The sequence below is a fragment of the Zingiber officinale genome, chromosome 3B (genome assembly GCF_018446385.1).
Source record: "Zingiber officinale cultivar Zhangliang chromosome 3B, Zo_v1.1, whole genome shotgun sequence".
NCBI classification, from domain to species: Eukaryota; Viridiplantae; Streptophyta; class Magnoliopsida; order Zingiberales; family Zingiberaceae; genus Zingiber; species Zingiber officinale.
In genome coordinates, this window is record NC_055991.1 from 21,322,819 (window position 1) to 21,389,941 (window position 67,123).

General features: G+C 36.1%; 3 protein-coding genes across 7 annotated transcripts; all 3 read left to right on the plus strand.

Moving 5' to 3' along the window:
• Positions 1–27,091: 27,091 nt before the first annotated feature.
• Positions 27,092–31,395, plus strand: LOC122056124 (eyes absent homolog). 5 transcript variants are annotated; one of them, XM_042617915.1, is made up of 7 exons: positions 27,105–27,207; positions 27,450–27,500; positions 28,000–28,296; positions 28,666–28,833; positions 29,214–29,307; positions 30,313–30,468; positions 30,899–31,395. In XM_042617915.1, exons 3-7 carry the CDS (start codon positions 28,078–28,080, stop codon positions 31,159–31,161), a joined length of 900 nt encoding a protein of 299 aa, XP_042473849.1. In that variant the 5' UTR covers positions 27,105–27,207; positions 27,450–27,500; positions 28,000–28,077; the 3' UTR covers positions 31,162–31,395. The 5 variants fall into 5 exon arrangements, with proteins under 5 accessions (XP_042473852.1, XP_042473849.1, XP_042473848.1 ...); XM_042617914.1 differs by having other exon boundaries at positions 27,106–27,207; positions 27,458–27,500; XM_042617916.1 differs by having other exon boundaries at positions 27,205–27,350; positions 27,458–27,500.
• A 132-nt stretch (positions 31,396–31,527) lies between these two features.
• Positions 31,528–35,386, plus strand: LOC122056123 (WEB family protein At3g02930, chloroplastic-like). The gene is made up of 3 exons (XM_042617913.1): positions 31,528–32,060; positions 32,613–32,856; positions 32,948–35,386. The coding sequence occupies exons 1-3, from the start codon at positions 32,041–32,043 to the stop codon at positions 35,147–35,149; spliced, it is 2,466 nt and encodes an 821-aa protein (XP_042473847.1). The 5' UTR covers positions 31,528–32,040; the 3' UTR covers positions 35,150–35,386.
• Positions 35,387–55,809: 20,423 nt separating this feature from the next.
• Positions 55,810–60,534, plus strand: LOC122054741 (protein TOPLESS-RELATED PROTEIN 2-like). Its single transcript, XM_042616178.1, has 20 exons — positions 55,810–55,889; positions 55,984–56,163; positions 56,254–56,367; positions 56,434–56,592; positions 56,675–56,876; positions 56,959–57,055; positions 57,135–57,244; positions 57,330–57,399; positions 57,487–57,560; positions 57,628–57,723; positions 57,810–57,905; positions 57,984–58,343; positions 58,434–58,586; positions 58,665–58,925; positions 59,001–59,180; positions 59,270–59,398; positions 59,542–59,637; positions 59,765–59,950; positions 60,132–60,292; positions 60,417–60,534. Exons 1-20 carry the CDS (start codon positions 55,810–55,812, stop codon positions 60,532–60,534), a joined length of 2,922 nt encoding a protein of 973 aa, XP_042472112.1.
• The last annotated feature ends 6,589 nt before the right edge of the window (positions 60,535–67,123 follow it).

Here is a 67,123-nt window from a genome sequence, read left to right on the forward strand (position 1 = left end):
GTTCTGTTTTGTAGTACTAGCAGTGTTGCTAGATTACCTGTGTTATCCCTGATTTCTGCCTAGATGATTTTGACAACTTAGGCAGGTTTAACTGGTGTAATGTGGTTTACAGTTTCATGGCTCCTCAATTGGAGGTCATTGGTTTGGAGGTTACATTGAGGCCAAAACCACAAGCTGCTAATTCAACCCCTAAGGCCCCCTTGCTAAAGGGATTTCCAACTATATTGGCGGTAAGTTAGATTATATGTGACTCATAATTTTTGGTATGAATTATTTTTAATCAATATACTCACATTGTAGGTATGGATGAGTGAGCACGTCCGTTTCATTAATCCAAAGCATCCTGAAGTATTTCCTAGAATCAATTGATGGAGCTGGCCTAATTATCACGTTGACACAGTAAAAAAGATGATAGACCATGTGACCGATGAGAAAATTGTTGTAGATTTAATTCTAACAAAGACTGAACTAATTTTGGTACCAAATTGGTTTCCTCCAACTCAAGGACCTGATATATTAGGCCAAAGTTCTTCACATCAGGGTCAAGAAGGTATATTGCATTGCCCAGAGAGTTTCAATTGCACTGAGTGCAAGGAAAAGGCAGAACATATTGAAAAGTTAAAGCAAAGTTTGGAGGATGTTAAAGGGAGATGGCCACGACCATAAATAAAAAGGATAATCTCTTATCAACAAAAGATAAGATAATTGTTGATGCTAAAAGGAAAATCAAAGAGGTCCAAACTAAGCTGCAGTTGAAGGAATCTGAAGATGCACAAGCATCCCCTATCACGGATAAAGAGGTCATACCACCAACACATACAAGAATAAAGAGGGAGGCTAGCCACAAAGGGTGTGAGGCCCCTACCATCAACATTTGACCAAGGGCCCAAAGGAAAGAGAACTGATAGAAAAGTTATATTTGAAGGTAAGAGGAAAGGCAAAGAGATTGTTCAACATGTAGATCCAGTAGCTAATGTCACATCAACTGTAAGTTCCACTATTTCATCAAGTCAACAAATCAAATGTACTCATCTTCAAGAAGTCTAAAATCAAATATTGAAGGTAGGGTTTTAAGCCATATTGAGATAGAATAAGGATGAATAAATAGGGTGTGAAAAGCATACTCATCTTTTAATCCTCAATGACATTTTTGTCTATGAATTTGGTCAGCAAGTGAAGACAGCTTTCAAGAAGAATAAAAACATATTTATAGCAGATGTATTATTGAAGATTAGTCAATTAAAGTATGTTGGTAGCGTAGTTGCATCATTATGTAAAACATTAATGAATTATGAAGTTTAATAATATTAATAGTGAAAAATTATTACTATGTTTTTATTGTTCAGAAAGGGTTACGATGCTTCCAATCTGATCCAACTCAATTTTCTCACTAGATATGGAAGATTTATTTACATTGTTTGATTGGACTCAGTGGACACATGGTGATTGCATCAATGCATATTTTTCAATTATCGCACATGAAGCCAAAACTTGTGGAAAATCATACTTGTCATCCATCTTTTGTGGGGTTTCCTTTACTGTAAGTATTTGAGTACCGTAAATCAGCTAATTTATTTTTTCTTGACTTTAGTCTTTAAATGAAATGGACCTTGTTTACATAGAATATGTTTGAGATGATGAAAGAAGAAGTCTTCCAACAAACTTGTCAAACTGATGAACATGGAGCCATTAAATATATCTTCTATCCGCTCAATAACAACGATGATCATTGACATCTAATGGTCATCGACATGGAAGAAGATCTATTCATTCATTATAACTCTCTCAGACATACAGACAATTACATTGCTGCATTTGAAACAACTGTAAATATTAAGTTATATATATTTGACACATTGAGTTGTTGATATGTATTGATTAGTAATATCATTTACGTGTAGGTGGAGTTTTTTAAAGGTATGGGCAACTTATACTTTGAAATATGGCATCAAGGACTACAACATATTTCATCTAGAGAGTTTAAAATGATTCAAGTAGATGGCCTAATACAAAGCAATTCGTAAGTAATTGTCTACCACCTGTAAATTTCTTGAATGCAAATGATTCTTACCTACTTAAAAAATTTATCTTGCAGGTTAGATTGTGCCTTTTTTGTAATGCACTATGTGGAGAGTCTGATGTTTAAGAGATCAACCGCATTTAGGCAAACTCAAATTAAATCTTATAGATTTAAAGTTGGACATAAAATTATGACAGACAAAAACTGGATCCAGTAAGTGTGGTTCTTGTATATATGCATAATTCAATATATATAAGTAAAAAATTATTGTTATATTAAAAAGTTTGATGTTGTGTTAAAAAAATGGTTTGTATCTAATTGTGATATCATATTTTCCATACGAGGCCCAAGTTGGGCTTGATATTTTCCATATCAGGCCCAGTGTGGGTTTGATATTTTCCCATATTAGACCCACATTATGCATGATATTTTCTCATATCAGGCTCATGCTCTGGGTGAAAATTATCGTAAGATTTAATCGCCTCCAGAGAGATCAAAATCAAGAATCACAGTGGGCCTGATATGAAAAATATCTTGGGCCTGATATGGAAAATATTAGGCCCACCGTTGGGCCCGATATGGCATCATATCAGGCTCACACTCTGGCTAAAAATTATCATAAGATTAGACTGCCTCCAGAGAGATCAAAATCAACAATAGACGACACCGTTGGGGTCCTTGATGCATGTGAAAGCCACAGGAATTGATTTATGTGCAATCTGACCTCTCTAGGTCCATCAGTGGATTTTGACCAAAATCCACTGATGGACCTAGAGATGTCTGATTTCACCAAACTATCAATGAATGGGAAGGGTTGAGTGAGGAGAAGGTAGATATTGTTGGATCGAATGAGTGTGATAGAGGGGGGTGAATATCGCGTTTTTAAAATTTTTCTTTTACTCGTTAAAAATAAAGTCATGCAGCGGAAAAATAAAGAACAGTTCAGTTACTTGGCTCGGAGCCTAAGTCGACTCCTACTCCAAGACCCGCGATCCTTGACCGCACCGATGGACAATCCACTAATACTCTTCTTTCCAAAAATTTCAGAAAGAAGCAGTGCGTACAATATGCAAGATAGTAACATCCTACTATTTTATAATATTTTAAGTACAATGCAAGGTTTTCTAAAATAAAATATACCGACAAAGATTTACGATGAAGCTTGGTCGGCCCTTCTGGATGGAGCAGCTTGCGAGTCGTAGATCAGTAGTAGAAGCTTGCACAGAGATGATTTTCGAAGTAGAACAGCGTTGTCTTTAGCTGTAACGCCCGAAAATTCTCAAAACTGTTTTAGAAATATAGTATGATTTTTCTGGAATTTTTAGATATTTTTCCGGAATTTTCCGAGTAGCGGAAGTAGCAAAAATAAATATAAACGAAAACGGCCTAAGCGGGAATCGAACCCGAGACCTATGGTTTAAGGGATAACGTTAGTAACCAGTGAACCCAGCAGGGCCGTGCTGAGAGAAAGGAGAAACATCTATATTTATATTAGAGTTGACCGGAATTACCACTTAATATAAATAGAAGGGTTAAGTGGGTTTGGTTTATTTTGCTTGGTTCGGCAAACTCCTCCCTCTCCAAACCCTCAACGCCGACGCCACCTCCTCCTCCTCCTCCTCTCTCGGCGCCCAAACCCAAGGACTCTCGGCTCATCTTCCGGCAACGACTCCAACACGAAAGAGGTTCTTCTCCGCGAGAGGAACGCGAAGACGTGAGCGGGTCGTCGAGAAGGTCATCTCCACCGAAATTCTAGCGAATAGAATTGTAAGGAATTTAGCGTACGAGGTAAGAAACCCCTCACTTGCGGTATAATAGCTCCGGTTGGTTTCCTACGCATTAGTTTTAGCTATATGCAGGTTTTTCCGGCACATAGGGTATGTTTAAACCCTCCTCGAGGATTTAGGGATCTAGTTGAACACCTCTAGACGGGCCGGACACGTTGTTCTCCTTTAGTTGGAGATTCTAGACGTTGTCGGGTGCCTAGAGGTGATCTCCCTATTAGAGGAGAGAGTTGGAGCACACCAAGTGTTCGGTAAAATGTTAGTGTAGCTAAATACCACCTCAGTTATGTTTAATAGCCCAGTTAAATGCATTAGAGGCATTTAAACCAGCACATTAGTTTAGTTCAGTTTTATGGGACTACGGTCCAATGGGTGGGCTCCCACAGTCGCCTCTAGGTTCAGATAACCTAGCTCTAGGTTCAGATAACCTAGAAACAGCATGTTATATCAGTTAGCTATAGATATCAGTATTTTATTTTCAGTGGCACTGTACTGGATTAGATATCCATTGGGTTGGACTCCCACAGTCGTCCCTAGGTTCAGATAGCCTAGACAACCCTGCTAAATTCGGGACTTGCAACCCGCACAGCAAGTACAGTTGCCGGGCCCAACAGCATGTTTAGTATTTTCACCTATTATGTATTAGATTTCAAAACTCAAAATCAATTATGCTAGTTGAGTTTGTTTCCAGTTACAGATTTAGTTTCAGTTAGTTTAGCTTATGTTCAGTTCAGTGTTTTATTGCTTGCTACGATATGATTCAGTGCTCATGCCATGCTTATGTGTTATGCTTTATGATTTCAATATACCATGACTTAGCAAGTTCAGTGCATATTTTCAAATAGCATGCTTTAAAAACCATATTGCACCGAATGCATGTTTTTGTGAGGTAGATGGTTTCTTACTAAGCTTGTTAGCTTACAGATACTACTTTTCTTATACTGCAGATAAAGGTAAAGGAAAAGTGGACTAGCAGTGGAGGCTGGAGGTCAATGCAGATGAGGATGTGTGTGTATGGAACTGGAATCAAAGGTCCTTAGGGGACGTAGCAAATTGAGCATTAGACTCTTTAGCATTTACTTTAGCATTTTATTTATTGGTTTTGGTTTCCATGTTCTAGGCACTTTTAGTTATGTGTTGCCATGAATTCCTAAACTATGCCCTATGTTAAGTCAGATTACTAGTTTATGTCGTTGGAATGTTATTATATGTTGTTAGAATAGTTATGATGCATTAGTTAGGTGTTAAGTGGGGTTTTGGCACGCCAAAGTGCTGAAATCCGAGTCCCCGGGTGAAATCAGACTCTGATCGGTCTCCCGACCGATCAGGGCCTGGCTGTGTCACTGGATCGGTCAGCCGACCGATCCAGCCAGATACAGTATGCTACTGTATCCTCCTGGATCGGTCAGCCGACCGATCCAGCACGATACAGTAGCGTCCCAGGAGATTTCAGGTGCCTGGATCGGTCCGACCAGCCACACCTGGATCGGTCTGCCGATCGATCCAGTCGTGAACAGAACGTTCCCCAGCTCCGATCGATCCACGGACCGATCCAACCAAGAGCAATCGATCCAGTCCAGCTCGGATCGATTGGGAAGCTCAGGTTTCGTCCAAGAAACTTATCAGTCCAGCTCCTTGACCGTAGGGGATGTAGGATACACCAGGTATCCCTTAGATCATCTCCCTTAGCACAGGTAGAACCAATAACATGTATTAGGTCAGATATCAGTAGCATAAAAAACTCAAATTAGATCAGTTTTCCGCGCAGCTTAGCACAGTAACCGTAGCGATTCGCCTTACAGCCTAGTAGTGGAAGGTGGGTCGTTACAGAGTGGTATCAGAGCAGTGTTCCATACTTCCTACACACACATCAGCATTGTACCTGCAGCTTCCAAGTAAGAATACCTCCCCTCTCTTTATTGTTCTTGCTTTCTAGTTACAGTTCATGTTTATATGCCTACTTCCTGTTAGTATGAGATAGTCTTTGAACATGATATCAGTAATTATATAACTGTGATAGTATTAGTTATACATATGTTCTCTATGTCTTTAGAAATGGCACGAGGACGCCCAGCTAGAAGGGCACTAGCTACTGAGCCCCAACAAGAGGTAGGAGCATTAGTGGCTCAGTTACAGCAGCAGCTAGCTGAACAGCAACAGGAAATAGCCACCTTAAAGGCTAATCAGCAGAATACCCTGGAACCGAACCTGACGACTCCAGAAGTCTTAGAGGTTCCACCAGCTCAGCCTACAGCGCCAACACCAGCACCAGTATCAGCACCAGCAGTCCCAGCAGCTGAGCCAAGAAAGGAAGCCTATCTGATCCAGTGGCAGCGAGTCAAGCCAGAGAACTTCTTAGGCGCTAGTGAACCATGGGATGCACAAGCCTGGTTCAAAACACTGGAGAGCACGATGGAGCTTCTGGACTGGCCAGAACACGAGAAGGTGAAGTGTGCCTCCTTCTGCCTGACAGGAGACGCACGCATGTGGTGGGAAAGAATCAGAACGAAGCGCCCAGTGAACCAGATGACATGGGCCGACTTTGAGAAAGAATTCTTTGAGGAGTTCTTTCATATGCGGGTTACAAACCGCCACTATGATGAGTTCACTGAGTTTCGCCAGGGCAACCTATCAGTTGAGGAAGCCGTGAAGAAATTCAACAGGTTGGCTCGTCTGTGACCTGAATTAGTCAGCACAGAAAGGTTGATGCTCAAGATGCTGAGGCCAGAGATAGCAGTGAACGTGGCTGGTGGCATACATAGGCCACAAACCACAGAGGAGTTGGTGAGCAGTGCCTTGACCACAGAGCACTACCAGAACAGCATGAAGCAGCAGAGGCAAGTCTTCTCAGAGTCCAAGGGCCAAGGAAACTCTCACACTCAAAAACAGCAAGGCCACAGCTCTAACTGGAAAGGGAACTCCAACAGCAAGCGCAAATCAGGGAGTGACTCAAAAGGAGGACCATCTAGCAAGCGACCCAGTTATCCAAAGTGTGCCACTTGTGGGAAATTCCACCCAGGGGTTTGTCGCAAGGGCACACGAGGATGCTTTGAATGTGGACAAGAAGGGCACATGGCCAAGCAGTGCCCGAACAAGACCGGTCTTCCTCAGCCACAGCAGATCCAGTATGCAGGCCAGCCAGCTCAGTTACATCAGATGCAGGCCGCTCTAGAAGGTCCACTCATCAGCCAGGGCCGATTAGAAGCCCCTCCAGCTATGGCGAATGCGAGGATCTACTCACTCACCAGAGAGGACGTAGCAAATGCCTCGACAGTCGTCACAGGTCAGATTAGCATTTTTCAGTATAGTGCTACTGTTCTATTTGATACTGGGGCAACCCATTCATATATAGCCAGGATGTTCTCCGAGAAATTAGAAATACCCCCAGAGGTACTCAGTGGTCAGTTTCTGACGGCACTACCTTCAGGAGAGGTCATGGCATCAACGCACTGGCTCAGAGCAGTGCCAGTCATTATAGCAGACCGGGAACTCTTTTGTGATCTGATCCTGTTGGAAATGACTGACTACGACGTCATCCATACTTTAAGTTACTTGTTTTATTCTGTTATATAGCATGGTTAGTTGATTATACACCCATACTTGTTAAGTATATTTAAAGGACTCCCACAATCTTTAATAAAAGATAATAAGGAAGATAAAAGAATAAGAAAGATAAAAAGTAAGTCAAGCAAGAGGCTAGTACCCGACATCCAAGAGCTTGTCGTTAAACAAATCCAGGTGACCATTTCCGAGGTCTTGGCCCTGGTAGACCGAGGTCTGCTCTTTTAGGATTGGTGGCTCGCAACCCCAACCTATTAGGGAACGCGCATGAGATGGTACTAAGCCTGGGCCCAAAGAAAAGAAAAGTAAAGAAAGAAAGAAAAGTAAAGAAAGAAAGAAAGAAAGAAAGAAGAAGAAAGTAAAGGATAGAAATTAAAAGATTAATTTCTATTACAAGGATATAAGAAAATATAATAAGTTTTATGCTTAGAATAAATAAAAAGTTAGTTTCTTTAATTCTAAGCTTACAGTGTTCATTTCTTATTATCCTGTTAGATAGTGAGCATGTTTAGTATTCAGTTTCATTTTCTGTATACCATGAGCACATGCAGATTGGCTTTAGCATTTCAGTTTCAGTATTATTGCATTACATTTATGCATTTCGAGTTTTGTGAGATAGATTAGTACTTACTAAGCGTTTTCGCTTATAGATCTTTTCTTTTTCCTCCTACCGCAGATAAAGGAAAAGCTAAGATATGAAGGGAAACGACAGGATGGTGGTGGTGATGAAGGTGTGTGATGACTGTGACTATGGAGAGATCCAGAGAGTGTTATCAAACTTGCAGGACCTATTTGATTAGAGTTTATGTTTTAGTTCTTTTCTTTAAATGCTGTTATGAAGTTTATGTGATTGTGATTGAGCTTGATTCGTATTGTAGCTTATTTATGTCCTATTCTGGGAGTTGTGTTTAGTTCTTGTTGCTAGTCTAGTCTTTTGGTTATAGTATGAATTTATTACTGCGTGGTTGTGAATAAAATGTGTTCCAGCCGCATGTGGCTGCGTATATATATCTTGTGTATTATAGATTTGGTCACCGGTACAGGGGAGACTCTGCCGAAATTTTTTGGTAGAAATTCCTCTGAACCGTGATAAATCTAACTGACTCTAATAATAGCGTCAGTGACACTAGATAGAGAGTTGTAGTTAGGTAACATTCGCCCTTAGAGAGTAGATGCAAGAAGGGTGGGTTGTTACATTTGTTCGGTCGACCGAACGAGCTCCTTCCCTGTTCATCGAGATTTGCTGAGATTCGCATTTACTGTTCCTTTAATGATTGATCGTTTGGTCGACCAATCCTCTGGTTCAGTTGATCGATTAGGTCATAACCTGCAAAACAGTGTTAGACAAAGTATCCCTGCAACACAAAGGTTAGCACAGTAATATATAATGCATGAGTAATATTAGATAGTAGAACCTGTTTTGATCTTAACTTGGAAACCTTCTCGGTTTCTTCAGTTGGATCAACGACCTTAGGTTGTTCTCTTCAGGAACTCGACCTCTCTGTCGCTCCTTCAATTGTTTATCTCAACCTACTTGCCAAATATTGATCCTCCAGATCTTGTTTGGACTTTTCACTTAGCCTTGATCGGCTCGCCAGGACTTTTCTTTCGACCTTCGGTCCTCTAGACCTCTCGATCACACTGTCAAGAGTCAGGTCCTCTCGACCCACTTGGACTTTCACCTGGGTTCCACGATCTGCTAAGACTTTTCCTGCCTAGCCTCCAGCTAGGTCTTTCCCGGTTGAGAAAATAACCTGCACACTTAGTTAACTTGTTAGATCATAATAAACTTAACTTGAACCTTTGGCAACATCAAAACTCAGGTTTGATTTTGATGTAACTTGCACCAATAATCTCCCCATTTTTAATGTTTGACAACCAAGGTTCAAAGTTAAGTTAAAAAGTACAGAAATAAACAAACATTTTTAATTTACACTCTCCCCTTGAGTTGAACAACTTTCCCTGAATTCACTATCTCTCCCCCTTTGACACACATCAAAAATAGGGGAAGCTAATATAGAGAATTAAAGTATAAGTTTGATAAAAATATTAGAGTAAACAACTCTTTAAAAATATGGAAAGTTATAGATTGTGAAAACAAGATCTGAATACCTTTTAAAATGTTAAGGTAAGGAATTGAAAAATATGTCGAAAGTAAAAGTTTGAAAGAGAATGAGTTTAAGGCATTGAATTTGAAAAAATCGTAATGTAAAAGTATGAAAGATTTGAAGAGTATAAATTTTCTTAAAGTATAGCAAGGTTATAGTTATTCTAAGAAAATAATTTGGAACATTGGAGTGCAAAGTTAAAAATTTTAACAAAGTTAATATTTTGAAAATTTGGTAAAGTAACGCTTTAGATAAAAAAAAATTTAGAAAATTTTAGTAAAGATAAAATTTTTGAAAAATTACTTAAGGAAATAAATTTGAATAAACTTTTCTAAATTCATAAACTCCCCCTAAAATTGATAACTCCTAAAAGTCCAAGCATGGGTTAAGAAAGGAAAGTCCTTATGATGAAATGTCCAACCTTCGTACAAAGCTAACTACCACAAGATAGAAGCTATTGACTTAGGTTGGTCAATTTGAGTATTTGAGACTAACTAGGTTGTTACTAGCTAGGAAACTCAAATTGATCAATGTTCGTTGTTTAAAGCCTAGATTTATAGTGATGCACTGACATAAGCATATGAAATCTTAGGCTAAGTTCTAAGCATCCCACCCAATCTAGGTTGTACAAGCAAGGGATCCTACTGTGTTTGTGAGATGCTGGCTTCTAAAACTATAGGATCATGCAATTCTATGATAGGATCTAGGCTACTCCAGAAAGATAAAAATATTTTGAAAGAATTTTGAAAAATAAAATTTTGAAAGGGGAAAGTTTACAAAATTAAATTTGAAAAACTACTAAGTAACATTTTTCAAAAACATGTTAAGAAGCCTACTCTATAAAACACATCCCTAATTGTCTTCTTAAGTTACTAAATTCAGCTTCAGGTAATGGTTTAGTAAAAATATCAGCTAAGTTTGATTTTGATTCAATATAGTGAAGTTCAATATTTCCTTTGGAGACATGATCCCTTATGAAATGATGTTTAACTTCTATATGTTTAGTCCTAGAGTGATGTACTGGATTTTTAGTCAGATTTATAGAACTTATATTATCAATGTAAGTTTTTACATTCTTATATTCAAGATTAAAGTCTTTTAAGGCATGGGACATCCATAGCAATTGAGCTACGCATTCACCCATTGCTATGTATTTGGCTTTAGTGGTAGATAAGGCAACACAATGTTGCTTACGACTAAACCAGCTAACTAAAGATGATCCTAGCAATTAACATCCTCCACTAGTACTCTTTTGGTCTAACTTACACCTGGCATAATCCGAATCAGAATATCCAACTAAGTCAAATTGTGATGTTCTAGGATACCACATTCCTACATTAATGGTTCCTTTTACATATTTAATAATTCTTTTAACCAAAGATAAATGGGACTCTTTTGCACAAGTTTGATAGCGGACACACATACTTATCGCAAATAAAATGTCAGGTCTGCTTGCAGTTAAGTAGAGTATGCTACCTATCATGCTTCGATAATATTTTAAGTCAACTGATTTACCATTTTTGTCACTATCTAGATTAATATTACTGGCCATAGGTGTTTTAATTTCTTTTGAGTTTTCCATACCAAATTTTCTAAGTAGGTCCTTTGTGTATTTAGTTTGATGTGCATAGTTACCATCTTTAGTTTGTTTGATTTGAAGGCCCAAAAAATAGTTTAATTCACCAACCAAACTCATTTCAAATTCATTTTCCATTAAAGTTACAAATTCTTTTAAGAATTTTGAGTTTGTTGAACCAAATATTATATCATCTACATAGACCTGGGCTATGAAAATGTCAGAATTAAGGGTTTTAATGAAAAGTGTAGGGCCAATTTGACCTTCTTTAAACCCTTTCGATTTTAAAAAGCTAGACAGTCTTTCATACCAGGCCCTAGGTGCTTGTTTCAAACCATATAATACCTTTTTTAGTTTAAAAACATAGTTTGGGTTTTCGAGATCTTCAAAACCAGGCGGTTGACTTACGTAAACTTCTTCTTTAATTTGCCCATTTAAGAAAGTAGATTTAACATCCATTTAGTATAGTTTGAATCCTTTATATGATGCGTAGGCTAACAACATTCTAATTGATTCAAGTCTAGCTACTAGGGCATAAGTCTCGTCGTAATCTAGTCCTTCAACTTGACTAAACCCTTTGGCAACTAGTCGAGCTTTGTTCCGTATGATTTCTCCAAGATCATCTAATTTATTTTGAAACACCCATTTGGTGTCAATGACTGTCTTTCCTTTTGGTGGAGGGACTAGATCCCAAACCTGATTTCTTTCAAATTGACCTAACTCTTCTTGCATCGCAATTACCCAATCGGGCTCTGACAATGCATCATTAATGGCTTTAGGTTCAATTTTGGATATTAGTGCTATTTGACTTAAGTTTCTAAAGGTTGATCTTGTTTGAATCCTTAATTCAGGATTACCTATGATTTGGTTAATCGGATGATTAGGGTTTGATTTTAAAATTCGTGGATTAGAATTTTTCAAGTTGTTTGCTTTGTGTTAATCGTTCCTCTTCCTCTTGATTAGTTGAACCTAGTTGAGTAATAGTAAGATATTACTTTCATCAAAGTTACATTGATGGTTTCTTCAATTTTCAAAGTAATCTTGTTATAAACCCTATAAGCTATGCTTGTAGATGAATAACCAAGAAAAATTCCTTGTTGAGTCCTTGAAGTGAATTTTCCTAAGTAATCTTTAAGGGTTAAAATATGCACATTACATCCAAATACTTTAAAATAGTTTATGCTAGGAATTTTATTACAAAAAATTTCATAAGATGTTTTATTTTGACTTTTGTTAATTATAACTCTATTTTGGACCTAACAAGCTGTATTAACAGCTTCAACCCAAAAGTATTTAGGTAAATTATATTCATTTAACATTGTTCTTGCAGCTTCCTGTAAAGTTTTATTTTTGCGTTCTACTAGGCCATTTTGTTGTAGAGTTTTGGGGCATGAAAATTCATGGCGATAACCATTTTCTAAGTAAAAATTAGTAAAATATTGATTTTTGAATTCTCCTCCATTATCACTTCTAATTTTCTTAATATTAATTTCTTTTTCATTTTCTATTTGTTTGTAGAAATTTCTAAATGTCTCAAAAGTTTCAGTTTTATTAGATAAGAATTTAACCCAAGTGTATTTCAAATAATCATCAATAATTACTAAGCAGTAAAGGCTTCCATTTAGTGATTTTATATCATGGGAGTCAAATAAATCTAAATATAAGAGTTCAAGTATTTTATTAGTTCTATTTTGATATTAGTTAATTTATGATTTGATTTAATTTGTTTTCCTTGTTGACAAGAATTACAAAACTTATTTTCAGGATTTCCTAATTTTGGTAGACCCTTAACTAATCCATTTTTGTTTAATTTTAGTAAATTCCTAATATGGGTGTGAGCTAGTCTTCTATGCCACAACCATGTATCTTCTTGATGTGTTAAAAAACACTTTGGTAATGTTTTAGGTAGATTAATTGAGTATATATTTTTTATCTCTAAATCCTTTTAGCAATACTTTAGTTGAATCATTGTAACTTATTAAACATTTAGAAGAAAGAAATTTGACCTTAAATCCTGAATCACATAATTGATTTATACTAATCAAATTATAATGAAAATGTTTAACAAGTAAACCCCTTTTAATTGATATATTAGATTGTAATTGAATTTTACCTATACCAATTACCTTTAGTTTGTCATTATTTTCAAAGACAACTGATCCCAGATTTTTGAACTTGATATTGGTAAATTTATAATGATCCCTAGTCATATGTCCGGAGCAGCCACTATCCAAGATCCATTTATCCAGAGCTTTGGATTCCTAAACAAAACGTAGGATCTAAACCAAAGTTTGGTTAAAGGATGAATATAATTAAGCGGGTAAATTTTTAGACTTTTGTGTTATATTATTGATTTAGTTGTATTAATATAATACTTGGGTTGAATTATGTTTTAATGTTATTTAGTGTAGTTTGAAATTAATATAGTTAAGTTTGAAATTAATTTAATTAAGATTTTAAATTAGGTTTATAATTAAGTTTATTAATTAAGTTTTAAAATAATTTTTAATTAAGTTTTTAATCAAGTTTTAAAATACTTTTTAATTAAGTTTTAAAATAATTAAGTTTCAAAAATCATTAAGCTTTTAAAATGATTTTTAAGTTAAGTTTTTAATTAAGTTTTAAAATATTTTTTAATTAAGTTTTAAAATATTTTTTTAATAATTAAGTTTTAAAATAATTAAGTTTTTTAAATTAATTAAGTCTTTAAAATAATTAAGTTTTTAAAATGATTTTTAAGTTAAGTTTTAAAATAATTTTTAATAATTAAGTTTTAAAATAATTTAGTTTTTTTTTTTTAAATAATTAAGTCTTTAAAATAATTAAGTTTTTAAAATGATTTTTAAGTTAAGTTTTTAATTAAGTTTGAAAATACTTTTTAATTAAGTTTTAAAATAATTAAGTTTTTTTTAATAATTAAGTCTTTAAAATAATTAGGTTTTTAAAATGATTTTTAAGTTAAGTTTTAAAATAATTTTTAATAATTAAGTTTTAAAATAATTATGCTTTTTTTAAAAAAAATAATTAAGCCTTTAAAATAATTAAGTTTTAAAAATGATTTTTAAGTTAAGTTTTAAAATACTTTTTAATTAAGTTTTAAAATAATTTTTAATAATTAAGTTTTTTAAAAAAATAATTAAGTCTTTAAAATAATTAAGTTTTTAAAATGTTTTTTAATTAAATTTTTTAATTAAGTTTTTAAAATGTTTTTTAATTAAAATTTTAATTATGTTTTAAAATACTTTTAAATTAAGTTTTAAAATAATTTTTAAGTAAGTTTTAAAATAATTAAGTTTTTAAAATGTTTTTTAATTAAGTTTTAAAATACTTTTTAATTAAGTTTTAAAATAATTAAGTTTTTTAAATGATTTTTAAGTTAAGTTTAAAGCACTTTTTAATTAAGTTTTAAAATAATTAAGTTTTTAAAATGTTTTTAATTAAGTTTTAAAATACTTTTTAATTAAGTTTTAAAATAATTGAGTTTTTAAAATGATTTTTAAGTTAAGTTTAAAATACTTTTTAATTAAGTTTTTAATTTTTTTTAATTAAGTTTTAAAATAATTAAGTTTTTTAAAATGTTTTTTAATTAAGTTTTTAATTTGAATTTGAAAAAGGTTATTGAACGCATGTTAGATTCAAACTTAGCTTTGGGTTAATCAAACATGCTTCCTAAGGATAAATTTTCAGTTCAATGGCGAGACATATGACCTTCTTATATATCAACGGTGGACCACTTGCTGAATACTTTCCAAAATAGTTCTGCCAAGAAACTTAATATTAAGTTTTGGTCTAACTAGCCCATGTTTAACTGGGGTAGCTTCGGTCAGATCTGTTAAGTCTAGTGCACCAGGTAGAATACACAAGATTCAGCCTAAACATGCCTTCGAAAAAGATTCCTTGACGTACTATCATCCTAATTCATTCCAATGCTATGTTGTAGGGTTTGGTAAACCTTTTTAACTAACCGTTCTAAGCAGAAAGTAAACCTAATCCTAAGTGTGTAAGATTAATTAATCATGTTGGTTGAACTATTTTTCTATTTGCTCCCCCTGAGTCATAGCTTAGATATGGTCTATCTAAGTAATGAATCTGACTTTTAGGGATCAAGTAGAAATTTGGTTTAATTGGTTTGGTTAAATATTTTATTTGGACTCATGCTTAGACTTGACTTCTAATATTTTGACTAATTAATGACAAATATGGTTTGTTTGTTTAATTTGGTTTATAGCCAAGTCCTGATTTGTTGTACACGACACGTTGCGATCCAAGTACCATATTTAGACACTTGGATCGGAGTTCGAACTTTTCCAATATTTTCTTGAGTCGCTTAGCTTGACCTTTCAAGTTGAAATTTTCTTCCTCAAGTTTTGCAACTTGAGTTGAAGTTCGGACTTGAACTTGGTTAGTCGAGTCACTCAAGTTAACTTGCTTCTTAAGGTGGTCTATTTCCTTAAGTAGCAAGTTATTTTGTTTTTTGAATTTTGATAATTTTCTAAACAAACATTTAACAACTTTAAGTAAATTTAGCTTTGAATAAATCGTTACCATATTTGGACCTTCGAAAATGGATGCGGATTCGTGGCTTCTCTCGGACTCGATGTTGACCTCAGAATCAATGTAGTTTCCGGACTCGTACTCGTCCTCGGAATCGAATTCTTCGTTTCTTTCCATAAAGGCAAGATGGCTAGAATGCTTCAGTTCTTCCGCATCGGATTCCTCGGAGGATGACTCGTCCCATGTCGCATGGAGGGCTTTCTTTCTTCTTGTCGACTTGGGCCTTTCTTCCTTCCGATTTGGGCATTCGTTTTTGAAATGCCCCTTCTTGTTGCATCCGTAACAAATCATTTCTAATTTGTTTTGCATTTGGTTAAGTGGTGTCTTTTTGGCACTTCTTCTGAATTTCTTCTTCATCAGCAATCTCCGGACCATGTTGACTAGTTCTTCTTCATTTGTTGAGTCAGAGTCTGACTCACTTTCTGACTCGATCTTTGTTCTTGATTTGGCTTCCTTGCTTACACCTGCATACAAAGCGACTCTTTTCTCGACATGGCTTGCGTTAGATTGTTCGTGTAATTTCAATTCACAAAATAACTCATCTAACTTAAGAATTGAAAGATCCTTAGAAACTTTGTAAGCATCTACAATTGATGCCCACAAGACATTCCACGGAAAAGCATTTAGTGCGTCCTTATTGTGTCGCGGTTCTCCAAGTTGTGCCCGATCAGATGGAGGCCGTTGAGAATGTCCTTTAGTTGAGCGTGTAGTTGCGAAGCCGTCTCTCCAGGGAGTATTTTAATATTGAATAAATTGTTTAAAAGTAAGTCCCTTTTATTTACCTTAGACTCGTCAGTCCCTTCGTGTAGTTTTACTAGGCAGTCCCATAGTTCCTTAGCGTTGTTGTAGGGGCCGACTCGATTCAACTCCTCCATTGTGAGCCCGCACTGAATGGTGTTGATCGCCTTGTAGTTTAGTTGTGCCTTCTTGATCATTAGAGGAGTCCACTCTTCAGGTTCTAGTGGTGTTCCATCTTTTGTCGAAGCTGTGTAGCCTTTCAGTATTGTGAACCAAAGCTCAATATCGAACTTAAGGCAGTATTCCATTTTATTCTTCCAATAGCTGAAGTTCTCCCCTTTGAAAATAGGAGGTCAGACGGTACTGTATCCTTCTTGGTAGGAGTTTGACATCCTTGAAATAAAGAAAATAACAAACAATTTTCCAAGACTTTCGTCTTGGAATTAGTAGTGCTGAAAAGATATAAATAAGAAAGAAAAGATTATTCTAAAAGAAAAGAAAAGAAAAAAGTGAAAAGTAAAAGTTTTCAAAATGCTTTGAAAAATGGTTAAGTAACTTCAGAGCAACTTGACTCTGATACCAATTGTTGGATCGAATGGGTGCGATAGAGGGGGGTGAATATCGTATTTTTAAAACTTTTCTTTTACTCATTAAAAACAAAGTCGTGCAGCGGAAAAATAAAGAACAGTTCAGTTACTTGGTTCGGAGCTTAGGTTGACTCCTACTCCAAGGCCCGCGATCTTTGACCACACCGATGGGCAATCCACTAATACTCTTCTTTCCGAAAATCTTGGAAAGAAGCAGTGCGTACAATATGCAAGATAGTAACACCCTACTATCTTGTAAGATTTTAAGTACAATGCAAGCTTTTCTAAAATAAAATATACCAACAAAGATTTACGATGAAGCTTGGTCGACCGTTCTGGATGGAGCAACTTGCGAGCCGTAGATTAGTAGCAGAAGCTTGCATAGAAATGATTTTCGAAGTAGAACAGCGTTGTCTTTAGCCTCGGACCTCGAGCTCTCTTTTATAAGAATCATCAATGTTCGATCGACCGATCCTTGGGTTCGGTTGACCGAACCAGCTCCCTTCCTTCCTAGATGAGATCTGATGTTGATTCGATCTTCGACAATTAATGACCATTAAGGATTTGGTCGACTGATCCCTTTGTTCGGTTGACCGAACGAGCTCCTTCCCTATTCGTCGAGAGTTGCCGAGATTCACATTTACTGTGCCTTTAATGATTGATCGTTCGGTTGACCGATCCTGTCACGCCCCAGGTAGTCCCTGTCCGAAGAAATTTCGGCAACATCTCCCCTGTACGGGTGACAGTATGAATCCATAATACATATATCTATGCCTCGGCCACACACGACCAGAACAATACAATACAAATAAGAAACAAACCACGCAGTTTATATCAACATTCCACACAATTCAACATATAATCAATCCACGCAGTTTAATAAGGAAGGACGATATAGAATCCTCGAAGATATATGTAAACATCCTACTCCACTACAACGAAGAAAACAAAATCCACGAAGTAGTGAGAAAATCCGCAGCGGAAAACAAAAGTAGTAAACCCGAATGTTCAATGTCCACAATACAAATCCACAATACAAGTGTATAAGATGCAAAAGCAAGATACTATCCGACAAAGAAAATCCTCGCGATAATGGGGCTAGCGACTGGAATATCTCCCGACAGCCTCAACCTGAAAAATAGTAACAACGGGGTGAGTTCAAAGAACTCAGCAGGTAATCCAATAGATATGTACAACAACATATAACCACCAGTAACATCCTATGGTACAGTACACTAAACCATAGAGCCTACAGTACAATTTCCTAACAGTACAACCTATGGTACAGTCTCCTAACAGTATAACAGATATGCATAGCTGAAATAAACTGTAATAACCAGCAAGAGGCATAAAGTACAGTCTATAGCGGGAATAATAAGAAAATGCATAACTGAAATAAACTGTACTCACCTGCGAGGCTTGGGCAAATGACTGTGGACATACACAGACAAAGATAGTCAGAGCAAATAAGCATGTATCCTGTATGCATGTCAATCATATGCAGTCATCCAAGTGCATCATCCAATATGCAACAATCACAATAAATGCAATATGTGCATATGATGCAATATGACATGGTCACCCCTGTCAGTCAGTCAGCCATCTCACACACAATGGTGAGACCGAGTGGGTAGGGCTGTGACACCGTACACTCTGCCGTCACTACCCCTGATGAGTGACCGAGTGGACGGGATGCTGTCGGAGTACACCTATCCTCCTACCTCAGACATAGTGAGGGAGCGCAATGCTCTCATCTCCCGGCACACAATGACGGGGAGGGACCCCCGCTGCAACCCCGCTGTATCGTGCTACCCATGAGCACCCCGGCGGTGCACCACCGAGCAACCTACCATACACACCCTAAGTGTTGTGCCACTACCCATGCAGTGGTCACGTGTGTAGAGGTCCATGTAGCCGGCCGACGAGCTCAACAACAATGGAGTCGTCAATCGTCCAGCATGCAATCATGCGATATGGTGCGTGCGGCTACAGTATGTCATTCCTGAACATATCCTCCTCCATATGCGTAGGTGCCAATAAAACAAACGCATATGTATAACAATGATATAAGCAATGCAAATCCAACAACATATAACAAGTATCTCCAGCAACTAATCAAGTGTAGATAAGCATCATAAATATCCATCTCTATGAACATATATATACATGGCAAAAGATAAAAGCATCCAGTTCTAAAGTAAAGCAACTAACAGGAGAAGCATGTGATAGGTATCAACTAAGCTAAGACCAGGGAAGAGATAATCTACCATCTACCACTAGTAATTATATATAAACTACACATATCATAAGACATTATCAAAAAGATAAGTCAAAGGGTACCCGCCTGCAAGTATCGAATAAACTATAACCGGGGAAGTGATAAATCTACTAATCACTAGTAAGTATATATAAACTGCACATATCATAAGACACTATCAAGAGATAAGTCAAAGGGTACCCGCCTCAAATAGAAGGTACAGTCAATCCAAATCCGAAGTCGAGACGCCCGTCTCGAATCAGAGTCCTGCGTCAAACAAACAATACATATATATTTTATTTAGTTACATCAAATGAATAGCTAAATAAAATTCCTAAAACTAAATTAGGGCAAAACCCTAATCATATCCAGCTCATCCTACCTAATCAAATCTAACGGTCAATTAGGGTTAATTATATAATCCCTAATCACCAATTAGATTAGAAATCTAACGGTTGACTAGGATTAATAACCTTAACCCTAATCATTCCATTAGATTAATCTAAACAATTACATCTACACACAATTTAGCAACTAGATACAACATGTATCAATTAATGATATACTAACCATCTAGCAATCAAATCTAACCATGATCTACATCTAAATTCAAATACCTACATACACTAATCAATCACTCTAATCACGTATCAACATCACTACACCTTACCTCAATTCCCAACTATTGTTGATGCTGGAACTAGGAGGCTGCTGGTTGGTGTGCTGCCGGAACCAAGAAAGGATCCCACAGAACACAATTCCAATCACAGAATACAACACCTGCTGGAATTCTTTCCCACTTCAACCGATGCTTTAAACACAGCAAAGAAGCTGATCTCCAAAGGTTGTCTCCAGAAGAAGTCACCCAATCGGAAGATCATCATTGATCAATTACAAACCACAAGAAGATGACCAATCTGATCAGGGAAAGAATCCAGCACAAGAAGAGTCAATTCCAGAAGGAAAACCCTAATCCAGCTAAACCCTTGAATCAACAAGGATCCAGTGATGAATCAAGAGGCAATTCGAGAAGAGGGGTTTTCGGTTAAGGCTAGCTTACCCACGCCAGTGATCAAGTGGCACAAATCCGGACTAGGGCACCTCTCCAAGCTTCGGTGGATGATTGGTTGGGAGTCGACGCAAATCTTGCTCCTCACCGTGCCCTAGCCACCAAGGAATCGCCGATGATCGGCGCAAGAAGCCACCGAGATAGAGATCCCTCGGCCAGATCCAGCTTGTCTTCCTCAACACCGTTAAGCTCCGGTGATGTGCTCCTCTGGTCTCGGCATCGAGTCGTCCGCGAGAGAGAGTGCGTCGAGCGGAGGAAGATCAGGGGAGAGGAGATCGGGAATTTGAGTCGGGCGGAGAGGGGAGAAGAGATCGGGAAATCCAGAACTCCTGGTTCGATCTCCGGCAAGCTCCGACGACGAGCTCCTCCGGCGATGTCGACGATCGGCACGGATCCGCTCGCAAGAGGGAACGAGAGGGAGAGGAGTCGGAGAAGAGAAGGGTTCGGGTGAGAGGGTGGATCGGCGTTTGGGAATAAGAAAAGAAATGGAAAAGGATTTATAATTAAAACATTTCCTCACCTAAACAGGTATCCCAAATACGCTTTATCCGAATCCGCCGATCGATCCCCTCAAAACCCTCCATACGAACTCCGAAAAATTCTCAGAAAATTTTTAAAAATTTCGGAAAAATTCTATAAGGCTATTTCTGAAATAACCCTATTTATCCTCTGGTTCGGTCGACCGATCAGTGTAGTTTCCTTCTATTTCTGATCGTTGATGATTGAATTAAACTGTGCTGAGTCACCCTGGTTCGGTCGACCGATCAGATCATAACCTGCAAAACAGTGTTAAACAAAATATCCTAGCAACACAAAGGTTAGCACAGTAATATATAATGCATGAGTAATATTAGACAGTAGAACTTGTCTTGATCTCAACTTGGAAACCTTCCCAGTTTCTTCAGTTGGATCAGCGACCTTAGGTTGTTCCCTTCAGGAACTCGACCTCTCTGTCGCTCTTCCAATTATTTGCCTCAACCTACCTGCCAAACAATATTTATCCTCCAAATCTTGTTTGGACTTTTCACTTAGCCTTGATCGGCTCGTAAGGACTTTTATTTCGACCATCGGTCCTCCAGACCTCTCGATCACACTGCCAAGCGTTAGGTCCTCTCGACCCACTTGGACTTTCACCTGGGTTCCACGATCTGCTAAGACTTTTCCTGCTTAGCCTCTAGCTAGGTCTTTCCCGGTTGAGAAAATAACCTGCACACTTAGTTAACTTGTTATATCACAACAAAACTTAACTTGAACCTTTGACAACATCAAAACTCAAGTTTGATTCTGGTGCAACTTGCACCAACAGATATAGTGTCAAACCTAGGTTATAACCACTGTCATTAAAGTTATTATGTCGTGCCATTTGGCACAGAACAATGCATTAGCTGGAATTCAATGAACACTGCACACTTTCAAGTTTTAACTTACAAGCACAACGAGATTCTTCAGTTTTATGTCGTAACTTAGAATTGAAACTCAAGTTACAACCCTATCTATTATTCACCTATACAATTCTCACACCAGGAATCATAGTGAGCATGATATGGAAATATATCAGGCCCAAGTAGAGCATGATATAGAAAAAATCGGGCCCATCGTTGGGCCTGATATGGAAATATTAGGCTCACTGTTGGGCCTGATATGACACCATATCAGGCCCACCCTCTGGCTAAAAATTAGCGTTAGATTAGATCACCTCCAGAGAGATCAAAATCAATAATAGTCGACACCGTTGGAGTCCTTGATCCATGCAAAAGCCACAGGAATTGATTTAGGTGCAATCTAACCTCTCTAGGTCTATCAATGGGTTTTGACCAAAACCCACTGATGGACCTAGAGAGGTCTGATTTCACCAAACTATCAATGAATGAGAAGGGTTGAGTGAGGAGAAGGTAGATATGGTGTCAAACCTAGGTTCTAACCACTGTCATTGAAGTTATTGTGTCATGCTATTTGGCATGGAATAGTGCACTGGATGGAATTCAATGAACACTGCACACTTTCAAGTTTTAACTTACAAGCACAACATGATTCTTTATTTTTATGTTGTAACTTAGAGTTGAAACTCAATTTACAACCATATCTATTATTCGCCTATATAATTCTCACACCAGGAATCACAATGGGCATGATATGGAAATATATCAGGCCTAAGTTTGGCCTGATATGGAAAATATCAGGCCCACCAGTGGGCCTGATATTTTCCCATATCAGGCCCATCGTTGGAAAAATACAGATGAAACCTAATTCAACTTATCGTAATTTATTCAGAACTTACAAATGAAATCTAATTTACAAGCATCCACTTTAAAATATCTAGATAATTGACAATTCTCATATCAGAGATATAAAATTTACAAAACTCAACACAACTATTTTTCTTCAAATTCATGCAAACATATACCAGTCAAAAAAATCTATGGATGTACTACATACAACATTTCCCAGTATCACCTACATACAAAAGATATGGATCCATTCTGCCTTCATACAAAATATATAAATCAACCATAATATTTCTGCTTACAAAATATTCCTGCATACATATACCAGTAAGTCAATTAGCAAGAGCTGGCAACATTCTACAAGTCCTTCGATTATGGCCAATTTGTTTGCAGCGACTACATTTGATTTTTACCTTTCCATTATATTTGGTCTCAATCTGTGTCTTCTTTCACCTACCAGGCTGCACAAGGCTATGGGGACATTGAACTATAAAGTTGTTTACACCACAGGGCCAAAATTCCTTGCTTCGACAAGGATAAATACGATCCATGTAAGTAGCCTTCCAGTTTTACGAATGAAAATAATGCTCACAATACGGGAGTGTATCCATGTTCTGATGAATGATTACAGCAATAGCATGTGAGCAAGGCAATCCAGAATTTTAAAACTCTCCGCAGTTGTAATATTTTATTTCCAAATCAACAATGTATGAAGCATCCCGGGTCTCTATTTCTATTTCAGATTGAGAGTAGGGATGGACTCTATATGGTCTAGCTTTCTCTCTCCTTGAATCCATTTCTATAGTAGTATTAGGTGTTCAAGCACCCTTCCATTTTGAGGCTTCTTCCCTCCAATTATAGAACCATTGAGCTACTTTTCTTCTGGTATTATCAATTAACATGTTTATGGGAAGTTCACGTGTATACTTGAACAAAGCATTTAACTCTCTACATAGTTAGTGGTTAACATTGTGTACCTTCTCCCACTAAAGTGTGCATTAGCCCATCTTTTAGGGTCAATGTTCTGAAGCCACTTATGGGCATCTGGATGTTTTTCAAGCATGGACCGCATTATGAGATCATACTGGAGTGTTGTGTTTGTTGGGGATTATTGGTGGTCGACTGACGTAGGGGTTGAATGACCTTACATAATATAAAAACAAAACTCTTCTCGGACTTTTAAAATAACACTTGCATAAGTAATTAAAGACTGAACTTAAAAGAAAAGAGACACCGGAGTTTACTTGGTTACAACCAGGGAGGTTGTTAATCCAAGGAAAATGATCGCACTAAATTCTCCTTCAGGTGGAGAAACCTCTTTTACAGCAGTGTAAGCACAGAAAGAAGGAAGCTAAACTAAACAATAGAAGCGCACAAGTGTTGAATATCAAATTACTTGTTGAATTAAAAAGCTTCTAGACTAAGACTGTATTTATAGCCTTGGTTGGGGCACCTAGAGGGTTCCAGGCGTCTGGAAGGGGGATAAAGTTTTATCCCCTTCACAACAGATTGCGGTCAAACACGATCCAGTCAAAATAGGGTTCTGGGCGCCCGAAATCGCTCCAGGCGCCCGGACCACTAAAGTCAACATAGTTGACTTTCGGTCTGGGCCCTCTTCTCCGGTGCTGCTCGCCTTGGTCCGGGTCTTCCGCTCCGGCTCCGCTCACTTGGGTGATTTCAGCCAACCGAAATAAGGCTCACCCAAACTCAATTTCGGCCTTCTCGAGCAACCTTCCGCTCCGCTTCTCGTCCCTTGAAAATACCGCGCGCTTTCTTCTCGTCTGCCCGCGTACTCTTCCGCAACACCTCATACCTCGGACGCATCGAGCATGTCGGCTCTCTCCCATGTCGTCCTTCTTGCTAGCTGCATCTTTTGCTCGACTTCTTGTGTTTCTAAGCTCCTACACACTGGGACACAAGGTTAAAACACCACAAGACCTAACCTAATTTGGTTGATCACATCAAAATAACCTTAGGGTTCCAACAGTGTTTGCAAGTGCTGCTGCCCAAAACAAGCTTAAAGATGACCTACTGTCAGTATCTGTTACCATGTTGCAAGACATGTGGTAGCAACAAAAAGCATGATGGGCGGTCGGGTAGACTTTCCTAACTGTTGATATAATGTCATGATGTCTATCTGATACTATGCTCATTGACCGTACATCAACAGCTAAGAATATATTTGTATGATTCAAAAATCACTCCTATACAAACGCACATTCAACTTCAGCGATTCTAAAGGTAACTGGGAGGACATTCCTATTGCCATCGATCGTTGTAGCCATCAACAACACATTCAGGTATTTACCTCTTAGATGTGTGGCATCAATTCCGATCAATTTGTGTAGATACGACCTGAATACTCTTCGACATGCACTAAAAGCCCAAAAACATCGCTGGAACTAGTTGTTACCATTCCTGTGTAGTGTTACATAAGTTTCAGGATCCCTATCTCTCAACTCACGCAGATATAGTGAAAGATCTCTATATGCTTAATTGTAATCTATAAACACCTTTTTCATCGCTTTCTCCCAGCCTATGTATGCTTTTTTGTATGATATGGTCACGCCAAACCCAGCTTTTATATCAGATATAATCATACTTGGTTTATACTGTTCGTTAGAAACAAATTGCTCTTCAATAAAAGATGCTACAAATGAGGAAGAGCAGGCTTGATGACCAACACTTTACCTTACGGTGCTACATTGGTGTTCCTTTACAGATTTTATAACCCTAAACTTCAAATCACCCCCGCCCAACCACTTTCCATGTACATGGTTGGTTAAAACAGACTGCTTTTACTTTATTTATCCGGGTTTCAACTGGGTTATATCTCATATTTTTATTCATGGCATGGTTCACAAATGCATTCTTGAACTCTTGTCGAGAAGGAAAAATCTATCTAACATAAAATTCATCCACATCTCTTGCCTCTCCAATAGACCTTTGCAGCAATCGAGAATTCAAAATATATGGATCATCAACAATTGAGAATTCCTCCTCTAAGTCACTGTATTGCTCTGGGGGAAATTCATATTGTTCAATCTGCATATCATCAGCTAAAAACTCTTATCTATCTATATTACATTGTAATTCCTCTAAAATCCGGATATGATGCTCTTCCTCCTCACTCCAAGTAGAATCAAAGTACTCGACAAGTGTCGTACCAGAATTTTGAACCTCATCTTCTAGGTGACTTCTTTCTTCATTAAATCAAAGCCCAAATTGCTTGTATTTCTATTTGTGTTACCTACACCAGTATACTCAGAAGTAGATTGAGTATTAGCTCCCTGTTCCACAACAAAATTTGTATCAAGCGTATTCTATATTTCAGAGAGAATTTCTTCAGCAATATGATCATCCTTGAAAAATCAATTCCAAACTAAGTTAGCAAAGTTACAATGTAAGAATCGGTGGTATTTGGATTTAAGCGAAATAGAAATCATTAGGAAGGGTTGAGCGATGCGATTAAAAAGGGTCTGATATATTTTCCCATATCAGGTCCACCATGAGCCTAATTTATTCTCATATTAAGCCCACAGTGGGCCTGATATGAGATAGTATCAGGCCCACGGTGGGCCTGATATCAGATAGTATCAAACCCACGATGGGCTTGATATGAGATAGTATCAAGCCCACTCTGGGCTTGATATGAGATAGTATCAGGCTCACGCTGGGCTTGATATGGAAAATATCATGCCCACGCTGGGCCTGATATGGAAAATATCAAGCCTACGTTATGGCTGAAATTTATCGTAACATTATATCATCTCCGGAGAGATCTAAATCAACAATAGATGACTGAGTCTTTAGTGCATGAAAAAGTCACAGGAATTGATTTGGGTGTAATCTGACCTCTCTAGATCCATCAGTGAAAACCACTGATGGACCTACTAGGATTTTTGGATATCAACAAAATTATAATTTATAATAATAGGAATGGTTGAGCGAGGTAAAGGTATTTATGATGTCAAATCTTTATGGATTTATTAAAGAATAACATGCTAGTCTTTCTTGATATTACAAATCAATTTTTAGGAAATACTATACGTACATAACTAAACCGTATCTCTCTTCTTCTACCAAATGTAATATTCCTTGAAATTTGACCTTCCATGCTGATTTTCTTTAAAACATTAATCCTTCAAAGTAATATTCTTTAATGTCTTACGACAAAACACAAGCTCTCTACTTACTCTATTGGAATCCGCCTCATAAATGCAGGGGGAGATATGAGAAAGCAGAAAGAGGTTCATGTTGAAGTTGTCAATATAAGAACATGAAGATGAAAGAGAGAGTTAAAGTGAGACCTATGATGAGATGATGTGCATCCGAACTAAAAGGAGAGACTTTTGATTTATAAATCTTAAATTGTGGTTTGGATGCATTGGAAAATGACATCGGAGGGGGAGGAGATTTAGGAGGTTTGCAGGGGGTAGGAAGGGAATATCACTATTTTTATGCTCTTTTTGATAATTTAAAAATTAGGGTATTTATTTTAGTAAATATGGAAATATGGCTGCTCTTGTTGGTAAAAAACTGTCAATAATATTGTACAAATATATGTCAAATTATATAATTTAAATATTTATAAAGGATAATTATGCACTTTGGTCCGTTTCTTAAATTTAATATAAAATATGTATGACGCTTGCGGCGCCGTGGAATGGAATCGCTCGATTGGAGATCACGCACAACAGGAACAATATAGATCTGGTGGAAAAGCAGGTGCGCCTTTCTTGTCCCCGGATTTTGGTTTTTGTATCCTTTTTCTTCTCTTCCTATTTCCCTGGAAAACTAGATCCTTATCTGTTTCTTCTAATATTAATATTTGTGAAAATTGTCGATCAGTGTTCTTTGGCCGATGAAAGGTTGTGGCTTTCCTAATTGTTTATAGTATCTCGTTTAATACTATTTGCTATTGAATCAACTATGGATTGAGCTTTTAAAATTGACGGCTGAATTTTTAGTTTTGCAGATAGGTAGGGTTCGTTTGGTGATAGCTTCGAAATAAACAAAAGGTAGTGTTTCTAAAGAAAGCCCTGTATGAATAAATTTGTTTTGAAAAAAAAAGAAGAGATTTTGAACAGTAATCATCGAAATCTGACTTTAGAAAGTTCATTAGAGCTGTGTTAAACTCAGATACTGGTACCCAACAAGTTCAGATCCAAGTGTGTGCCATGATTATTTTTTTAAAAAAAAATTACACTTGACCAATAGAAATATCAAGTGTCCACTTGTGCTGGGCGTCCATCCGATATAAGTATGGAAGAGGTAGATGAAGAGTCAAAGTATTTGAGCATTAGAGTATGCAGCTGAAAATGGTACATCTAGTTGACAAACTAAAAATGAACCTCAACAAGTCCAGTTATTAGTTAATGGAGTTAAAAATATCTATCAAAAAACCAAATTCACAAAATTTATGGTATGTATCTACTACATATGTCAAATAAGCAATTCAAATATCTACTATATATATATATACACACACACACACTTATTTTGCAATGTCTATTACAGGGTTGATTGCTGCACCTATGTGTTGTTGAATTGAACAGCAATACTTGTAAGCAGCATCTCATAAGAACACCTGCAGCTATGTCTCAAAACCAAAAAAATGCCGAGGAGGTTTCTAGGTCCACAACAGTCTACATATGGGATATGGATGAGACACTTATATTGTTGAAGTCCTTGTTGGATGGAACATATGCCGGGGTCTTTAATGGTTTGAAGGACCCAAGAAAAGGTCTTGAGATTGGGAAGCATTGGGAGAACTACATTCTACAAGTTTGTGATGAATTTTTCTTCTACGACGAGGTTAGTCGATCTAAAGCTATACTTACTGAATATAGCATGCATCTTTCTGTCTCTGACATTGAATTTTGGAGGCTGAAAGCAAATGGTTGTAACCTTGTTTGGTCATGTCAAACATTATCATTTCAGTTAATTGGCCATCATAGTACAACGTCTAAAAGCCAGGCAACATATTTATCTGGATTTGGATTGGCAGACACAATCAAATGCAGGTCAAATTGTTAACTGATTAACACACCATGCCATGCTTTACGTTGGAATCTGACTACCCTGATATGTCATTCTTTATTTAAAGTAGTGCCTTTGTACAAGGACGAATGAGTCACATTTTCTGTCACTTGCTGATACTTTCACATTTCTGTTGCCATGCAGATTGAGAACTATAATGAGCCATTTCTTGATTCTCTGAGTGAATATGATGATGGAAGAGACTTGTCAAATTATGACTTCAAAAATGATGGGCTTTCTTCTCCTTATGATGATTCCAATAAAAGAAAGCTTGCATATCGCCATCGATTCATTGCTGAGAAATACTCTCAGGTGTTGTTGGAAGTTATCTTTCATTGTCAGCCTTCATTAATGAAATCCTGTACAGCTGCCTCTCTTCATGAATTTCATTACATGTTTCTGAGAAATAGGAGGTAAGAACAGTCACGGAATATCTGGGCTGCAGCACTTTAGGGTGCTCATCTCTTATCAAGATCTATATCTGAAATCTGAAGAACGAAAGTTAGATTGCTTATCATGGCGGTTTGGTTAATTTCATCAATGTTCATTGTAGACTGAACCCTACTGATAGGCATCAAAACTAAAAAGTACATGGAAGATAGTTATTTCTGAGTGGCAAGATGTATATAGTATTATATGGGGAGGACAATAGTTGTTACACATTTGATCCTGAAACATTGCTGAATATACAGGGTTTGCACAAGTTGATTGGACAACAGATGATCAAACTCTGGAATGATCTGTACAATTTGGCTGATGGCTATACAAACAGATGGCTATCTTCAGGTATGTTGTTTCATGTCTAAGGTCTAGTTTAATTTGTGAAAAAGAAAGATAAACTTCTATAGACTTTAGTTTTCTTCTGCAATTAATTTTATTTTCCATTGAAGTTAGATTTATTCCTAGAAGAGTGATTTTAATATTGGGACATCAGTTCATCTGAATTAGGATCAAATAGGAGATAATTTTTTTTGTACTAATTTATATTATATTTGGTGCTAAAAAAGTTATTATAATTGTTTGATTGATGATTGTTTTTGTAAGTGCATAATGGTAGGACCTGAAGGCAGTGGTTGTGACTCTAATATGGACTATATACAAGGACTTAAATTACTTAAGGTAGGAATTAAATGAGTTTTCCTTAGCATGTTAGCTTTGGTGGCATGTTCATGGGTCAAGTTATTGTTAGAAATTTCAATTAGGTACAGGGAATGTGGTTTTGTGGCCAGCAATGAGAAATATATCAATTGTCTAGACGGATGTGGAACTTACAAATGTCTCCCCAATTCACCTAGATTGCTTTCTTTGGATGTCAAAATGTCTGGCATTCATGTATCTAATCAAGAGAATTCCGCAAAAATTGAATAGAAGCTATCATACAATTGGTTTAGAAACTTGACTATCATCTTGGGTTCCTTGTCTTTATCCTGCTTATTGCTGGTAATAATACAAAACATATAGTTATCTTTGAACTTTTCTGCCTTGTTCTCCTGTATGCCTAAGCTATAAGAATATTGTATTGTTATACTTTCTCAAGAAGTTGGTGCAACTTCATTTACCATAATCATAATGAAAGCCTAAGATACTCTATTCTTGAAATAAGAGTGTGGTATCATAATTTTTCCTTGTGACAATCATGAGTTGTCTTCAGTCCAGCTATTTGGTTGCACATAATTTCCACTAAACTATAAAATAGTTCATAAGTTTATATAGTTTATTTATATTAAACTATTAATTGTTCATTGATTTATATTGTTTATTCCTGTCATCTTTAATTAGTATTTTTTTCAGCACATGCCCTATTGGAGGAAACATTAGGAATGACACATGGATCGGTTGCTAAAAGACACCTAAACGTCAATGTATTGGTTACTAAAGGATCCTTGATTCCTAGTCTTGCCAAGTGTTTGCTCTATCGCTTGGATGATGTAATCCCAGCTAATAATGGTATGTATATTTCTCTTATCTTCCATGTGGCCCTGGTTTGTGGTAATTTAATAGTTCAGTAGATTTGGTTCCATGTGGCCCTGGTTTCCTATCCTCCAAATGGTTCGCACAGTCTCTTGGCTCTGAACCATAGTGAGAATGTGACAGCCCTAGCTATCATCATATAAAAACACATTGAAAATCACCTAAAAACAGTAATATTTTATTTATTTGACACTTGGGTAGCAGTATCTCTATAAATTGAAATTTCTGTTTGGTTTGGCGCGGTTCAGTTTGGTTCAGAATTCTGAAACTCAAAAGCTGTAAAGTTCAACTTTTCAAACCTTCATTACTACGTTTCTCAAATGAGTCATCTGCCTGCGAAAACAGATCCATAATATAATTTTTATCACTTTTTATATTTCTAAAATGCTTGACCCTCCATGTCCAGTCTACAGCTCATGGGATGTAGGAAAGCTTCAGTGCTTCTCATGGATCAAGGAGAGATTCACTGGCCCTAATGTCCGGTTCTGCGCTATCGGAGACGGAATCGAAGAATGTGAAGCTGCTCAAGCAATGTCATGGCCATTCATAAAAATCGATCTGCAACCATCAAGCTCTTACCGATTTCCAGGTCTAACTACAGAAATGATACAGAGTTATATAAACGTGATATATGGACCACCAGATGCTGAAGAACAAGTAAACGAGTAATGAAGCCATATTTTTCGAGTGATCAATTCACTACCGAATCATCCAAACTACTCGAATTAAATGTTTATCTGCAAGTCTTCTTTTTCTCAATGCTGTGGTCCATCATCCTTGAGAAATGATGGTTTCATTTATAGTTTATGGCTGTAGTCTCTAGCATATGGATGAACTCTCTTTCACTCACTCTTGGATTCTTTGTAATGCTAAGCAAATAACTAGTTGGTAAATTTTGGTGTATACTTTTTTCCCTTAAACTCTTCTATTGGATCATGAACAATTACAAGTAAATTTTCTTGATCTAATCACATGTGATATGTATAACCTACTAATCATGGATGTAGCTCCAGACCTCAAGTTGGTGATGCTATAGAGGTGTCGATCAAGTTAGACTGTCCGCGACCCAACCTAGACCGATATCGAGTGTCAATTGGGCCGGGCACAATGTGACTATGTTACACTCTAGTTGTGCCTTGCTAGAGTGTTTTAACTGGTATTTTTGATAATTTTTTAAACTCAAGGTGGTGTTTTATAAAAGTAGGTAAATTTTGTTTAGCAATTTACTACTGTCTTCTAGCTGCTCTACAAACAATTTTAAGGACGAAATTCTAATGCATACTGTAAAAAGTTAAAAAATTTGAACCTCCATAGGGGTATTTTGTTTTAAAAAATAAAGTTTAGAGGGAAATTTATAAATTTTTGTGGATGTGAGAGAGTGAAACAATGCTATAATTGCTAACCTGCGCAGTTCTGCAGCTGTGTGCTTTTGCCTTGCCTTCCTCTCTGCTCAGGTCCGCTGCTGGGCATTGCCTTACCCTGTCTTTGCTACTAGCTAACTACATTTGGTGGCGCTTCTCAGCTTCGCCTCCATCTTCTCGGGATGCAATGTTGCCCTCGAAATCCAAGTAAGCACCCTCCTTCCACCAGATCTGGAAGAACACTTGTTACGATCCCCTTGTTATCCTTGGAGCTGCTGCTTTTCTTTGTTTTTTAGGTTTTTCCTTGGCATTTAGGTCCGGTGTTGGTCTAAAGATGACGCCTTTTTCCTAAAAAATAAGTTTTTTTTTCCTCCTTCCTGCTGAAATTGATTTTGTGTATTTTGTGTGGATAATAGACCTATGGCAATGGCTTTTGTAGTGATTGTTCTTGGTTCAATGTGTTCGATCTGTCAATGGTAAGTTTTAGAACTTTGATTGTTTAGAGGAATTTATGGTTATTTTGTTGTTTATCATGGCATTGCTCTTTTTTCTTTGATCATCTATTGCTTGGCGCTTTTCTTTTTCTTGAGACCACATTTTGTTTCGAAGGGTAGAATAGAATTGATGTTTGCTGATTCGGACAAATGTTTTTCTAGGATTTAGGTTGATTCTTTTGCTGGATCATCTTGCATTGTTTACTTTTTAGGTTTATTATGTTGTCTGGATGTTTGAAGGCTAAGGTTTTTCTGGTTTAAGCAGATCCAACTCCTTGGAGGCCTCAAATGGCAAGGCTACACCTCCAACTCCCAAGGTTACAAAAACAACTAGAAATGGTTTTTCCAAGTTGGACTCTGGCTCGCCATCTCCTGTGGCAAAGCTATCCTCTCCCCCTGTGCAAAAATTATCCTCGCCGGTGCCCAAACTGCGTTCTTCAATTGAGCGATCACCAAAGTCTGCAGAGTCGAAGCCGCCAACACTGATCAAGAACAGTACAACTGCTGAAGTAAGTAAAATAAGAATCATATACTATGTTTATGGCTTCTTTAGATTGCTGATTCTTATTAGGTGCTAAAACTTTAACATTTTGATTGTAGATACAAAAGAGGACATTGAAAGACTCAGAGCTGCAGTTGAAGTTGGTAGTTGTTGAGGAAGATTTGAAGAAAGCAAGGGAGCAGTTGGCTTCCATGGAGAAGGAGAAGATTCATGCCATTGAGCAGCTAGAAGGGGCCAAGAGATTGGCTGTCGAAGCAAACGAGAAGCTCCAAGAGGCAATTGTTGCTAAGAAGAAGGCTGAAGAGAACTTGGAGGTTGAGAAATTCCATGCCGATGAACTGGAACAAGTAGCCATTGCAGTTTCACAAAAAAGGGAAAATGAGTTTCAAAGTGAACTTGAAAGCACTCAAAAGCAACATAAGATGGATGCTTTGGCACTGTTTTGTGTGAGTCAGGAACTCCAGAAGCTGAAGCTTGATCTTGAGAATGCCACCGGTGAGAAGAAGGCTGCCCTGAGTGAAGCAACTGATGCAAAGAAAACTGCTGAAATGAATGGAGAGAAGATGGAGGTGTTGGCAAGGGAAGTTAGCCGTTTAAAGTTCTTACTTGATTCCAAGCTGGATGATGTAAACAAAGAAGCTGCAGAGATGATTAAGAAGTTGAATGTTGATGTTGCTGCTTTGCAACTTGAACTTGACAGAGCGAAAACAACTGAAGAGAGATTGTGGGAGATGGAAACATCTGTTGAACAACTTCAAATGGAATTGACTGATGCAAAAAAGGTGGAATCAGATACATTTAAGCAAGCTGATGGGTTGGCAAAGGAGGTGGCATCTTTAAAAAATAGGCTTAAGGAAGCCAATCAATCCGAGAAATCTGCAATTGATTCTCTTTCTATCACAACGAAAACAATGGAAGAGAGCACTGCGTTATTGCAAGATGCTGAAACTGAGATTGATGTTCTTAAAGGGAAGATCGAATCAATGGAAATTGAGGTGTCTAGCTACCAAAATAATCTCAACGAGGCAGATAGGAAGCTGGGTTTATCACAGCAAGAAACGGAAAGCTTGGGGAAGACAGTTTACCTATTAAAAGTTGAGCTTAGAAAGCTGGAAGAAGAGAGGTCACAAGCACTGGACAAATGCAATGTTTCTGCTTCAGAAATTGAGTGTCTGTTGATGGAGAAGACTAAACTCATTGCTGAGCTCAATGCCAGCAAAGATGAAGGAGATAACATCAAAAGAGCAATGGAAGGTTTAGCTGCAGCATTGCATGAAATGTCTTCTAAAGCTAGAGAAAATCAAGAAAAGCTTTTGACAGAGCAATCTGAAATTGAAGGGCACAAGGTTCAGATTGAGCAATTGAATTCAGAAATCAAGAATGCTGAAGAAAGGTACGAAGTCATGCTCGATGAAGCAAGATATGAAATTGTGTGCCTCAAGAAAACTGTTGAAAGATTTGAAACTGAAAAAAGCAATTCAAGCACTGAGTGGGAAGCAAAGGAGTTCAATTTTATCAATACTATCAAGAAGTCAGATGATGAAATTGCTTCCCTCAAGGTTGAGATGGCAAAAGTGGTTGATTCACTCAAGCTTGCAGAGCAAGAGGCACATGCAGCAAAGACAGATGGAGTGGAGATGTTATACAAAGTAACACAAGCTGAATCTGCAGCAGCTACAGCTTATAAAGTGGCAGAAGAAGCAAAAGTTGATACACTGCAACACAGGGACATGTTGTTGGACAAGGAGAATGAGCTGCAAAGCATCACACAAGAAAATAATGATTTACGGGTCAGGGAAATAGCCACCCTGCAGAAAATCCAAGAATTGTCCTCATTGATCGAGGAGGCCAAATCAAATAGTACTGAAGAAACAGATAAGCTACCAAAGAATGTAAAGGAATATAATGGCCTATCAGCAAACACTTCTGAAGAAGTGAATCCTTATGAAAGAATAATACAGACACCAATTTCAGAGGCGTTTTTATGGAAGCATGAAATTGACCACAAGGATGATAAAAAATCAAAAAAGGAGAATCAGAAGGTAAACCAAAATGATGAAGAAGATCTGGCAAATACAATGCCCAGGGATTTGTCATCAGAAAAGGACCATAAGGATTTTTCGGTTGATGATGATTCAGATTTAAAGATGGATGGTTTAAGCTACGAACTGAAGGAGGAGAACACAAGTAATGGAGCAACCTCATCAACCAAAAACCTGCAGCAAAAGAAAAAGAAAGCTTTGCTGAACAAGTTTGGGAAGTTACTGAAGAAGAGTAGCCATAGACAAGATTGGAGCTAGGCGGTAGGTACATCAAATTCTATTTCATTTCTAGGTACTGTTTTTTAGGCATTTCAATATAAATTGAAATCTGCATTACGTCCTTATTGAAATTGATCCTTCGATTACTGAAATATATCGTCATTCCCTCCTTTACAAATATACAGGAAGGGAAGTATGCATGATACATCTTCTACATACATCAAAAGAATTCCATGTAAATATTTATTGTTTGTGAATGGTGTCTTACTTTGTTCATATTACTTTGTTGATTAATCTTGCCTCTTTTTTACTATTCATGCTGCAATATTAAGTTGCCTTCTATTAGCACATCAGTGTTAAGCTATGGCCAACCACTGAACCAACTTAGGCAAATGGTTCATGATTCAACCGGTTCAACCAATTTAACTGGTTTCCATTAAAAGTTACAGAAAAGTAAGGACTTGCCAACTGAAGTATTCATTGAAAATTTTGTTCAGGGTTCCATTGTTGGCTAACTTCCAACTTTAATACTGGTAGCAACTAACATATTTATTGCAGAAATGGAACAGATTTGAGTGCCAACCAAACTTTATAATGTTCCTCTTTTTAAGAAATTATGATGTTCATGGGACATACATGACAGCAAGTTGGAAAAGGTTGCATTAATATAAAAGTTAATCAGCTTTTGTTCACTTTATCGTAGAGATATTAATCATTCTGGGTGCGTGGATCTGTTGGTTAGAAATTTGATGTAGTTGGGAGCAAAAAAGCTAAGAAGAGTTATGTTGTATGGATGATTAGTTTTTTTAGTGTTGCTCGGTTCAGAAATTTGTAGTATCAAAGTTATTGAATCTAATAAATGGGCTGGAAAGATCATTTTGGTTTCCGCTGAACTTTCTTGGGCAAGTAATTAATGAACTGCACAATGAATCTGCCCATGAACTTTGTTCTTGATGTGAGTTGGCTTCAATGATAACATCAAAAAAAATTTTAAAAAAATAATCAAAACACCATTACCAGGAATACTCACCACAATACTACAACGACTTTGTTGAATGGTTTTTCATAAATAAATTATATGTTTTATGATACTTTAAAGTTGTAGAATAACACATATTAATTATTCAATATGAATTAAGAAAATTGGGGTGATCTCTATCCTCCTAAATTTTATATTTTAACATTATTTCTTTTAGTAGATATAGGTGTTTTCTAGTTATAATTTTAATAGAAATTATGACCTAAATGTTATTTTTTTTATTTACCCTTTATCTCTACAAATTAATAATTTTCAACAATCTTATAATTTCATCACTATTGATATCAAACTCTTATCATCTATGTAAAGATTAAGAAAGATTTTTTTCTCCACATAGTTAATCAAGTGGATAAGGATTGAATTTTAACTGTAGTATATTATAAGAATTTTTTTTAGTGGGATGATAATTTTAAGAACGTTAGTTGATTGGATAGGTCTCTGTGAGCGCTTCTCAATTTATTTTAATGGTTGATAGAAAATTTTTATCAAGTCGAGTCGATGATCTCTCGGATTAATCGATTCGAAGAACTAAAGATGCAAAAAAAAATCACTCTCAAGCTATATAATATTATTAAATGTTGACCTACTAGAATTGCAATCATCCTAACTTTGTATACATTCCAAATGAACCAAGCTTTAGAGTTAGTTCATTCAAACTCAATTTATGTTTATTCTCATTAGTATAACATCAATGCCATCAAGGTTAATCATGAAAATCTTTGTTGAATGAAGTAGAAATATTTAATGGTTCCTCTTAATTTTTTTAAAGATTTTTTTTTTTAAAAAAAATCACCATTAAATTTGTCAGCTGAAGAGATAAGAAAGAACAAGATGGGATGAATGAAGAAATGAGATTTTCCTGAACCGTGTACATAATTTTACAAAATATTCATTTCACGTATGCAACTTTTAGAATGATCAGATCATGTATGAGATATCGATTTTACCCTCCACCTCTCCCCTCATGGTTGTCCGCCTTTTCCACCCTGGCTGTCGCGTACATCCGAACCATGTAATTTGTCTTCCCAAAGTGCGTCCGAATCAACATTGACGGCCGGCTACGGTGCATTTCCTGTGTCAAACATAAACTTAGGCACAGTACTAGAGATGATAATTTTTCCCGCGGATTCAGTGTCGCGCGGGGGAAAATTTGAAATGGGGACGGAGATCCAGGATTTATTAGGGGATGAGGATGGGTTCGGAGATTTTTTTCGATGATGGGGCGGGTTCGGGACAGGTATCGAAATATTGTCTCCATCCTCGAACTCGCCCCGAAAATAATAATAATAATAATAATAATAATAATAATAATTATTATTATTATTATTATTATTATTATGATTATTATTATGATTATTATTTTTTTAAAATATTAATATTAATATTTAAAAAATTTAAAATATTAATAATAAAATTATTATTAATACTGATATTAATATTAATAATAAAATAATAATAATATAAAATTAATTTAGAGATGAAAGTGAGGATGGAGAATTGATCCTGATGGTTCGGGTTCGGGGAAAGTGGGGATAGGGACGGGGATGAAATTTGGGGGCGGGGATGGGGATGGCAAACCCGTCCCCGCCCGCCCCATTACCATCCCTACACAGTACGGTTCATCTTCTTATTCTTCAAACGCACGGTGTAACAACTCAACGTGTTTCCGATGTTACAACATTGTGCGACGGTCGATTTCTCTTCCTAACGTGCGTCCAAACCAATACCAATGGCCGATGTATCTTCTTTGTCAAACCTAAACCTAAACACCACGGTGTAGCTCGATTTAGCAACTCAATGTGTGTCATTCGTCGCAACACGTGCAAGAACTCAACGAAGACAAATGACCCTCCCCTTCGAAGTTCTAACCGATGAAATGTAATCTTCCTCCTCGCCATCTCCTATTGCAACAGTTGAGCGAGGTATGTTATTTATTTGGGTTAGTACTCAAAGCTTCTTGTAGAGCGAACCATCCTTATAAATGAAATTTGCACTTTGGTTTGGTGTAAATCAATATTCTGGTAGCTCCAAAACTTTCGACACTGCTCTAGAAACCGCAAGCATTCAAGAAAAACTCCAAAGCACAGGCAACATATAAAATCCTATCGAGGATGAGACTTTTCTATGTGATCAATCTAGAGATGTATGTTGTCTTTTACTCTATTTTAGTTATCTTTTTCCCTTCGTATATATTAGTATTATGAATGTGTAGGAAGAATAGCATTTACAATTTTTAAATATCTTTATTTAACTCTTTAAATCAAAACATTAATTTTGGGTTTATCTTATAGATAATTGTTTCTTAAAGGATAGATCCTAAAGATTTATAGTACAATTTTAGTAAGATGCATTTTTAATGATATATTAACTTCCTCTACTCGGTTAATGTGTGTTTTTTTAAATATTAATAGATTTTTTATTAGCATTATGATTAATTTATGATTTTATGAATACAGGGAAGATTAAATTTTTAATTTCGAATGAGGTGCTCACAGTTATGATGCAATCTATAGATTTACAAATAGATAATTGAAACAAATCCATTACTCCATATATAAATTTGGGTATCGACAATATGACACATTCAACTTCATCTAGGAAACTAAACGAATTATTGAAATTAGTTCAAAGGACAGATAAAAATCTGTCAATAAATGAATCCCAATTTATTGTGCGGTACTTATTAGGTCATGTTCTATAATCTAATTTGATCTTGTAGTCCAAATAATTCCATACCATGATGTATTTAATATAATAGTAATTAGTGAAAAAAATACTTATACAAACCAGTAAAGTAACTCCATCTTCAGTGGTAAAAAATATGAATCATTAGAATATTCGGAATCATTCATGAGCATTACCATAAATATAATTAAAACATTTATGGCCCTCGCATAAATAAGAAGTTGTCCAGTAACCACAAAAAAGAAGTTTGATGAAATATAGAATAAAGATATACAAACAAGAATCAACCCCAACAAAATAGTAGAATAAATAGGAATGATAAGTAATACAACTCTCATACCCCTTAATAGAAGAAGGGACCCCATAAATCCTACAAGAATATTATGTGTTGATCCTGGTAACAAAGTGAAACTAAATTTAGTCGCTAACTCTATAAAACGAATGAAAACATAATTAACAATTATAAAATTAGAATGAATGCAAATATAAATATCATATAATCTAAAAATTATTAAATTTGTTGATAACTTAAATAAAGTAAATGAACTCAGAGTTCTATACACATTATAATATTAAAAATATTAATTTTTTTTTGAATTTGTTGGCAACAATATGGGTTCTATACACACATAACGTGTTTGGTTTAGAGAAGATATAACCAATTTAAATTAAGAAATCCTTAACATATTTTATGTACGAAATCAACTGTGTTTTTTACCAAAGTTAAATGGTATTAACAATTCATCTTGATAGTATTAATATATTTAGATAAAATATGTGTTGGGCAATTCATCTTGATACTATCAACAAACTTAAATATAAAAATGTGTTTTCATAAATAAAGATATAATCAAAACTAAAAGAATAATTAAAAAAAAACACTTTACTTTTAATTTTTTTTTTACCTTTGGAGATGATGATGTATATTTTGGCATTCTCATAGATGTACTGGTATGGCGCGATGGGACAATAAGGAGCTAACACAATACAAAATGTGGTGAAGCTTGGGACAATAACGAGCTAACACAGCGAAGAAGGTGGTGAAGCCAAACTTTGACCTAGTCATGAAGCTCTCGGGAATATAGTAGCCAGTGATGATATGAATTGGACTTCACAATTTCCGGAGAACGCAGAAGCAAATGACGATGTCTGTGAAGGTGAAGAAGCCAAATATAAGGAGGATCAGTGATACAGGACTTCACCGGTGACCAAATCACGATGGGAAGGAGTAGGCGCCTAAGTTTGGGAGGAGTTCGGGATTGTATTTTTGAAAATAAACGAAAGCGAGCAGAGGACATCGAGAAGGGAGGAGAAGTTAAGGTTTGGGATTGAGTTTTAGCATAAAGTGGAACTTCACGAAATTAAAATGGATCGGGATATTTTTTCTTACTTCGGACGAGCACATGAGGTGGAAGACGATGACATGGACTACCAGCGATGGACAAGAGGTAAAATGTATTCGATATATGATTTGATTATTTTAAAAATGATATAGGTGAAGTGAAATGTGTATTTTATAAAATTATGTACACGGTTAAGGTAAGTACCGATGAAAAAAATCAAGGTGTCACTTTCATCCCTAAAATCCCACTCCATTCTCATGTACCATAATATATTAATTTAACATTTATTTATTTTCACTATCTAATTATGCCGCCCATCATTTCTCTCACAAAATGACATGTGCCACTGAGTGGAAAACTGATTCCAATAATATCTTCCCATCGTGCCTAATGATGAGAAATTATGATACACTTGGTGACAGCAAATTGATCATAGTGGTATTTATTGAAGTAACAGTAAATTGTCATATGAGTAATTCTTTTAGGACGGTCCCGTATTTTTTTTGAAAGGGTTAAATAAATATTTATCTTATTATAACGATCCTATATCATACATTCAACAAGATATTTGTACCTATTAAAAATCGATCTTAAAATTTATTTAAACAATCATCCATACAAATATCAACTAATAAAGTTCTAGAACGGTTTAATATGTACTTTTACTAAGTGCAAAAAAAATTATTTACTTGGAAAAAGGAAAATAAAAAAGATAAAAGAGCATCAAATTAAGTGTGTTATTCGATCAGCTTCGATCATGGATACAGGTGTTTCTAATAATAATTTTGTCTATAATCTAATCAAAATCCATGTCCATTTTGGAAGATCCATCCCATGACCATGTTGTGATGGCGCCATGCAGTCTCACTCCACCACTTCTTCCTGCAGATTGGCTGATCGCATGCTATCTAAAAGAAATAAGATTGATGAACTAAACTTGGTCCTTGGCTAGAAATGCAGAACTAATTGTTTCTCAATGGTGATCTTCTATATGTATAAAAGAAGATACTTTGAGGGTGAAATTAACCAATTGTCAATTTAAGCCGTTAGTTTTAGAACATCTCAATGTAGACAACTGTTTGCACCGTTTTCTCAAAAAATTTAGTATGTTAGTTCGATAGACTCATTCTTTTGTTTTTGAGTGAATTGTGCTTATAATTCCGTAAGGCACGGGGATGTTATAGCAGCTTTGCTTTCTTGAATTAATTTGCATTTTGATGGTCGGTTGATGTAGCCAAAATGTAAGGGTGTCCTTTTGCTAGAAGGTTGACATAATTAGACGATGTCAAGGTGTACAGTGAGGAATGCTTCTTTGTTGGACATGACATGATTAGTCGCATCAATTGTGAAGCAGCCCCTTTGCGATTAAATGCATTGGAACTAAGCCATGCTTGAGGTTGCAAATGCTTTTGCCAAAAGAATGATTCCTTGAGACAAAACATTAGTCCATTCGATTGGTGCTCCTTTCAGTAGGTTTGAAATGTTAGGTCATTTGATTGAATTTGATTTATTAAGTAAATTCATACATAATGAATCTTGATTTTAAACTAAGCATTTGTAAACCGAACCAAATTTAGTTTAGATGCACATGTTAATGATCATAATGATTAAAAAATATTGAATCTTTGTTAGATTTTCAATAAAGATGTATGTGCGATAAATAAAAATATATCCGTGGTCCGACAAATAAGGCGGAGCAATTGATTCAAATTCAATCCAACTGGATCAATTTAATTGAACTGATAAATTGAACTTTTTCGAACAACTAACGGAATATTTTAACAAAATAGAACAAATTTAACTGAATATTTTCATTATATATCGCTAATTGAGGTTATTACCAATTCATATTCGTATTGTCTTTTTTTTTTATTATTTTGAAATATTAAAAAAATTATGCAATTTTACTCTTCATAATCATAGTGTATCATCCTTATTATAAAGAAATTTAAAGAACACAAATGTACTTCTAATAATTATACGGAAAGATTTTGATATTTTAGTTATTCAATTATGTTGTTGAATTATTTTCCATACAGTGGGATTAATGTCATAAATATTTTTAGATAAATATGATCACTAAATATTATTTGGTATTGATATTGTAATGACATATATTTAAATGTTGTTAGTAAATTAAATTATTGAGGTTAATATTATAATTATATAAATACTTCTTATCGGTGTTGATATGGATTAGTATTGATATTGCAATTATATATCAATTTCTATAAATATTAAGGTATTTATGTTTGATGACTAAATTAACAATGAAAATTTTAAATACTTACTGTAGTATCAGGAAAATAAACTCCAATATTTAGTTAAGAAATTATTGACGTCTACACAGAATGAAAAAGAGAGTAAAGAATAGAAAAATCAAAGTTGTATAAATTGTGCAACTCTCAGTCTCCCAATACAAAGTGCCGCATTACAATAAAAATCATATTTAGTGATTGAAATTTTAGTCATTAAATGATTACTAATTGCATTTAATGATCGAAATTTTCAATCGCCGAATTTTGGGTCACCACTATAATTAGCAATGAAAATTAAAATTCCATCGCTAAATTTAGTAACAATAGAATTTACTTTGCAAGGCTAAATTATTGTAAATTTAAATCATAATAACTTGTAATTTAAGAAAAACATCTTAAAATAAAGAAAAAAAGTCATCACATTATCATCATCACAGTCATTCTCCCACAGTTGGATTACTTCTTTGTCTTTTTCCTTCTTACCATCTCATCTTGCAGAGTAAAAGAAAACTAAGTGCATCAGAAAAGCTTTTGAGATGAAGTTGAAAAAAATGACTACATAAGTGGAATTACAACACTTATAGAAGTAACATTGTATACAAAGTTAATTATTAAACATCAACAATCATAGAATTACTGAAGTACTAAAACCTTAGATCAATTATATCTCTACGGCTTACACTCTCTGAAAGTAAAGTGCATCCCAGGCAGAGAAGTCACAAAATTATGCAAACCATTAAGACAACAAATACGAATTCAGCGCAATCATTTAAATCGTCACTCACATCTTCCCAAACACTCGATGACACCAGGCGGGATCCTCTGATCTCGCCTGTTCTAATCCGCTCCTGGATTAAGAGCAATGATAGGGCCCTAGCCTGTAAATACGGACTAGAGATTCTCTGCTCTAATGACATAATCATCCAAATATATCAAAACAATATCACAAAACAAATTGCCTCCTTAAAATAAAGTATGGTATTTATTTTCTGCCTAGAACACTACAAATGACCAAAATGTTAAATCACAATTATTGAGATATAATTATAAAAGTACAGCATGTATATTAATCATACAAATTAAATTATAGAAGAAGTGGCGCAAAAACAAAATAAGATAATTCAAAAATCATATAAACAAATTAAATTTGAACAATGTTTAAAAGTATCAGTATCTATATCAGAACAAGTTTAATTTCTTGACTCACCTCTTTGGCTCTTTCCTTTCCATCATACAAAATCCTCATGAACTCTCTACAAGACTAAGTTGACAAGTTGTACCGAAATCATTTTGACACAGTACATAATCAATAACATTATGATTTCTAATTTTACTTTGTCTCACAGAAAGTACTTACACCAACATGTCGCCAACTACTTGTTCCTCTAGGAAATTTCAAAATAGTAAGACAATAATAATTATTTTAAGGATAAAAGCACGATCAGTCAGTCAACAAGTTGCATGCGGGCTGGTCGCTATGTTAGAATGCAAAGTATTTTCATCTCTATATTAGCTATGGAAAAATATTTTAATCTCTAAATTAGGAATCAAATTAATTTTCACGCTAAATAGCGACAAATTAATTTTTATCACTATCTCATGGACTGAATATTTTTTTGTTGCCATTTAACGACTGAACATTAATTCGATCGTCAATTTATAAATAATATTCACTCAGCCGTTAATAGATATTTTTTTTTTTATAGTGGTAGAGTAATCGATACTCCAAAAACAAGCACTACATCACCCAACTAATAAAGAAACCCAACAAGCACTGCATCACCCAACCAAACGATAAAGAAACACTAGATCTTCCAGTTAGAATGCTTCATTATCGAATACTAGTCTCTTTTAAATACCAAACTACCTTATTATTAACCGATTTTTAAAAACAAAATTCGCTAAATTTTATTACGGACATTTTTTTTTAATTTAATAAATTACAAAAATTAACAATTTAAATAACTTTTAATACCGTTTAAATTTCAACTGTTATTATTTTTTCTTAAAAAATATTTATTAACACCTTTCATTAGCAATAGAAATAATTAGTCCTTAAATTTTTTGTCATTAATTTTAATGACCGAATTTAAATTTGATCATTAAATTGATGACATATATGATATTCGCCTTTAATTTTACCGATTGAATTAATATTGGTAGCTAATTTTAGGAATCTATATTTTATATTTAATCATTAATTTTAGCGACGAATTTAAATTCAGTTGTTAAAATTAACAATGAAAAATTTAGTGACCCAAATATTCAGTTGGTAATTGGTGAGTGGACATGAAAGATGTTTGAGTTAAAAATATTTAATAAATATTTTTTTCAAGAAAAAATAATAACATAGTTAAAATTTGAATTACATTTAAACATTTTTTAAAATGTTAATTTATTGTTATCTTTAAAAAAAGTGTCTAATAAAATTTAGCAGATTTTATTTTTAAAAATCTGTTATTAATATAATAATTAGTATTCTAGAAGAGGATGGGGAGACATTTCTAATTTTCCTTCATTTTTTCTAATAGGCTCTTTGGATTTCTTAAAGCATTCAGCTCGAACATTGAGGGTTTTTTTATCATCTGGTTGGATGAAGCAGTGCTTGTTTTGGGGCATCATGGAATATAGGTTGCTATGTGGAGCTTTGTGTTACGTTCATAGAACTTTGGTTTTTCTATTCTTTGTTTATTTTTTTTTCTTTCTATCTAGATATCGAAATGTCTTAGCTGAATAGAGAGTTTATTTTCTTCATACTCAAATTCTTAGACAATGAGAAATTCAAGGACACTGTTCACAATTATGTTCACGTTTTATTTTGGAAACACACCATAAGCATAAGTATAAATACTATAATATATTATCACTAACATAAAGATACTAAAATAAATGACAATCAATTAGCATGAATAACAATGAGAATACATTGATATATAACAATAAGACTAAAATAAAGCCAAGCAGTTAAAATGGATAAACTCAAGAATTTAACGGGGTAAACTCAAGAAATAATATAGAGTGAATATCAAAATAAAAATAACTACTGCATAATTAATACAAATAAAAAATCATACAACTAGGTTAAGTAATTTACAGAGGTTAAAGAAAGGAATTATCTATCTCAAATCATAGAATATCCTAATAGTCTTCACGTAAAAGATTTTGCCTCGAACTCAAATATTACAGGTGCACAGGTCATAAGCGTATGATGGGATAAACTCCAAATCGTCAGTTCCTGATAATCGATTCTTGATCATTACGCCAGAGATCTCATGCGCTCATCGTCTATACTATACCTTGGAGCCACCAATCTAACTATTAGAGTAATTCTAGTAATGGAGTCAAATTGATTTATCAACCTAGCCATTGATTAATTCATAAGTATCATTTGATTTGTTAATCAATATATAAGTTAATTAATATTAATGGATCTATTAATTACTGCAAGTACTGTGTCAATCACCAATCCGATTAATTAACTATCAAGTTAATTAAATAAATCAATCAGTAAACTAGTTAATCACTTAGCTATATCCCATCCCGATTAATAATCTTAATTAATCATTTAGTAAATAATTAATCCATTAATACATCAAATCCAACATAAGATTAATTTATAATTAAATTCAATTAATCAACTAATTATTAACTCAATTAATACTTAATTGGCCCTCGAGGCAATGGTTCAACTATTAGCCCTCCAATAGATACCAAGGGATATTTAATGTTAGAATTTCAACGGCCTCTAATAAGAAGTGGGATTAAGAATGCTAACTATTTGAATGAGCCTCCATTAATACTTTTTGATTTATCTTGATAGTCGATAGAAAATTTTCATGGGGTCAAACTAATCATCCCAGGATTAATCGGTTCAAAAAATTAGATACAAGTTATCAACTAAAATAATAAATTGATACTTAATTGATATCGAGTCAATTATCAATATGATCAATAATTCCATTAATGTGTCCAAGCTTCAGTGAAAAATAGATTTAGGAATGTTAGTCGTCTAGATAAGTCTCCATGAGCACTTCCCAATTTATCCTAGTGGCAAATAAAATCGATCATCCTAAAATTAGTCAATTCGAAGAGTTGAATATCAAGTGACAATTAAAAAATAAAAAAAATAATTCCATTAACTTTTAATTAATTTAATCTACCATTAAATTAATTAAACTGATTAACCCATCTATCAATTACTCCATCTAGTAATTAATCAATTAATTATTTGCTCAATCAAGTGTTAATTAATCAAACCCTTATTAATTAACCTACCAATTAATCCAACAATAATAATTAATCTAATAATATTAATCAAATGATCGACTACTATCTTAAATAAATCAACTGCCATTTGATTAATTAAACAAACCTTAATTAATTGGATAATTAATTAATTAATAATCTGATTAATCACTGATTAATTATCTAAACTAATTAATCAACAATATGACGTTATTGAGTAATTGTTAAACTAATTAATTAATCATCTAATTAATCATTTAAGTATTAAACTGATTAATAATCTTATTGATCAGATTAATAACTCAGTTAACCCTTACGTATCAGATTAATCTCCTTAATAGTTTCGATTAGTATAATGAGTTACGGATTGCGGTTTACGGGTGCTAGAGAAGTGATATTATTAGGTATAATGATGGGAGAAGAAAATCTTAATAAAAGTGATAGTAGTTGTTGGTGTAATATTCTCTAGGTCAAGGTTGATCTGGTTGACTAAGCTTGAATTGGATCAAGCTCGAGTCTTGATGTTTGTGTTTCGATGTTTGACAATACATGGAGACAAGACATGGAGATTGCAGGTGCAATTATTCATGTGGTGAGATTGTGAAGGAGAGTCAAGTAGATCAAGGTTGACTGGATACTTGACTGAAAAATCCTGGTGAGTGAAGTCAGGTGAAAGTCCTAACTGGGAGGTTAGGCAGACTGGAAAAACCTAGTGAGTGAAGCTAGGTGAAAGTCCCGGTGAGTGAAGCCGGGCAGCTGGAAAGTCCTGGTGAGTGAAGCCAGGTATAAGGAAAAACCCTAGTGAGTGAAGCTAGGTGAAAGTCCCAGTAAGTGAAGCCGGGCAGCTGGAAAATTCTGGTGAGTGAAGTCAGGTGAAAGACCTAGTGAGTGAAGCTAGGCAGTATGGAAAGTTCTGGTGAGTGAAACCAGGCACAGAAAATCTAGATGGATCAAATTTGATCAGACATCTGGTGTTGAGAAGCCCAAGTAGGTCAAGGGATTGACCGGATACTCGACACAAGAAATCTAGGTGGATCAAGGTTGATCGGACACCTGGTGGAGATAAGTCCAAGTGGGTCAAGGATGACCGGACACTTGGCACAAGGAGAAAAGTCCAAGTGGGTCAAAGGGATTGACCGAACACTTGGTGAGGGAGACCTAGCAGGTCAAGGATGACCGGATGCTAGGCGTGATGTACCAACATGCCATGGTTGACCGGATGTTAATTTTAGGGACTCTTGGACTTGATTGGGCAAGTCCACATGGGCTGGATCGATCAACCGATCGATTGGCTCATGCTCAATCGATCGGTTGATTGATTGAGAGAGTGGTAATCGCATAGAACAGCTCTAGATCGATCGGCCGATCGATTCAGAGCCCCCAATCGATCGGGTGATCGATTGGGAGTCGCGATTCTGCGCGATAAGCCCTGGATCAATCAGCTGATCGATCCAGGCATTTCCCGAAAGCACAGAGGCGCTCTGGATCGATTGACCGATTGATCCAAAGCCTCCCCAATTGATTGAGAGCAATCCGATCGATTGGGATTTGACCGTTGGCGTGGATAAAGCCGTTGGCGAGCATTTTTCTGCGCACTTCTTCCTCTCTTCTCCACAGGCGATCACGACAGCTTCTCCACAGCGATTTTTCTACCTCACCGCCAGTTCTTAAAGGTTCTTGGAGGCTCATCCAAGTCAAAAGACGAGTTGCAACAAGAAGAAGAAGAAACTAGGGTTTTCATTGTAATCTTGTAAGATTCATTTGTATTTTTGCTTCTTTCTTTCTCATTGTTGTATTGTGAGGTTGTAAGGCTTCTCCGCCTTCGGTAGTTATCGAGAAGGAGTGTTTTTATAGTGGAGGGTGCGTGAGTGTGTGGATCCTTGAATTAGTCACCTCTTCTTGAGGTAGATACCAAGTAAATCCTTGTGTTAGCGTTGTGTGTATTGTTTCTTGTATTTCCGTTGCATATCTTTGAAGAAACAAGCAACAAAGAGCACGAGGATCGCGCCGAGCTATTCCCCCCCCCCCCCCCCCCCCCCCCCGGCCCTCTCCCCCTCTAGCTACATATTTGGTCCCAACAGCAGTGTCGTAGCTAAGATTTTGATGGCCTTCAATAAAAAGATCCCCTTACACTATCTTACTACTATATTAATTTAAAAAATCATCTACACTTCAAAATATAATCCTCCTTTAAATATGTGATCAAGATTTTTTAGCTAGACTATAAAATGTACAATAAAATAAAGAGTTAAATAACATGAATATTTCAAAATATAATAAAAAAATAAATATTTATGGTAATCATTGAATACAATTCGTCTTCTTCCGTTTTAGCTATAAAAGTATAATGCATATTGTTGTCGTGTTTTAATGAGCGTGCAACAGGTAAAGTAAAATATGAAGTTAAAAAACATTTAATATTTCAAATATATAATCAAATAAAAATATAAATATGATCAATAATCATTTGAATACAACATGTCTTGTTGTTTTAATTAGCTGCAAAAATATCAATTAAGCTTGTATAATCAAGATGTTCAACTATTTTCTTTTCAATAGATAACATCGCCAATCCATTTAATCTTTCTTGTGACATGGTTGATTGAATATATGTTTTAATCAACTTCAACTTTGAAAAGCTTCTTTCTGCAGATGTCACTGTAACTAATATGGTCAATAAAATTCTGTATGTAACATGAATATTTGGATAACAATCATTCATATTTTTCAGATAATTCAAAAAATCTATTGCTCTTTTTGCTTCCACCGGTAAAGACTGTTTCAAAATTGATAACTCTATATACAAATCATCTCCATCAATATCTGACTTGTCATTATATCTCAATGTTTCTTCAAGATTTTATTAGATTATCATCATTAGCAAACTTTAATCTCTTTGGATTGAACTGTCACGCTCCGGAGGAGTCCCTGTCCGAAGAAATTTCGGCAGCATCTCCCCTGTACGACGGACAATCTGAAACTTCCTACATATCCACATACCTCAGCCACATGCGGCTGGAATAATAGCAGAAATAAAATACAATACACAGACATTCCACGCAATTTATATAACAAGTAAACGGAAGAATAATACTCTGACTCGAAATCAACCCTACTCCACTACACTCGTAAAGCTCAAATCCGACAAACTCACCTCTTCTGCCGCCCAGGCAGACATGGAGTAAAACATATCCAAATCACAACAAAGTCCATCAACGATAAGAATCCATACAAGATCCGTAAGTAAAACAATCCAAAACATAATAAGTTCAAAACATAGTCTAATAAAGAAGAAAACTAAAAAATCAATAAGTCCTCGTGGTCTGCAGGGGACTAGCAACTGGAACTCTCTCCTGACAGCATCAACCTGGAAAATAACAACAATGGAGGCGGGGTGAGTCCAACATTCAGCAGGTACAACTGATATACAAAGTAGAGAAATAACACCTAGCACTAATCATGCGTACAGTCTCCTGATATAAGAAAGATAAAAATGCATCTGAAGTAAATAGGAGAGAAACTGTACTAACCAGGACCTGAGTATAAGGACAAACAGTCCGAGTGATATGGAAATCCTATATGCATGTCAAACATAGGTATCCAAACAATATGCAGCATATAAATGCAGCAAACACAAGCACAAGCAATAAATGCATTATGCATATGATGCCAATGATGCGAATGATGCGTCCTGGTCACCCCTGACGCAAGTGAATCATCTCACACCCAATAGTGAGGCCGAGTGGGTAGGGTTGTGACAACCGTGCACTCTGTCGTCACTACTCCTGAAGAGTGACCGAGTGGACGGGATGCTGTCAGAGTACACCTATCCTCCTACCCCAAATCATAAATGGGGGAGCGCAATGCTCTCAACTCCCGGTACACGATGACGGGGAGGAATCCCTGCCGGCTAACACGTTGCATCACGCTACCCATGAGTGGACCAACGGAGCCAAACAAAGTCCCTGCTGCAATACACTCTGCCTGAATCGACCACTAACCCATGAGTGGTGGTGTGTGCAGATCCATGTAACTGGCGATGTGCTTAACAATAATGGAGCGGACTATCGCACAGCATGCAATCATGCAAATGGTGCATGGCACTAACCACAAAATATCCTGACCTAATCCATATATATATAAAAGTGCATCATAGGTCAACGAATCAAATCAAATCAAAGGTACACAGAAGGTATAAAACCTAGGTCTTGAACATGAAGCATGGTATATCACTACCCCTATAAGCATGTATCAACAGGTAAGGAATACACGAGATGCAAAACAAGCAATTAATCAATCATGTAACAAGTATTGGGTAGTGATTAACCAGAACAAATAAGAAACATAATTAATGCAACTTATTATATTCACTACTATGTATATCAAATGACATAAGTCAAAAGTACCCGCCTCCAATAGGAATGTCCAAATCCGACATCGAGATACTCGTCTCGCGTCAAAGTCCTGCGGTATCAAACAAAATGTCTAGTTTAGCTAATTCTATAATATAACAATTAGCCAAACTAAATTCTAATCCAACTAATCAATTAGGGTTAATTTCGTTAACCTTAACCCTTCCTTTATTCAATTAATCAAGATCCATATATATACATATATGTATATCCAACCTAACAAAATAAATTCAAGTGTGCAGCAGCATGCTACGCTTAACCTTTCCTAGCTCCAATCAAGTGTACATGGTAACCAAAAGAAATAACTTTCTCTACATCTTACATCAATTCACCTCACTGTCGTTTCTTGATCCACAGTCTCAGAGTGTGTTCGCTGCTAGAGCTAAAGAGAATTCACAGAAACAACCTACTAGATTCCTTCCCATTGGTCAGATCAGTTTGCGATCAAGAAACAGAGATAACAATTCCATAAATGACCCAAATTTTCCAACTCACCTTACCTTCTTCCTCTCCACTAGTCGGAGGTGATCCAAGACTCCGGTGATAGTGCTAGGGCACAGGTGAAGTCGGCTACCGGCGCTAGGGCACAGCAAGAAGCCGCGCCGATGTAATACAGGTGGTAGCGCCGTCGGGTGGAGAAGGCTCGGCCGAGAAGATGGCTAGGGCACAAGCACAAATGAGGCGGCACAGGGAGGAGCGACACTGCTCCGGCCGACGCCGACGGCTTGCTAGGGCACCGGCACAGAAGAGGGGCCGGCGATGTCTCGTCGGACCAGAGGAGGGGAGAGAAATCGGGAGGCGGCGTCGGCGCTAGGGCTCGCAGTAGCCGGCGATCTGCGTCGGCGCACACGAAAGGAGGAGCCGGCGGTGGTGACTTCGGTGTCGCGGGAAGGGAGAAGAGCACAGGGACGGCGTGGAGAAGGAAAAGGAAGAAGGAGATGCTCCACGACTTAAATTGCGAGGAGATGGGAACTGCCGCGGCGCCGGTTAGGGCACGCGAGAGCAGGCGCGGGCGAAGAGAAGGAAACGGCGAGAGAGAAAGAAAAGAAACGAAGAAAATAAAGAAATAAAAGAAAAAGGAAATATAAATATAAACATTTCCTAACTTAAATGGGGTAGCCTAAACAGGCTTTTCCGGGCCCCATTTTTTTTGTCCCCGTTAACTCGTCCGTACGAGCTCCGAAAAATTTTCAAAAATTCAAAAAAATTCCTTTATTCATATTCGCCTATTTTCGGTATTTTACATGAACAAAAAGCCAAATGTTTCATCGTACATTTGAAATTGTATGAATCGAGTTTTTAGTGAAGAAATAGCTTGATCCATTAAGAAAATAAAATAATTAACTTTAAAAGATTCTTCAGCTGATTGCATCACATCTTCACTACTACTTTCACCAAATTATTTCTTTTTTCGGATAATGAGTTTTTCTTTGAATGTAGATTCAATCTTCATTTCTTCTGCCATTTGCTTCACTTCTATCATGACCTTATCAAATCCAAACTCTCGATACTCCTCAAAAGTAAGAATAAGTCCTTTTAATTGTTTAATTGCAATACCAATATCCATATTTTCACCTTGAAGAAATTTACTCACAGGATTAATCGCATGCAACAACTTGTGCCAAATTACCATGCCAAGCAAGAATTCAAAATTTTCAAGTTCATATGTTGCCAATAATTCAGCTTCACTCTTTGTTTTTGGATCTTTACTTGTTTGCGCCAAATCAAGTAAAGCATCTCTAATTTTTTATGTTTGTTCTTTTATAGCTTTCTCGCTTTCAACATAACTTTTCCAATGAGTTTGTGACAATGGCTTAATTGTCAAGCCTTCTATGTGATCTTTAAAAACTTTCCAACGCTTTGTAGAAGAGGAAAACATTGTATAAATACGTTGTATCACTCCAAACATAGACATAGCTTTAGAATAACAATTAGCCATATCACATAATGTCAAATTCAAACTATGACATCCACAAGGTGTGTAAAAGGCTCAATGATTTATTTCAAGTAATTTTTTTTGAACCCCATTATACTTTCCTTTCATATTGGATCCATTGTCATACCCCGGTCCTCTTATATCATCAATATTAAGCTTGAGATTATTCAACACATTTTTTTAGTTCAGTAAAAAGTCCAAATCCTGAAGTGTCATCCACTTTCAAAAATGCTACCTAGTATTCTTCATCCACTTTCAAAAATGCTACCTAGTATTCTTCAACCATAACAGAATTTGTTAAATTATCCACACAACGTATTACAAGAGACATTTATTCCTCGTGACTTATGTCTGGAGTGCAATCTAGTATAACTGAATAATATTTTGCTTCTTTGATTTTTCTAAGAATTGTAGTTTTTACTTCATTTGCCAACATCTGAATCAGTTCATTTTGAATTTTGGACCAAGTATGTATAATGTGTCTCATGTGCTTGAATACGCCATATGTGCTCTTGCATTATTGGATCGAACTCAGCAATCATTTCAATCATTTGCAAAAAATTACCATTATTTTCAACATAAAGCTTTTCATAATTTCCTCGATTTGCTAGATTATTTTTTGTAAGTCTATAGGCAACAACAATTAACCTCTTTAATACTAATCTCCAATGCTCTTTTTCTTTATTAATTTCTATCTGAATGTTTTCATCAACCGTCTTCTTTTTTTTTCAATCTTTTCTCCAATTCATTCATGTTGTCATAAAACCAATATGTTCCTTACTTCCTTCATGCATTGTGAGACATCGAATCAAATTATGCCAATCCTTGTAGCCTTCAGTAGCTAATTGACTAATTGTATTCTTGTTGTTGTGATTTATGAACAATTTACAACAAACGCAAAATATTCTATCCAAGGAAGATGAATAAACTAACCATTTTCTATTCTTTCTCCATTTTGCAGTATTCGTTTATTCAATGCATCAAAATGTCTACCAGCTTTATCTATAGGAAACAAAATGCCATCAATTCTAGTTGGACCCTTTTCCACTAAAAAACCTCTTAAATTTTGATCAATTTTTTCTCATTTTCCAGGATCATCAATATTCATATGTGAAATAATCTCTCGAAACTAGCCATGAATAGCAAACGACTCTAGTTGCACTCATAACTAGTCATGAAAATTTTATGCTGCTATAATTCAAGTGTAGCACAAGGGATCCTATTCATTGCTTGTTTCTTGCCAGGGAGGTTAATTCAATTAGATTCTCCTTTACAATGACAAATGAGCATAAAATGACATCAAAATGGTAGATTGGAGCCACAGAGCTAAGCTCAAACAGATGAACAAGAAGAAAACAACTACTTACATCTAAAAAAGTCATCTTAGTATATCTCCTGCTTCAGTGAATTCACAATTAAATTTTATGAGTCAACATTCTTGTACTTGGGGTCAAACCAATCTAAAGGAATTATTTTGGGCACAAACAATTGATTAATTGTTGCTAGAAAATTTATCAATTTGTCTTTATTTTTGGTATATTTAGTATTTAATGCAATGAGCATTAGTGATCAGTCATGCAAAACCCAATTAAATTGTTAGATGTGGATTTACTTGTTAGATCTCTCATGCTTTTCCTATGGAGGAGGTGCAAAATCCTTTTTTCTAGCTCGCTTCTAGATGCAAGAAGCTAACTAATTTAATGATACAAACTAATTGAATCAAATTAGATGGAGTTAATAGGAATTAAGGAGCAGGAGTAGAGCGGCAGAAGAGAACAAGAAAAATTAGCTTTGCTTTTGTCTCCCTCTCATCTTTTTCCTTGCTTTTGTAACTGCACAAAACACAATAATTCAAAAGCAAGAGAACTAATGTTGCAAGTAAGAAGTCAAAAATAGCGAAGTTGATCAGAAATAAAAACTATACAGATCAAATAGAAACTTACAAAAATGGAAGATTAATCGAAGAGGTTGGCAGGTTGCTATCGTCGACCGTGTAGAAAACTAGAAACGACCACCCTTGAAGAGGAGAGTTCACGATGAAATTAGGGCAATGATTGACACTTCGCGACGGCAAAATTAGGAGAGGATCGACATAGCATCACTTCGCTATGACAAAATTAGGGCGAGGATCGGGTGATTAGCACAGCGGCACTTCACGACGACGAATTTAGGGCGAGGATCAGGCGATCGGCAGAGGGGCGCTTCTCAAATCGCGATGGTAAAAAATTAGGGAGAGGAATCAATGATGCAAGTTTCATTAAAATTAAAATAAACATATTAAATTACATGACACACTAATTATATTTGGACTCCTTTTGAAACTGGGCCTGAGGCAAATGCTTCCTATAGGCCTCACCTCAGGTCCGGCCCGAGTGATAGTGGAGAAGATATAGCAACGCTGCTCAATATTACAAAAGTGATGGTTGAGAGAAATAATAACGGTTAAGATACTCATGTGCAAATTTAATCGCTTTTATTAATGATCTCTCAAGTTATATGTAGTTGATCGTGAGAAAAAAAAAATATTGAAAGAATTTGATTTATTAAAAGTTATTTGAGCGGCTAATTTTTATAATTAATTGAGTTTTTTTCTAAACAAAGTTGTTTAGATTTTTTTGAAAAGTCTGTTAAGTTTTTTTTTTTAAAAAAATTTATGTTAGTTTATGAAGAATAAGTCGTGCCCTCGAATTATAAAAAGGGATTAGGCTCTCTGCTATTCTTCACGTTTTGAATTAATACAATTTGCAATTTTCGAGCTGCATCATGTCGACGCCGAACGAAATGTCTCCGCTGAACAGAGACCTTATTTTTTTGATACTGCAATTACTAGACGAAGAGAAATTCAAACACACTCTTCACAAGTACGTTCGTGTTGTCCTTTAGAAACATGTACATCATCTGGAGTTCTTAACTTCTTTTGATCTTTTGATTAAATAATGTTTGGTTGTCTTGTAGGCTGGAGCAGGAGTCCGGCTTCTATTTCAACATGAAGCACTTCGAGGATCTTGTTCAGGCAGGGGAATGGGATGAAGTTGACAGATATCTAGGCGGTTTCACTACAGTCGAAGACAATAGGCATTCCATGAAAATCTTCTTCGAAATCAGGAAACAGAAGTACCTCGAAGCACTTGATAGGTAAAGTTCAGTCGTCGTTGCCTTATCTTTGTTGGTGATGTTCGGATTTAGCTGCAACTTTTTAGAGCATTTTTTGCATTCTGTCTCCAGACATGACAGGACAAAAGCCGTTGATATTCTCATGAAGGATCTGAAAGTTTTTGAAACTTACAACCAGGAACTTTTCCAGGAGCTCACCATGCTGCTTTCTCTGGAAAATTTCAGGTTACATATTATTGAATCTAGATAGCTTATGTGATTTTACTTATAACTTTTCAAAAATTTATACAGGCAAAATGAGCAACTTTCTCAGCATGGCGATACAAAGTCAGCGCGTACTACAATGCTTATGGAAGTCAAGGAACTCATCAAAGCTAATCCTTTGATTCGCGACAAGTTAACATTCCCAACTTTTAACGATTCTCGCTTGCGAGCACTAATCAACCAAAGGTGCAAAGTTACTTTCTCCTTATTCTATGAAATGCAATTGTAATAGTACTAGTATTGCCTATTGACTTTGCGCGTCGTTTAGTCTCAATTGGCAGCACCACCTTTGCAAAAATCCACATCCCAACCCTGAAATTAAAACACTGTTTACTGATCATTCATGTGCTGCCCCTACAAATGAAACACGGGCACCTCCTCCTGCCAATGCTCAACTTGTTGGGATTGATCATCAGATTGCAAATTCTGAACGTCCAATGAAAAAAATGAAAACTAGCCAAGTAGCTGAGGTACAAAAGATATAATTCTCCTTGATCCGTATAGTTGAATGCATTTTTTTCTTGGAATATAATCTATAGTTTTATCATTTAGGTCTATGACATTCCCAAGACAGTGGTACGAACTCTTAATCAAGGTTCCAATGTGATGAGCTTGGATTTTCACCCTATCCATACTACAATTCTTCTAGGTAGCCTCATCTTCCGTTCTTTTGTAAGCATTTTTGTTATTTAGCCTCTTGGCCTTCTCATTTGATGCTCTTCTTTCAGTTGGAACAAATGTTGGTGACATTGGGGTCTGGGAAGTTGGATCCGGAGAAAGGTTAACGCACAAGAAATTCAAAGTGTGGGATATCACAACATGTTCTTTGCCTTTTCAGGTATTCATCAAGCTGAAAAACCCAGACCTGGATTATACCTTTTTATCAGACTAAGAACATGAACATGTGTTTTTCCTACTTGCAGGCATCACTCACTAATGATGCTACTGTATCTGTCAACAGATGCTTGTGGAGTCCTGAAGGTTCTATTCTTGGTATGCCGAAGCAAAAAAACAAAGTTGGATTATTTTGATCAAGTTCATTAATCTAAAATTCTTGTTATTCTTCTGTGATACTTATAGGTGTTGCATTTTCAAAGCATCTAGTGCAGATCTATGCTTTTAATCTAAATGAAGAATTACGACAACATTTGGAGGTAAGTTAATAGTTATGGTGTTTGGCAACCATATATATGATGATGCTGATAGGATCTTGTTCTGCAGATTGATGCTCATATAGGCAGTGTTAATGACATTGCCTTTTCCTATCCCAAGAAGACTCTCTCGATCATCACTTGCGGCGATGACAAGGCAATTAAAGTGAGTAAAACCATGAGGTTAATCAGTCAGAAGATTGTACAAGAAGAATTATATGTTCTTAACAGCTTCTGTTGCATGATGAATAGGTGTGGGATGCTTCAACTGGACAGAAACAGTATACATTTGAAGGTCATGAAGCCCCTGTTTATTCTGTTTGTCCTCACTTCAACGGGTCTATCCATGTATGTATTTGCTCTGTTACATGCTGTTTCTATTCAATTTGGTTTATTTCTAGTGTTTCATTATTTCTATCCGTGAAGTTTTTCTTCTCAACTTCAACTGATGATAAAATCAAAGCATGGAGCTATGACGGTTTGAGATCTAGAGTTGCCTATGAAGCTCCTGGCCACTGGTGCACAACAATGGCATATAGTGCAGATGGAACAAGGCTTTTTTCATGTGGAACAAGTAAAGATGGGGATTCACATTTAGTTGAGTGGAATGAGACTGGAACTATTAAGCAGACATACAATGGCTTTAGAAAACACTCATTGGGAGTTGTTCAATTCGACACAACTCGGAACCGCTTCTTGGTTGCAGGGGATGAATTCCAGATTAAGTTTTGGGATATGGATAACACTGATATACTGACTACTACTGATGCAAATGGAGGACTTCCTGTTAGTAGCTTAATCTACGTTAGCTTTTCTTGTATATTTCTTGCAATTCAAACTTTGAGTTTGTATGCAATTCTTATTTCTCCATGCCAGGCATTTCCTCAACTGAGATTCCAGAAAGATGGTTCATTACTTGCTGTTACGACTAGTGATAATGGAATTAAAATCCTGGCAAATGCTGATGGACAGCGGGTTTTAAGGATGCTTGAGGTTTCACGTAGTGTTTCTAAACAATCTAATTCCAATGTGAAGGTAATATTCAGCAACTACTCAAAGTGAATATTGTGTTTACAAAATTTTATATGACATGAGCAAAATTTGCAGGCTGTTGTGGATAGTACTAAAGCTGCTGATGTCAAGCCAAGGATTCCTGAAGAAACTGAAAGAATCAGAAGCTGGAAGCTAACTGGGATTGTGAATGTTGGGCATCTTAAAACTTTGCGGTTGCCCGATTCAACATCAGCAGTGAGCAAGGTTGTGAGATTGATATACACCAATTCTGGATGCAGTTTATTAGCACTTGGTTCCAATGCAGTGCATAAGCTCTGGCAGTGGCCGTGCGATGAACGAAATCCATCGGGCAAGGTCAGAAAGAAATAGTTGTAAGAAATTATCTATTTGCTATAAGCCTAGTGCTGATTGTTTGCTTTGCTTGTTCAGTCAACTGCATCTGTTGCTCCTCAGCTCCGTCAGCCACCAAATGGTATTCTTATGACCAATGAAAGGAGTGATAACAATCCAGAAGAAGCAACTGCTTGTATTGCTTTATCTAAGAATGACTCTTATGCAACGTCTGCATCAGGTGGAAAAGTTTCTCTGTTAAATATGAGGAATTTTAAGGTGCGTAGCCATGAACTGATTTAACTCTTGCTACCAAAAATGGAGAAACCAAACCGACTAAACCGACTAAATCGAAACATATCTTGCAGGTTATAACCACTTTTATGCCAACCCCACCGGCAGCCACATCTTTAGCATTTCATCCTGAAGATAATAACATGATTGCTGCTGGAATGGAAGATTCTAGTATTTTGATCTATAATATTCAGATTGATGAGGTTCATAATCTCGTTCTTTCTATTTGTCAAACTATCTGGATTCTTGATGCCTTCTATAGTTTGTATTGCTTTTGAAATTCAATAGGTAACTTCCTCTTTTGCATTACTTTGAAATCATTGTCTATAATGTCACTTTCTTGTAGGTGAAAATCAAACTCAAGGGCCACCAAAAAAAGATAACCGGTCTTGCATTTTCCCCTTCACTAAATGTTCTCGTGTCTGCTGGAGCTGATGCTCAGGTGTGCAGATAAAAAATAATTCATTGTCGACCATATCTCCACTTGCAGTCATATTTTAAAATTATATCTGCTAACATCTTCGCTTCTAATGTATATTCTAACCCCTTTACTTGGTGGTTATATGCAGCTTTGTGTTTGGGGCATAGATAGTTGGGAGAAGAAAAACTCTCGCTTTATCCAGGCGTTTACTGGATGTACATCTCCATTAGTTGGGGACATCCAAATTCAATTTCACAGTAATCAGACACACCTGTTGGTTGTTCACGAAAGGCAAATAGCTATCTATAATAGTAAACTTGATTCTTTGTGTTGGGTTAGTTCTAAACTCTATTAGGAAGTACTATTTATCAATTATCTTTTATACGTTTGAAATCTGAGTTCCTAGTTGTACTTCACTGTAGTAAATCAGTGTGGTTATTTGCGACTAGGCATCTTTTCACCTTGCATGCTTTATCATGTTTTTTCTTTCTAATAATTTTGATCCAACGATGCAGTGGTCTCCTAAGGATACACTCTCAGCATCAGTTTCAAGTGCAACATTTTCTTGTGATAGTTTATTGGTGTATGCTGCATTTGTTGATGGTGCTGTTGGAATTTTTGAAGCAGACAGCTTGAGGCTCCATTGTCAGATAGCGCCCTCCGCCTATATATCTAGGTATAGCTCTCTCTCTTTGTTTTTTTTTTAAAAGTAAATTAATTTCTCTGTAATTTGTAATTTGAGAGATACATGGTGGTGATGAAAAATTACAGCACGATAAATGTTTTTTCTTGAATTTTAGTGGATCTGCCTATCCGATTGTGATTGCTGCCCACCCATCGGAACCCAATCAAATAGCCCTGGGGATGAGCAACGGTGCTATTCATGTGGTCGAGCCACTGGACGGCGACTCAAGATGAAGACCTGCAGCGCCTTCCCAGAACAATGGGACCTCCACCAACCACCCCTTCGGCACCGGCTCTAAATAGTAGCTAGGCACGACATCACAGCCACTTCTTCAGCGTGCAAGTTTTGAATGATTCTTGGAAGATTGATCAAAACTTTAGAAGCAGATTACCTTCTTTTTGTTTCTACTAACCTATTGTTCTTTGTAAATCTCATTGTGTACTTAGTGCTTTCGAAATTTCGAAAAGGATTAGGAAGATGATTGTTTATATAAAAAAATATATGCAAACTTGTGGTAGTTTGTAAATACGGGTGATAAAAAATCAGTTAAATCAAATTAACAGATCAAATTTGGAAGATGGTTCGATTAATTTGGAAATTAAAGAGAAAAAGAGTTTAATAGATGTATGTTAAAATACTTGGCATTTTAAAATTGATGAGACAATGTACTTTGTACAAGTCTTTTATGACAGGTAAGAGGGGGTAAATTGTCTTGTACAATAAAATAAATTAAAATTTTTCTCAAACAATCAGGCTTAATACAAGTACACACTTAATTAAGCAGAATAGTAAAATCCAAAAAAGTACGAAACAAGCAAGGTTTTTATTTTGTTGGCAATCAGAGGATTTCTACTTCAAAAAAAATAGGTTCAGTAAGAAAATTTTCTTTTTGAACAAAATATTGGAGGCGGAGAAGCCCCGTACACGAAAATGAAATTCGAAAGTAAAGAATTGAATAGAACTTGAAGTACAGAGTATGTTGTTCAAAAAGGAGAAGACCATGGTTCTATTTATAGTCCACTGGTCGAAAACAACCATTTGTTGACGTGGCATGGTTCGGGCACCCTGATCATCTCCGAGCACCCCCAGTGTAACAAATATTATCTCCTCACAAATGGCTACACAACAAGTAAAAGATAATATTTTATGTAGTCTGGGCACTTGGAACACCTTCGAGCGCCCAGACCGCCTTCGAATAGGGGTGTCTCGACGAGGTCCCCCTGCCCGAACCAAAGTGGTCCGGGCACCCGGACTCCAGTCAACTCAATGTTGACTTTCGGTCCGGGAAGTCCGCTCCGGCTTCGCTCACTTGGGTGATTTCGGTCATCTGGAATAGGGCTCACCCGAACCCATTTTCTGACCTTCTTGAGCAATCTCCCGCTCCGATTTCTCGTCCTTCAGAAACGTCGCGTGCTTCCTTATTATCCGTTAGCATACTCTTCCGCAGCGCCTCGTCCCTCGGACACACCGAGTCCGTCAACTTTCTCCCGTGTCGTCCTTCTCGCTAACTGGGTCTTCGCTCGACTTCTTGTACTTCTAAGTTCCTTACACACTTAGACACAAAGCATCAAAAGACAACAAGATTTAACTTGACTTGGTTAATCACATCAAAACTATCAAAGGATATTTATAATCTCCCCCTTTTGGATGTGAGCAACTAAATTAAGTTAGGATAAATTAAAAATCAATAATAGTGAAATAGCAAGTACTTAACATGCAATTAATTAATAACATTTATTGTAAGAAAAAAAATTTACCCTCCTCCAAGACTTAAATCTCTAACTCTCTCCCTTTATCACATTAAAAATAAAAGAAATGTTGAAAAATAATTTGGAAACAAATTTGAATTAATCTCTAATGGTAATAAAAATGACGAATATTAAAAAAAATAAAATTTAAAGTTTGAAAATTTAAACTTTTGCGATTTATAAAGTAGTTATGGAGAAAATAATTTTAAATTTGTTTTTCAGTCTTCAAAAATTTTGAAAATTTTTATAATAATTAAGCTGGTATATCTAAAACTCTGATAAAATTTGTAAGAAAAAAAATAAAATTAATTTAAGTAATAATAAATTTTTTCTACAGAAGGTTGTATTAAAAATTTTTTTTAGAATGTAATAGAGTAAGTATTTTTGCAAAAAAAAATATTTTAAAAAATTGAATTTTAGAGAATTTTTTATATTAAAAATTAGCATTTGGATAAATAATTCATAGAAAATTCAATAACGGTTAAAAAAGTTTTAAAATATTTTTTAGATAGAGAACATGATAAATTTTCATAAAAAAAATAAAATTTGCAAAATAACACTGTGAAATATTTTTAAATTAAAAAAAAAATTTGTTAAAAAATTCATTAAAATTAATTAACGGTAAAAAAAATTCAAAATTTTTTATACTGATAAGTAATGAAACTCTCTTTCTCGAAAAAATTAATATCAAATTAATTTCGAAGAGAAATAATATTAAAAAAATGTTAGACAATTTTAAGCACAAATTATGAATTCAAATTTAAAATAAAGCATATATAATGATTTTTAATTTAAACATGATTTTAGAACCCAATACTTACTGGATTAATTAGAAATTTTTTCGAAATATATTTTGATGATAATTTTTTAATTTGACCCTTATGATATCTAAAATGTCAATTAAGTCCTTGATAATTTTTAATTTGTTGAACATGTGAGCATGCATAATTCTTCAAATTTTTTATTTCTACTTTCAACTTTTCATTTTCAATTTTTATCTTGTCGAAATCTTCTAATCGACAAGATGTCGCTAAGGTTATTTTTAATTCCTCATTTTCCTTTTTAAAATTTTCATTTTCAATTTCTAATTTACAAGAATTTTTCGACAACATTTTTTAGAAATTTAAATAACTTATCAGAAAGTAAAGATCATACCTGACTTACCTTGTCGATCTCATTATTTGATGCTCCCCTGTAGTGTTGCTTTCTTCTAACATTGCTCTCTCTTTATCGATACTCTTGATGCTCATCTCAGATGAGCTTGCTTCTTCATCTTCTTTGTGACTTGCCATCAGCGCAAGTCCGACGTAAGCTTCAATTTCTGGCTCTGACGTTTCATCCCATGTCGCTTTTAGGTTCTTGTGCTTCTTCAGGATTAGTCTTTTGACCTTGTCCTTGTCCTTATCTTTGTTCTTCAGTTTTGGACATTTGTCTTTGAAGTGCCCTTCTTCATTGCAGTGATAACATCTCACTCTCCTTTTTCTTCTTTTGACCTGCACTTGATTGAATTTATTAGCTTTAAGGAAGTTTTTAAACTTCCTTACCATATAAGTTGTTTCATCATCATCGAGGGAAGTTTCAAATTCTAGTTCATCCATTTTTGCCTTTAAGGCTATATTATGTTTAGACTTCTTCTTTAGATATGCACATCTAGTTTCATATGTTTCAAATGTAGAAAATAATTCCTCTAAATTACTTACCTCCAGGTCCCTAGAGATGTAATATACATTTACTAGGGTTGACGATTCAGGTGTTCTAGGGAAAGCGTTAAGCACATACCTTAGTAAATCTCGGTTGGTTACCTTTTCTCCAAGATTTGTGAGTTCGGTTACTAGCTCCTTTAGCTTGGCGTGCAGTTGAGGAATTGTTTCTGCTTCCTTTAGTCGCAGATTTGTCAATTGGTTCCGAAGTATATCTCTCCTTACGAGCTTGACTTCGAATGATCCTTCGTGAAGCTCTAAGAAATTTTCCCAAAGGTCTTTTGCAGACTCGTAGACTTCGATTCGATTTACCTCTTGTGGTGGCAATGCATTTAGCAGATGGAATTCTACTCTATTTTCCACAAATTCGGCTTGTTTCTTCTTCGTCCAGTGTTCTTCTTTCTTCAACTCACCGTTATTGTCAGTAGGTACTATAAAACCATTTCTTTTAATTAAAAATATATTAAAATCGGTTTTAAAATATGCCTTCATTTTTTTTTCAATGTGTAAAGTTTCCTTCTAACTTTGGCGGGTGGATACTTGTTTCGGCTATTGTCTTTGCTTCAGTTGGCGGTTAGTCCTTTTGAGATGATCTTACTCTGATACGAATTGTAGGTCCCTTACGACCGACAAGAGGGGAGTAAATTACCTTGTATAATAAAACAAACCAATACCTTTCTCAAACAATCGGGCTTAACACAAGTAAACACTTAATTAAACAGAATAATAGAATCAAAATAAGTAGGAGACAAGCAAGGTTTTTACTTGGTTGGCAATCAGAGGATTGCTACTCCAAGGAAAGTAGGCTCAGTAAGAAAATCTCCTTCTTGAAAAAATCATCAGAGGCGGAAAAGCCTCATACACAAAAATGAAGCTCGAAAGTGAAGAACTGAATAGAACTTAAAGAACAGAATATGTTGTTCAAAAAGGAGAAGATCAGGATTCTATTTATATGCTGATATGGGTTAGGTTTAGTAGGTCCCCGGTGAAAAGGAGAAAAAAAAGAGATAGCAGAATTAAGCAATGTAAATATCTGCCGGGATATCGGGCTTAAGAAAATATAGGACAATATCGTCCGAGACAACATACTTAAGGAAATATAGGCAAATACCAGACGGGAGAACACACTTAAGAAAATATAGGTCAACACCGGCCGGGATAATACCTTAGAGAAAAGATAGGCTAATATCGGTCGGGGTACATCTTGAGAAGGGTAGGCTAATATCGGCCGAGATATACCTTAAGAAAAAAAGACCAATATCGGTCGGGATTGTCTGAGCTAGCACATGCGAATATAGACTAATATCGGGCGGATGTATATGATCGTCCGAGAATGAGCAACTACAAGACCGTACAGGATTTATAATATATTATCGGACGATGAGGACATGTGTTAAATAAAAATAATAACCCTCCTATACGAAACCTAGGGTCAATCCCGACCGATACAAAACATAGTATAATATCTGGTTGTCCACAACATAGTGGAGACAGGATAACCAAGCAGGGGTGATAAAATATAACTTATAGGACAGGACGAGAATAAACATTTTGAGGATATTTATGAATAGCTTATGAAAATATCTGCTTCATGTAATCATATAACAGGTTGACTAACTTGGCGGGAAGAATCTTTCTAGACTCTTCTGCAAGTACTAGACGACAAAGAAGGTACATCTGGGGGTACAAAAAAGATTCCTTAAAAGTCATTTTCTACAAGTACGTGGCTTACGTCATTTCATAACAAACTCTAACAAACTGGGTCCACTTCATGACTACGGAGATTATATGAAGTGGTATAAAAAGGGAAATCCTCTCCGTTGGCTAGGAATGCTCATGTGGAGGCTCACACTCACAACCCTAGTTTTCAACTATTGTTCATCTTCTTTTTCTTTCTGTCTTTCCACACCAAGAGAGATCATTGACTTGAGCGTCGGAGGGCCTAGCTAGGGATTCCCACCCCGATCTTAGGTCACTGACGATAGTGTTGGTTGGTCTCTTGTGCGCAGGAAGCCGTGGAGCTCCATATCTCGGTATTCTTCATTGAGTTCTTCCTTCCATCTTTGGATTCTTCGTACAAGGAGGGTATTCTGTGACTTCATTCTCCCAGATCCGCTTTGGATTTCTCGGATCGGTATTCCACAGGTATTATTCTTCATCAGCAGTAGGTTTTCTCCCAGCTTTCCATTTTGCACAGCTTCTCAGACAGGATCATATGCCATTGGTCGAAAATTACCATTTGCTGACGTGGCACGGTCCAGGCGCCCGAATCCTCTCCGAGCACCCCCAGCATGACAAATCTTTTCTCCTTGCAAATGGATACGCAATGGGCAAAATATAATATTTTATTTGGTTCGGGCACTTGGAACAACTCTGAACGCCTAGACCACCTTCAAACAAGGGCCCCTCGACGAGGTGCCCCACTTGGACTAAAGTGGTCCAGGCGCTCGGACTCCAGTCAACTCAGTGTTAACTTTCTGTCCGGGAAGTTCGCTCCGGCTTCACTCGCTTGGGTGATTTCGATCATCCGGAATAGGGCTCACCCGAACTCATTTTCCGACCTTCTTGAGCAACCTTTCACTCAGGCTTTTCATCCCTTAGAAAAGCTGTGTGATACAGTGCATAAAGGAGGGGTCCGATAAGGTCAGGAAGTCAATAGTTAAGAGGACGTGACAGCCAATAGTCAAGATGATGTGACTGTCAACAGTCAAGCAGGGAAAGACAGAAGTTAAACCGCCTCGCCTCATTAGCCACATAATTCTTGGTTAGTTATAGGCTAGGTGGGTCCCTAGATTCACATAATTCCTGGTCGATCACAGGCAGGGTAGATCCCCATATCCGAGATGTAAGACGAAGCTTATGTAAGATGAAGCTTGGTCTAGTTCCTGGCCTGCCCTTTGTTGATCAGATCTCCCCATCTCGGGCTTTATAGATAGTCCTAGTACTTTTACTAAGACAGCTCCCGACCAGCTCTTCAACAATCAAATCATGAAGGATAGGTCTCTCATCGCCATCTCAAATAAAACCCGACTAGTTCACCACAACTCATTCTCCTCGTCAAGGCTCAATCTTGGTGGTACATCTGAGCAGTCATCTCGAGCTGTCTGTAATTGAACCCGGGCAGGATGGAAAGTACTAAACGATAATAATGTCAAGGAATCGTAACCTCATGTCAGGGAATAACTGTCATACGTCAGGGAATATTCCAGTGATATGTCACTCCCTGAGAGGGGAACCTTCCTTCCACTAATAGGAGACCGCCATACATCCTCTCTCACCCGACAAACATTGACACCCGACATTCTCTGACAACGGTCTGGCTCAACAGGTACGCTGAAGTTATATAAAGAGGGAGGTCCTCTTTCTTGGCCAGG

Excerpts from the sequence above, each read along its gene's own strand:
- LOC122054741 (XM_042616178.1), top strand. The coding sequence starts at position 55,810 with ATGTCTCCGCTGAACAGAGACCTTATTTTTTTGATACTGCAATTACTA. Across the intron at positions 57,906-57,983 it reads ACTTCAACGGGTCTATCCAT|TTTTTCTTCTCAACTTCAAC; the intron begins GTATGTATTTGC and ends CTATCCGTGAAG. Across the intron at positions 58,344-58,433 it reads ATGCAAATGGAGGACTTCCT|GCATTTCCTCAACTGAGATT; the intron begins GTTAGTAGCTTA and ends TCTCCATGCCAG.
- LOC122056123 (XM_042617913.1), top strand. The coding sequence starts at position 32,041 with ATGTTGCCCTCGAAATCCAA. Across the intron at positions 32,061-32,612 it reads ATGTTGCCCTCGAAATCCAA|ATCCAACTCCTTGGAGGCCT; the intron begins GTAAGCACCCTC and ends TGGTTTAAGCAG. Across the intron at positions 32,857-32,947 it reads AGAACAGTACAACTGCTGAA|ATACAAAAGAGGACATTGAA; the intron begins GTAAGTAAAATA and ends TTTTGATTGTAG.
- LOC122056124 (XM_042617918.1), top strand. The coding sequence starts at position 28,078 with ATGTCTCAAAACCAAAAAAATGCCGAGGAGGTTTCTAGGTCCACAACA. Across the intron at positions 28,297-28,665 it reads AATTTTTCTTCTACGACGAG|ATTGAGAACTATAATGAGCC; the intron begins GTTAGTCGATCT and ends GTTGCCATGCAG. Across the intron at positions 29,308-30,312 it reads AAACAGATGGCTATCTTCAG|CACATGCCCTATTGGAGGAA; the intron begins GTATGTTGTTTC and ends TATTTTTTTCAG.